Raw genomic sequence first — 69,505 nt, forward strand, 5'->3', positions numbered from 1 at the left:
TGATTTAAACCAAAATAAGTGTCCACATGGCTTTTGGCACTGGTTTACCTAAGTCACACTCAGCTAAACCAGTGCAGCTTTCTCCTGCAGACAGCGGAGTTCTGCATTCACCAACCTCTTGTCCATAATCACAGAGCACCTGCCTCCCCACTAGCACCACACCCCCGCAGTGACATTCACTCTTGCCACTAACCCTGTCTTACACCCCTGCTGTAGCCTGTTTGCTCCTCAGGGCAGGGACGGGCATCGCGGTGCCTTGCACATGCTCAGCCTGTGTGGAGTAGAAAGGTCAGGCCAAGTGGAAACGGCTCCAGAGTCTCTGCATGGTTCTTACCCCAGTAAGTGAAAGTGAGACTGGAATCCAGGCTCCCTCTGATCACGGTTCTGCCTTGTCCCTTCAGAAGAAAGCTGTGGGCAATGTCCACGGGCCCCTCCCTGCCGGCCCCTTCCCCTGGGCTACCTTCAAAGCGCACACTGAGGTTGGGATGAGCAGCAGCCTCCAGGGCTTTGATTTCCACGTGTACTTCCTCAGAGGGCAGCGCTGCTATCACCCAGGTGCAGGTTCTGGTGGGTGCTAGAGGGCCCTTGACTGCTGGTAAGTGGATGGTCCCATTAGCTGCACTGATCACGTCTATGATGCCTCCACAGCTCTCACGTTCCTCCAAAGAGCCAGCACCCCCTAGATGTGGAAATCAAGTCTTGGTCAAAGGCTTCTGGCTCCCGGGGGGCACCACCCATGGGTGCCAGCCGCCTTCTCGCTGCGGGAGCATCCCCCGGACCAGGCTGCCGGGCATCACCCATGGGTGCCAGCCGCCTCCTCGCTGCGGGAGCATCATGTGAACCAGGCTGCCGGGCATCACCCATGGGTGCCAGCCGCCTCCTCGCTGCGGGAGCATCCCCCGGACCAGGCTGCCGGGCATCACCCATGGGTGCCAGCCGCCCCCTCGCTGCGGGAGCATCCCCCGGACCAAGCCGCCCCTGAGAGGCGGGGGCCGGGCCGGGCCCCGCGCTGAACCCCCCGCCGCCCTGCGAGTCCCACGCCCCGGGCCGAGCAGCAGCCTGGCCGCGGAGGCGAGCGGCGGTCCCCGGGGCCGGCCCGGCTCTTACCCGCCGCGCCCAGCAGGGCCAGGAGCGGGAGGAGGCTGCCCATGCTGCCCGCGGGCGGAGCGCTCGGCGCCGGCTGCCGGAGCGCGGAGGCGGCCGCTGCCTGGAGCCAGCGGCAGGAAACCCCCCGCCCTGGCCCCCGCCGCGGCGGCACCGGGCAGGGAACCGCGGACAGAGCGCAGCGCACCCCGCCCCAATGCACCCCAAACCCCGCCCCAGGCCCCGCCCCAATGCACCCCAAACCCCGCCCCCAAACCCGCCCCAATGCACCCCAAACCCCGCCCGAGGCCACGCCCCCAAACCCCGCCCCAATGCACCCCATAACCCGCCCCAATGCACCTCAAACCCCGCCCGAGGCCACGCCCCCAAACCCCGCCCCAATGCACCCCAAACCCCGCCCCAATGCACCCCCAAACCCCGCCCGAGGCCACGCCCCAATGCACCCCCAACCCCGCCCCAATGCACCCCAAACCTCGCCTCAGGCCCCGCCCCCAAACCCCGCCCCAATGCACCCCAAACCTCACCCCAATGCACCCCAAACCCACACTGCCCCGCCCCTCCACAACCCCCCCAAACTCCCATCCATAAACAACCCCACCCCAATGCACCTCTAAGCCCCCCATCCACAATCCCCTCAAATGCCCCCGCACTGCCCCAGAATGACTCTCTCACCACACACACCACAACCCACACATTCTACAGAACTCGTACAGTGCCAGCCACAAACAGGCAAAGCCACACAACGCGCTAGGCAGAGAGCCACTGCACATTAGACAGACACTCCACAACCCACAAAAATACAACCTAAGCGAACCACACCCCATCCCATAAAAACCAGGCTTTTGCACTGTGCAAAAACACACAAACACATGCACAGCATACACGTTTCGCAAACATGCCCCCCCCCCCCGAAATCACACCGTGTGGGTCAAGGTCTCTGCCACCCCAGAGGCCAAAGAGGAAAGTCTGGGCTGCCCTGTAGAAACCCCTAGATACAAAACCCTGTTAGATGCAAAGAGCAGACTCCAAATGCAGGTTAAGATGCATAGAAATGGCAAATGGAGCCATTTGAAAATCATACATCAGGCCCCCACAATCATGCTTATAAATGTAAGTGTGGAGATCTTCATTTGCGGCTTTAGGGTGTATTCAGGTCACCTTTTTCAAGATGTTCTTTACAATGCAAAGGACTAGAAACCTACCTGTTTAAAAATGAGATAGTCACTTGATTCTGGGAGCTGGGCTTCAGGGCAGCACAGTGTGCACAGCAGAAACCCCCTCCAGCGCAACACAAGGCCCACACTAGCAATGTAGTATCTTGGTGGGGCGCTTAGCATTCACCTCCTCAGGTTCTGCTACAGCAAAGGCCTCTCCCTACAGAACTCATTCCAACAGGAACAGACATTAGGTTTTGCAAACCATGGAGCAGCTCAGGGGCTTGACAGTGGGCTGTGAACTCTTGCACCTACAGGGGTTGCCAATCCAAACGTGGACCAGGTTCCAGGAGACTGAATATTGTTACCATCTGCTGGCTGTTCAGTGGGGATCTCAGCGCAGCACCAAGTGTGCACATCACAATTAGCACCCAGGTCCTGCTGGCAGGCTCAGCTGTGAAGGTGGTAGACGTTTCATGCCACTGGCAGGGTAGGCATTGTCTCTATTCAGAATTGCACTGGTTCAACTCTAAATCTGTTTAAAATCCAATTTTATTAAACTGGTGCAAAACCCTGTGTGGGCACTGAGTTAAATTGCTATAAACCACAGTTTAAATCAAATGTAAAGTGTCCACACAAGGTTTTGTTTCAGTTTAATTCAATCAGCTTAAAATCACCCCTTTAGTTAAGGTGGTGACACCAAACACAGACAAGGTGGTCGGCTCTCCGCTGGAATGTAGCATCACTGTACCAAGTCGCCCATTGATCCAGCCTCCTGTGCCCAACGCTGGCTGGCACTAGATGCTTCAGAGGAAGGTGCAAGAAACCCCCTAGTGGACAGCTATGGAATAACCTGCCCAGGGGGGAGTTTATTTCCAAACTTCGGGTTAATTTATCCCACAAAGTTTGAGGCGTTAAAGTCCTGAAGTGTTTCCTGTCTAACGGAACGGTGGCTGAGATTAGCTATCCATGTAGACACCCACTCATTCTCTAAAATCCCACTGCATTATTCACCTCCTGTAGCTTGTGGAAATGGAGTCCACAGGTTCATTTTGTAGCGTATCAAAAGTATTTCTTTCTATCCATTTTAAATTGGGTGCCTTTCAATTTGAAATCCCCTCACTCTTGTATTATGAGAACGTGCAGAGACCGGTACATACAAAATATATAATATCCACTCTCAACCATTCCCAGAGCCATCCAGACCCTCAAATGTGTCTGTAATACAGATTCACACTACACGCTGGTGTCAAAAATACATTTATTGGTCATATTAGAACTAAATTGAAGGCTGCCATCAGCTCGATAGCATCCTGAGGCCAAGGGCAGCGAGGTGAGGGGGCTGTTGGGAGTATATTGAGGTGGAGCGCAGGAGGGTGCTGGACTAAGATAGTGGAGCAGGGAGCAGCATACCTGGGGGGATGGTCTGCCCATGTATCAGATAACTCCCTCCTTGCAGACCCTAATATAGCCGAAACTAAAACACTCCTAGAACCTAATTATCCCTTCACTGAAGTCAATGGCAGTTACCCGAGTTGATCAAACCCCTGTACTTCCCTCGGATGTAATCTCAGATGCTAAGCAGAGGCAGTAGCTGGGCAGGAAACGTCCAAGAAAACACCAACATCTAAAGGAAGCAAGAGTGGTGAGGCAGTGGCACCACAAACAGTGATTGTACCAATGCACGGTGGGACCCTTGAAGTAACTATGCCATATACCCAGCATTGGTCCTGATAACAGGGGCTGTTAAGCAGGCACTGGCTTACGAGGACCATTTTAGGTACAGCACACAGGACCGGCTCTAGGTACCAGCAAACCAAGCACGTGCTTGGGATGGCACAATTCCAAGGGCGACATTCCGGGAGGCACTTCGGCGGCTGCGCTCTTGGTTTGTTTGTTTTTCTTGGGGCAGCAAAAAAACCTAGAGCCGGCCCTGGCAGCATGTGCAGCTTTCCTGCCACTAGGGAACAGTCATTGTAGATTGTGCTGATCTAGCTGTACGTGAGCTAAAGATTTAATCCCACGTGCCGCAAGGCAGACTGCTACAAACAAAACCTGTCACCGAGGTAGGGCAGCTACTGCCACTCTTTTTCATTTCACACCCGCCTTGGGGTAAGAATGCTGGCATACATGCCTTAGGTAACATCCACTGAGGCTCAAGCTATTCCACTTCTCTAAATTCCCCTTGAAGTTGCAGGAAGCCTGCTTCCTTCACCTCCCATCCTAAACCCCATGCATAGGATGGTTTGTTAAACAGCTGCTGCCCTCTAAGTGGCTGCATTTCAGTAAAGCCAGTTCCTTGTATGCACAGTCTAGTTAGGGAAGCACTTTGGAATGAAAGGCCCTCGGCAACTGTAAAAGCACAGTCTCTTCAACAACCTTTTCAGAGGACAGATGCCATTTTAGCCATAACCAGCTTCAGGCAGAGCAACTCCCAGCTGGCTGAGTTCAGTCCGACACAGAATTGTAAAGCTGAAATAGAGTTTGAGATAGCAAGCTGTGAAAACAAACACCTACCCAGTTAAGGAACCCTTGCGGGGCAGGCGTAGGCTCCCGTTTATTTTCCAGCCGCCTACCATCCTGAATATCAGAGGAAAATATATAATCAGATGACACTTTCTTGGCTCTCAGCCTGGTGGTGCCCCTGTGACAGCTGAAAGCGGCTCTTGGTTCAGAGGAAAAAGCTGTGTAGTGTCGAGCAATAACTTTCAGCACTGTCTTGAGAGAGATTTAAAACAAGCCCCTCATGCTGAGATTAGTTAGGGTTACAATAGCACTGATCCTATTCTGCATTTCAGCAGCAAGAAAATTATTCCCTTGATTTTCCTATCAGGTAAGTACAACCATTTTGAAACTCATTTACTTTTAACACAAGGGTTCTGAAACTGGGGGTCACGAGATTATTACAGGGGGGGAAATCACAAGCTGTCAGTCTCCACCCCAACCCCTGCTTTGCCTCCAGCATTTATAATGATGTTAAACATATAAAAGTGTTTTTAATTTCTAAGGAGGGGCTGCACCCAGAGGCTTGCTCTGTGAAAGGGGTCACCAGTACAAAAGTTCAAGAGCCACTCTTTTAACACACATTTATTAAATAAACACATTAAACAGAGGGAAAGAATCAAGTTTATTGGAAAGAAAGCAGACACTGAGCTTTCCGAGCCGTGAAAGGGAAAGTGCTCACTCAGGCAGTAGAGAGTTCAAGTTCTTTAATAAGCCAATTTTAATACAAATTGTACACACAAAGGTATAAGACTTATCTCTGGGCATTCTGAAACCGCAATGAATGGTGGGCTCATTACAGGGTTACCTACAGTGGTCTTGGTGCCAACCGCAGCCCCTATTCACTGAGCCATTGTATTCTTTATAGTCTATTATCAGAGGGGTAGGTGTGTTAGCCTGGATCTGTAAAAGCAGCAAAGAGTCTTGTGGCACCTTATAGACTAACAGACGTTTTGGAGCATGAGCTTTCGTGGGTGAATACCCACTTCTTCGTATTCACCCACGAAAGCTCATGCTGCAAAACGTCTGTTAGTCTATAAGGTGCCACAAGACTCTTTGCTGCTTTTATAGTCTAGGTGGCCAGACTTCGGAGATGCTTTTGTCACATACAGGGAGCAGCCTCGGATTTGGACAAGACCCTGTACAAGGTTGTTATCAGCACATGTTGAAGCCCTCTAGTACAGGTTAGAAATAATAAAGTGTTTTGGTAAAAAAAAAAAAGTGTTTATACATATAGTTCTACAACACAAAGGGATGTGATTTGAATTTCACTGCCAGGCACAGGATGTTGACCTAACCGTGCTTAGTAAAGCATCTTATTTAACACTGCATGGGGGGGAACTAGGAAGATGGCCCTTTCTGTGCAAGACCAACTACTCTAAACACCTTGTTTAGTACCATGGCTGTTTTAATATCAGATCAGATCCCTCAGTCACAGAGCCTCAGGACAGGGATCCACAGGCAATCCCAAGCAGCAGAATAAACCCAGAGCCATGGGACTGGCAGTCAAATGCATGGTGACACTACACTTGTACAGTTTTCTGAAGATAGGCACCAAGAGCTTTTCCAAGACTTTGGAGGAGCTACCTTGAACCCAGATGCTGAAGGCCTAGAATAGCTGTAGCATGGCCTACCACTCACCTAAATATTTAGGAGCCAGAACATCTTCCCAAAGAGGCACATTTAGCACTTTAAGAACGGCCAAAGCCAGCGCTGGAGACTTTTATACATTCAAATAATTATTCTGGACCATTGACAAAGGGATTGTAGAACAAAATCACCAAGACAATAATGGTCTTCTATATTTATTTTTGTGAAGGCCAATACATATTCAGACGACGTTAAATACAATGTCCAACAGAACTACTGCAGCAATGGTACAGTAATGTGCGCTTACATTCACACAACCGCTGATATCATCCGTCTTCACAGTAGAAGAATTTCCTGTTAAAAAAGCCACACAGATTTGATGGTTCAGAGCTCAAGTTACCTTGTATAATAAAATGTGCAATCAAAGGGAACTGACAAGGGCACATGACCAGCGTGGAACAGCACTGCCAAAGGAAGCTGGGGAGTCAGTGACGGGGCCTTAGCTCTGGGGAGATGTGCCATTCTCCATTGATGGCACAGTTAAAGCAGCAGGAGCAGCTGTGCATGCTTCCTCCACGCTGCCCCGCCGTGCTCCTCAATCCTGATGTGGGGAGAGAGGGGTGCTTAGGCAGCATTCAGTCCTTGGCACTCTGGTGGGACTGCACTTTGTGCTGGTATTTTCCCCTGATGTAGACAGCTGGGAACTGGGCTGAGGCAACAAGCTCATTTCACCATGACAGCAGACTTGCCATCTGCCACCAAAATCTGGGCTAGATCCCATCTCAATGCCTTGCCTATGTCATAGCATTGACTACAGTTATACAGTATAGGAAGAAGGTATTTCTCATCTCTGCTGACTCCATGGTGATTTTACACTGCCTGGCCATTATTGCTACTTACATAAAAGTAAGTTTCTACTTACTCCGCTTCAAAAGAAATGTCTTTATTCATACACATCCTTCTTATCTGCAATGTAATCTACAATCTCTTGTGGACACATTAGCTTTTCTGCTTCTGTGTCAGGAATTTCAAACCCTGGAAGAGAGAGTACATGCTTAGCTTCTAATATTGGAAACAGCAGCAAAGAGAGAGAAATCAGAATACAAACTCAGATGCCTGTGCCGTGGCTCTGTGGGCAACTCACGGGCAGGGGCTGCTGTTCAGCAGCGCAGACAGAGATTGGGCACCTCTTATTACTAAAGCTGTGCTTCACAGCCTGCTGCGCCTTACTCAGCAGCAGAACATTATGTAAGAGGCATAGGCAGAACTAGCAGTTCCTGCAGATTGTGAAGCCTCACTAACAGAGTCAGTGTCCTTCCAAGCACAGCTCAAGCTTCCATTGCATTCCCAGAGCTCTGAAACCAACTCTGATGTGCAACAGCTGTGAGATGGCAAGGCAGTGGGCTAGTTACATGCAAGGGAGAACCCAAAGCACCACAGTTTGTTTCACAGTCTTCCATCAAGTGTCATTATAGCAAGTAGCTTTTCAAAATTCTACAAAGTTCACCAGGTTAGGGCCCGCTGGGGCTTGAAGCAGTAGAACTGGTCACTACAACATTTTCTAGAAAATTCTGGCTTTTCTATTTCTAGTCCTGCTAGCTGCAAGTTAACCCCACCCCCAAATGTAAACAAGTGCAGTGATTAAATATCTCTGGGCACTGTGCAAGGCAGAATGCCTCCAATTAAAGTGTACATGTTCTATACAGTTTATTTTTTACACTATTGGGATTTATATGCAGTGAATATAAATGCCATATTTGGCCACATATGGCACACATTTTTGTTAAATTATGTATATAGTTCAGCATTTTGCTTTTTACGTGAAGCAATGAAAAGAACTCTGAGATATGAAGTACAAAGGAGTCTGGGATACAATAAAATGAAGGAAATAAAAGGTGGTTTTAGCAGGGCCAGATGAAAAGATTAAAGAATTGTTAGAAGGTAAGTTTGGAGAAATCTAATACAATTCTCACCTCCAGAGCACACACAAGAGAATGGGGGATGTACTGGACAGCAGTCTTGTGTCTGGTGTACTCATTTGCATTTCACTACCCTGAATGCTTTGTTGGCTCCTAGCCATGCCACACTACAGCTAATTCCCTAGGAAGGTTTTGAGGCAGGGACTTGAACATGCACCAAACTGCTTTACACTGAAGCTATGGAAACCTTAATTTACACGTCAGACAGGAGGTGCAGAAGCCACAATGATAAAATGTAAATCCCTGAGAGTCAGAGACACTTACATTGCTCACTGAGAGTGAAACAGCTTTCTTTAGGTTATGGAAGTTAGTCAACGTTAAATATTCATATTGAGCTTATGGAAATAAAAGAACGAAGATTTTGTTTGCAGTAAGCACATTTCAGGGGTCAATCAAGACAACAGCAGATCTATCTTAAGTACCTACATGGCCCCATTACTAAAGCAGCTGAGCATCTCACAGTCCTTAGTATATTTCTCCTCACACCACCACCAGGAGATAGGGAAATATTATCCATACTGTACAGATTAGAACTGAGGCAGAGCTAAGCGACTTGCCAAGGTTACACAGAAGCTGGTGGTACAGCAGGTCTTGAAGCTAGTTCTCCCACATCCTAGGCTAGCCCCATAACCACTGGAGAATCCTTCCTCTCCATAGGGAAGGATAGGGAGAACAGACATCACATGAACTTCAGTTACCAAATTCATCTTCCATTGCCATGATGATCTCCACTTGGTCTAAACTGTCCAAGCCCAAGTCTTTCATGAAGTGGGCAGTTACTGTGAGCTGGGAGAAAAGCCAAAGAAAAATACAATAAATTTGATTGCAGTCATTTCGCTAGGGTAGGAAAAGTTAGAATATCAGGATGTGCCCCCACTTGGAGTTTACAGCCTAGAGATGCCAGAAAACCCAGTGGTTTTGGCCTTTACCATCACTCTGCCAAACATGTTTTTAACTGAAAATATGTGAGTTTCTCTGCTATCTAGTCAATACATATCATTATCTACATAACTAAGGCTTCTCAAGATTTAAAAATAACTAATTTCTGTAAAAGAAAAGAAAAGGTAACATATGAAGGGGCAATTTGACTACTGAGCAGTCTCAACATTTTTCCTGAGATGAAAAACTGCTCCATTAACAGTAACTGTTCAGAGAAACAGAATTTCCTGTTTCCTGACTGTCCCGGGATGCTGATTCGGTTTATTAATCCAAAGGCCTTAACTTCCTGGACCTTGTCACCACTCATCTGTTATAGCATATCAGTGTGTGTGTGTGTATATGCTATAGAATTACCCCCCGCCCCCATGCTGTAGAATTACAGACTGTGTCCTTCTGGAAGGCACACACTGACAGGTTTGGGTCTCCCTTCTTTTATGGTGGCCTGGAGGAGCAACTCCACTTGTTATCATAACTGTTTTCCTCCATCTACTGAAAAATGTGCAATCTGAATTGAAAGAGTGTCTATAGCTTACCTTTTCTGGATCTACCTTATCATACAACTTCAAGACATACAGAACACGCTCCTCGATACTCTCCAAAGTAAGAGGTGGCAAGTCTGAATAATGGCGACACAACTGTAACGTACCAGAGACCTACACGGAAAGCACAGGAATTCTTTAAAAAACCACCAGGACAATCTGTGCATAAATACAACATGTATCAACAGATCTTTCAGAGTCACTCAGAATGAAGGAGCCTGCACAGCACCTACGCCAGTCTGACTCTGAGGCAGGATTCTCTCTTACAGAATTACACCTTCCCTTTTGTATGCTGGACAAAACCCTCTCCAGGCAATCCCTGGAGGTGCTAGACAATGAGTTCTCTGAGATAAGAGAACTCCATAATCAGCCAAGACATGCATAGGCAGCAGGCTCAACCCCAAATAAGAGAAAGGGAAACAGCAGCATGCTCTAACAAGCTCCTCATTAGCAGAGCGGGCCTCTGCTCCTGCCAGCCACAAAAGATGACAACCATGACGTGGTGGGCTGCACGTGGGATGTAGGGATGGAGAAGCCATACTGCCCACAGCTGGAACAGTGCCTGCTCTACCTAGGAACATGGGAATCAGCACCGTGGCCCAGACCTGAGCTCCATCTAGAGAAATATCTTGTCTCCAGCGGTGGTCAGCTTCAGAGGATGGTGCTAGAAATGCGGCAGCTGGGAAAGTGGGATAATCCACCTTCACACCAGCCAGGAAGGTTTTGGCCTAGTCACTGGTACTGATGAGCTTGGCTTAAGCCCGAGAGCGTTCGGTTTTATCTCCCTTCTATAATCCGCCAGCATGAACCAGGGTCACTCCGAGATCCCCACTCGAGCCCTGCGCGGAGACACAATCGCTATCCACGACCTGCAAACGCGGCCCGCAGATTTGCAGGGCTCTGGCTGGCAAGTGCCTCGCCCGCCTCCTGCCGGGCCCGGGACACAGCGAAGGGCCCAAGGCCGCACCGCGCTGCGGAGCCAGCTGTGAGCGCAGCCCCCGGGGCGCCTCGGCCGGGGCCGGGCCCCGGAAAACCCCGCGGCGGCGGCGGCGGGCCCAGGGTCACCTCTGGCCGGGGACAGGGCGGGGAGCGCCCCGCTCCCCCGGCCCCGCCCCGCGCGGCTCCGCAGCCCGGCGGGGCCCTGGGGGAGGAGCGCGGCGGCGGGGGCCGGGCTCGGGCTCGTCCCCCTCCCCCGGGCTCCTCCCGCCGCCCCGCTGACCCCGGGCGCGGGCCGAGCCTCACCTGGGGGCCCGGCGCTGCGCGGGCGGGCGGCCGGCGGTTGCTGAGCGCGCTGAGCGCGGCGGGGCCGGGGCCGGAGCTACGGGCCGCGGGCGGGGCCAGCCGGGGCAGGAGGCGGCGGACACAGGCGGACAGGACACGGGCCGCCATGGCGTCCTGCTACCCAGCATGCGCCGCGCGGGCCGCACATATCCCGGCAAGCCCCGCGCGCGGAGGGACGGGGAGGGCGTCGCAGCGAGCGGCCGGCAGCGCCCCCTGGCGTGCGGGAGGAGAACTGCGCCGCGCGCACCCGCAGGGACCCTCCTCCCCTGGGGCCACCCCCCCCCGCAGGGATCCCCCTCCCCCGGCCCAGGGGCTGCCCTACACCCCCCCTGCAGAGACCCTCCCCCTCCGGGCCAGAGGCTGCCCTACACCACCACCCCCCCGCAGGGATCCCCTTCCCCTGGGCGAGGGGCTGCCCTACACCCCCCCGCACTGCAGGGACCCTCCTCCCTGGGCCAGGGGCTGCCCTACACACACCCCCACACAGGGATCCCCTTCCCCTGGGCGAGGAGCTGCCCTACACCCCCCCGCACTGCAGGGACCCTCCTCCCTGGGCCAGGGGCTGCCCTACACACACCCCCACACAGGGACCCTCGTCCCCTGGGGCCAGGCCCTGCCTCAGGAACCTCGAGCCTGTGGGTGGGGACCAAGGGTGAGAGGAGCGCAGGTTACATACGCTGCATCCGTCCCGCACTGGGGAGTGTCACACCAGCCCCCTTAGCACTGCACAGCTACTGCAGGGGTTTGCATTCGTGCAACAAGCCCCAGCCCAGATAAGCACTTCTAGGAGCAGCCATAGCTTCTGCCCCATGCACCTCTGGAGGGAGGAGAGGGATGATCAGTGGGGCACAGTTTGGCCACCAGTTAAAAGCATCATGAGAATCAGCTACGGTGCTAGATCCACAAAGAGATTAGGTTTCAGAGTGGGGGCAGCCCTGTTAGTCTGTATCTGTAAAAACAAAGAGGAGTCCTTGTGGCACCTTAGAGCCGAACATTTATTTGGGCATAAGCTTCTGTGGGCTAGAACCCACTTCATCAGATGCATGGAGTGAAAAATACAGTAAGAAGAATATATATAATAGCACATGACCCAGCCAAGAACATTCTCTCTTATTCCCACCCCTTTTTTCATTTTTTTTCTTCATTCTCCTCCTATATTATAAGTAATGGGAAGTAAATGGGAATAAAGTGAGGTACCTTGATTGAGGCAGGGGGTTGGGGTGCAGGAGGGGATGCAGGGGGCAGGCTCTGAGAGGAATTTAGGGTGCTGGATGCAGACTCTGGGCTGGGGATTGGGAGGGGTGAGAGCTCTGGGATGAAGTTTGGGTGTGGGGTGCAGGCTCTGGGCTGGAGTGCAGGAAGGGGACTTACCTCAAGCAGCACAGCTCCCAAAGCGACCGGCACACACACACCCCCGGCAGTGGCTCCTAGGTGCGCGGGGGGGAGGGGTAATGGGAACTGCAGTCAGCACTCGGGGCAGGGGCAGTGCGGAGACACACCCTCCCCACACACACCCCAGGGGCCGCAGGGACATGCCAGCCACTTCCAGGAGCGAGGCAGACCAGGCAGGGAGCCGCTTTAGCCCTGCTGCTGGCATATCTCTGCATGCCCCTTGGGGGAGGGGGGCAGCGGGTCTCCATGCGCTGCCCGGGGTGGGAACAGCACGCAGAGCCGCCTCCCCATCCCCCCCGCCAGGGGCACAGAGATGTGCCAGCAGCCATCCACTTCTGGGAGCAGTGTGGGGCCACTCACCACAGCATGCAGGTAGCCTGCCTACCTGAGCCCTGCTGCACCACCAGCTGGGACTCAGGGGCAGGTTGTCAGATATTTGTCCTGAATTTTGGGGGCCCCGTGCTACTGCATAGTTTGTTTCATGGTAAATTCGCTCTTAGGTCAGTGGTTCTCAACCAGGAATACATGTACCCCTGGGGGTACACGGAAGTCAGCCAGGGGGGTACATCAACTCATCTAGATATTTGCCTAGTTTTACCACAGGCTACATAAAAAGTCAGTACAAATGAAAATTTCATACAATTTAACTGCTCTTTATACAATACCCTAAAATATAAGTAAAATATTTATATTCCAATTGATTTTTATTTTGTAATTATAGGGTAAAAATGAGAAAATAAACAATTTTTCAGTAATAGTGTGCAGTGACACTTTTCTTTGTTAATGTCTGATTTTGTAAGCACGTAGTTTTTAAATGAGGTGAAACTTGCGGGTACGCAACACAAATCAGTAGTCTGGAAAGTTTGAGAGCCACTGATTTAAGTCAGTTGAGCTACATCATCCAGGGCTGTAAAAAATTTCATGCTCTGTTGTGCACCATGGTCAGGTCACCCTAACCCACACTGTAGAGGTGGCTAGGTCAATGGAAGAATTCTTCTGTGGGTGTATCTACTGCCTCTCAGAGATGGGGTTTTTCCATCAGTGTAGCTAATCCACATCTGTTGATCAGAGGAAGTATCTACACTAGAGTGGCATAACTGCAGCATATCCCTAATGTCACTAAATCCTTGACCCAGGCACCTCAAACTAGGCAATCCCCCACTTATCTCACCTGCAGGGTCCAATGCGTGGGCAGCCTCTGAGAACACTTGCTGGATTGGGCCTGCACAAAACAGCCAGGGCCCTGCTACTACTCAGAGCTTGCCCAGAGAAGCAAGAGCCTGGTGGAATTATTCACTACTCAAAGACTATTGATTGTATTAACTTTATGAATGTTCTATATATCTTTATGGGCTTGTTAGTGATTGTATTCCTGGCTTAATGGGTGAACTAAAGATTGTTTCCTTCAGGAACTAAAGACACTGAGGGAGGGGGGTAATCAATGCAAATCCCCAATACCAAACCAATGCAGGTAGCAAGCTTTGCCTCCTAGGGAAATAGCATAGGCTGGTTTGACCTAGTTCAAGAGGCTTCAAAAGACAAAGGACTTAAAACTGCATAAAATATCAGCCTTGACCTGAGGAGGGCTCCACTGGCACTCCATCCGAGAGCTGACAGACATGAGATTGTGAACAGAAACAGGCCCTGTGGGAGGACCCGAAGTTCTTTCAAACCTGCCAGGGTCTCCCAGTGGAAGATGGTTACCTGGTTCACCAGTAGCATGTATACATAGTTCCTCTGAAATGCTTTTGTTCTGAATACATAGTACTTTGCTTTATGAGACCTGCCTGGTCACTGAATAACCTTGTCACTAACTGCAGGAGCTGAGCTGAAGTCAGACTTGCTGAGATGATCAGTGAATCACAGAAGTCTGCAGACTAAGATGCCAGGGTCTGTAGGGAGTGAATCACAAAATTCCACCCTGAGAATGGTGATAGTTATAGGCCTGAGACCTAAGTGAGGTGCCCGGAAGGAGGCCATGAGGGGGTCAGAGGTGCAGTTAATTCAGGAATTGTGACATTGGAGGAGGGGGGGGGGGATGTCTCTAAATTACCACAAGAGGGCTGATTAGTTGTGATGTGGACACCTGCCCGATTGAGACTGCACTTAGGCACCAACCAATGTCCTACAGACACTAAACAGTTGCTAAAGATAGCGAGAAAGCCATCACCAGAATCTGAGCTGCAGCTGAACCCAGTGCATGAGAAACAAAAGACTCAGGGGAGGGACAGCTCAGTGGCTTGAGCATTGGCCTACTAAACCCAGGACTGTGAGTTCAATCCTTGAGGGGGCCACTTAGGAATCTGGGGCAAAAATCAGTACTTGGTCCTGCTAGTGAAGGCAGAGGGCTGGACTCAATGACCTTTCAGGGTCCCTTCCAGCTCTATGAGATAGATATATCTCCATATATTATTCCTACACCTAAAGGCAGCAGGATGGAGGTGTTTTTTCACAGTGGCTTGACTGGGCAGGATTGGACTATGGCTGGATGACAGAGGTTCTCTCCTGCTGTTCTCATCAATGCAGAATGACCTAGTGCTAGCTATGTTTAGAGCACTATATATATATATATATATATATCACTGTCCACAATTGCTGAAATAAAATTTTTTACTAAGGAAATTAGTGACACAAAAATCACTTCAGCTAGAAACACAGCACAGTTTACAAAAATAAAGTTTAATAGCATCTTACATCTAGATAATCCACTGAAAATGCTTTTCACAATGAAATGTACAAACCCTGAATCCAAACAGGTAGATCTAGCCAATCACTGTTAAACAGTGCCATTGGCTTCACAGATCTAGTGAGCAAGACAAGACACATTCAATGTCAGCCAGGTTGACCAGCATCATCTCACAGACCTTTTGAACCTAACTTAAAGTTAAAAAAAAGCCAGTTTACTTGTGGGAAAGTGAACAGATGACACTGAGAAATCTTTCTTCAACACAAAATCCTATCCAGCTCAATTTACTTTAGATTATCAGTGCAAATTCTCCTGTTAGTTTTAGAATCCATCGTATTTCCCATTTACTTCCCTACTGCCTTGGCTTGTGAATAATGGTACACATACACACTTCCGTCTTTCTGTCCAGCCAGGAGACAGGAATCTGTGACTGACCACCTGACCAAAGACCAATTCCCATCAGCGTTTGGTGGAAGTAGAGCAGTACATTGGCCTGAAAATAAGTCCCACACTGCAATTGCTCCAGATGTTAGCACAGCTGCTGCAGAGACACCCTTCACTTCGCCTTCAAGGTACCTAAAACCAGGCACAGAACAGTTAGTACTCTGCAGAGTTTCTTCATATAAAATGTTATTACACAAGATTTTAAAGGTTTTATTTCAGATTTGTTGAGTGTAAAAGAAAAAAAAAAGTCTTCCACATGGAAAAGCCTCTTAAGGAGAAAGAAACCTATTAGAGCGTAAGCCAATTGTAGGAAACTAAAATATACTGAAGTTGTAAGTTGTTTTCACTGCATTTGACCAGGAGAGGTAGGAGACAATTGTTAAGCGTTACCACATTCTAAAGTGTCAATCTGCAAACACACAACTATGTAACTTTTCTTATGCATATATCTGGAGGATTGGAGACAATGTCTTACTCTCCAGATTTAAGATCTTGGAAAGACAGCAGGTCACCTAGCTCCATATGGCAATCTAATACTAAGTAAATGTACTTACATCTAGAGGTAAGACCCTCAAACTGTTTTAAGCATTTACAGTGTTAATTTGCCTAAATTTTCCCAGAGGTTTTGCCTTTGGATTCAGAAATTGCAGCTTCAGTTACAGAATCTCTCCTCCCACAAACATCTTGTGAAAGTAAATAGAGTGTGAAGTCTGCAAGGGAGCAATTCCCTGGCTTGAACACAGGGCTTTCTTCTAAAGAGCTCCCTTGTGCGCCAGGACACAGGGAGCTCAGAGGTTAGCTCACAGACATGTGCAGGAAGCAGACAGGAAATGGGCAACACCCTCACTGTGATCTGTATATACAAAGGTTGAAGTGACTTATCACAACCTCACTATCATCAGCTAGCAAATGGCCCCTCACAGCTTGCCAGCTTTTTGGCTCTCCCACGGACTCCTTTTATCATTTAACGATTCCTGGTCTCTGCTTAAAAAAATAGTCTAAGAAATACATGTGCATTATTCCTGGGATACTTGCCTTCCGCTGTGTCCAGAGGGGAGAGAGAAGAACATTACCCCAGTGCTTCTGGCTGTTTTGGGATTGAACACTCTCATCCGGAATGCAGGGTTTCCACAGGACTCATTCTCTTTGGCATGTGGGTGACTTAAAACAACAAACAGGAGGCCCTGATTTACAAAGGAAAAATACGTCACTAGAATGAATGTTAAGAGAAAAACAATAACAAGCAGTTTTTTTCCAATCAATCATTGGTAAATTCTTTCCTGTAATCAGAACCCCATGTCAGCTGATGCTGTAAGCAGTAAGAACTTACCACTCCTGGTATTTATCAAATTAAACACAAACAAATGCAGGAGCTGCTGGGAGACTGGTTGATTAGGATTTATTTGGTGCAGTGGAATGACAGGTCAGTGACACAATGAATTTATGCACTTCTTTTTCAGCTCAGAATAGCTAACATCGAATCAGGATTAACTCACACAGAAAATAAGTTTGTTGGTCTCATCTAGTCATTAGTCATTTGTTCACATAACAAAACTACTGCACAATTAGACATGACTGGGAGCTTCTGCTTAAGGCAAGGCAAGGCCAGGCTGAGAATCAGATCTTGAAGAATCCCCCACTGGTCTGGCTCAAGCCAGTGCTATTAATCCATACATTCATAAGCACTAAATTTACACACCCACAGGATTAAATGTTCACTGAGATGAATCCCAGTCAAGAATCCTAAGAATGCAAGTGGGCAGAGCATCCAGGAATCATGGCAGAGGTGCTAATGAATGGGAAGATCCATCAGAATTAGAACCAAGATTTCATACACAAATTTGTGTGTTTAGATCCAGTTCTGTGTTTGGGGTATGTATAATTATTAAATAATTGTAGCATTATAAGGATGAGGCTGTGCCATCACCATGGCCGGAGCTAGCCATTAGTAAATTGAGAAAGATTAACTGTGCAATCACACCAATCAATGATAGTTCTAAAACACACATGCACAAAATGTTTTGGCAGCTGTTTTTGAATCTATTGTGGCGTGTTACTCTTTTGCTTACCAATATATTTGTGAAAAGGACAAGAAATTGAGAAAAGTGATTCCACCTCTTCCTCACAAACTAACTCCTTTTTCCTTTAATTTTCTTAGTGGACCTGAACACAACATGTCCTTAAATCCAGGAGCCACTTTTAGACAACTATGCCTTTGAACCCCAGCCACAGGCACTCATGGCACAAACAGAATGACACCATTTCACATACATACAGAGTCAGAATAGGCGCGATGGCAGATTGAAGCAGGATAGGAATAACCAATGTGCATCTTTTTCAGAATCTGGCCAGTTTTCAAGTTCCTGCAGAAAATGGAAACAGATAATTTGACTGTTTTATAATCCTCTTATTTGTATTTATTATTTAGACTGCAGTAGCACCAGTGAGCAAGGCACAGGCCAAACAAACGACCACTCCAAAAAGGTGGTAGACAACGGGTCAGGGAAAGGGATGCCACATACAAGTGCCCTGAGCAGCGCTGGGACGGCAGCACAGCCCGTTAGCTATATGTTTATCTAGATTTATAAAAACTAATCAGAAAAAAAGTTCTGTTCCAGGGCTCTAGGACAATGGATTTAAAAATAATTAACAACTTAAGGACAAACCAGCAGCAAACTCCACCACATAGGATCTGTAACTAGCTAATACAGCCCAAATCACTATACATCCTCTCCTCCCACTGTATCATCCCACAAGCAACAGTCCCTCCCCAAAAGCCCTAGTGATACAGTGTAATCTCAGAGGAAGCCACTTACCAAACAACAAGGCTGTTCACTGCAGTTGTGCCAACCAAAGCGTCTCTAATCCCTTCTATCTCAGCAAAAGCCAGAATGGTTTCTTCTGGGGGCATCAAAGTCTGCCTCTCATTGCTTCTGGGGAGAACATGAACATAAACAGTAGATGGGGAAAAACCCTCAGAATTCAATACACAAGAGAATGGTTCACAGGCAGCAATATTCCAGAAAGGATAGCATACGATCCCCTTGGCACCACAGATACCACATCCTGAGGGCTCTCCCATCCCCATACTGAAAACACCACAAATATCAGACTGCTTACCTTCCTGCCTCCGAAACTGAGATTATCTCGATTTGCTGGTCTTGAAGTGTCCCACTACTACTGACCAGCCTCCTGTTTGTCAGACCAAGAACAGCTTTTACGTTCCCGGTTTTCACTAGTGACTGCTTTAAGGAGCCGTCTTCAGAGGAACAAAGCAAGAGCCTAAACCAAATCAGAACAGAAAGCTACATCATAATGAAGGCAAAGGAAATGGAACCCAAATCTGGCCTTCTGTAGCACACAGAAACGACTGTGTTTCGAAGTGGTCACACCTGCACCAATGGGAGGAAATAAGGAGTAAGAGAATCCTTGTAGATAGTTGATTTTTTGCCTTTACTCAGATATTTTCAAAAATGCTTTAATATTTGCAAAATCGCTTAAAACTGACGTATCAGCAAGAGACTACTTCAGCCTCTGGGCAAGAGAGGAGGGTCAAGTAACACAAAATTATCTGCAGTCAAGCTGGAGAAATCAGGTTGGAAATGTTCAGTCTGCAATAAAAACCACACCCCCAGAAACATTCACCTTATTTCTCCAATCTCCAGATCTCCCAAGGCAACACACACAAGATTACAGACATCTGGCAAGGGAACAATTTGTATTACTGGAATCTGTAAAGCAAAGGACAGGGATTTAGTTAGGGACACCCATAAGCTCCTTCTCAGTTTGACTTTCTCCCCATTATCAAGAAAAGACTGCTCTGTTTGCAGGACTATGACTTATTTTCTTAGTCTTCAAAAGAAATAGTTAGATACAGCAAAGAATCAACAATCATCAAATCTGTCCTTAACCTAAACAAAGAGGCAATGATCTTTGGGGAGACAAGAGGAGACGTCAAAAGAAGTTGAGGAATTTAAGGACATAAAGAGGACACCAAGAAGTCATGTTGCTGTACAATCAACATCCAGTATGTGGAGATCTTTACAATTGTAAATAACTAAAATTTAATATTAAATTGAATTGTTCAAAATATTTGTGCCAAATTCTTAGCTGGTGCAAATCCAGTTGCTTAGCTGACTTCAATGGAGCTACACCAACATGTGCCAGCTAAGGATCTGGCCCACTAGGTATAAGAAAATGTACATTCCCCCTTGTGAGTCTACAAGTTGTGAGTGTCTTCGGAAGTGACCCAATACTACTAGAAAACTGCCCCAAAGTGAAGAAGAAAGTCCTGTGTACTCTACCTCTGTAAGGCACCAGGTGTACACCTTTCTCCACTGGTTGGAAGCCAGAGGTTTCCACAGGGAGATGGAAGTCTCACAAGCAGTTATGATACACAGCTCTGTGCAGCCAGCTGATTCCCACCAGACAGTGCTCACATCCACAGCACAAGAACTTGAGGGGTTCTGCTCAAAACAAAACAGTGTTGAAGTTATTCCAACTAGGGATATTCAGCCTGGAGATTCAGGTTAACTCTTGCATGAAATCACTTCCAGAGTGCCAGTGTGATAGAGATTTGGAGTTGCGGGTTAGTGCCTTAGATTTTGACTTCGGAGTCCTGGCTCCCAATGCCAGTTAGGCCATACGGAAAATGAGTTTGGTGGTTTCATCCTAGAAGTAATGGATATCTATCCATCCACCCACAGCACAAAACCACCTGCCATTTGTACACAACAGAGAGTCTGCAAAGATGGATCCAAGACCTGAAACACAAGGGGCATCAGGGCTGAGGTACAGTAGCCAAGCTGTATGATGAAGCTTGCACAGCACCTGCTTGTACTCAGTACTGCTATTTGCCTCATTTTCACAGGCAGGAGGGGAGAGGCTACAGATAACACAGATCACATAGGATCACTGTAGACAAGGTTTAATTTTAAACAGGCGGCAGCAGTTTTCTTCATCCCTCTAAAGAAACATTTGGATCCAACTTTATTATTTTTGGCTGGCTGTGCAGGGTTTGGTTCCAAGGCCTAGAAATGACCCAACTTCTGCAAGTTCCACTGGAGCTTTAGAGTTCAGTGGACTTCTCCACAGCTGTCACTGCCCTGCCCCCCAACTGTTCTCTACCCCCTACAAGACATAAAAGGCAAGGGGGACAGTGAGGAGAGACCATGTGAAAGGGAGATCTGATGGCTCAGCTGTGCAAACAACCCCAGGCCATGTTTGCCTCACTTCTGGAACACAAATGCATCAAACGCCAAATTCAGCTCCAAGCAGGCATGAATGTCAGCGTGCTCTAGACCTAACATGATTGATCCAGTAAGGAGCAACTCCAAATAATCTTCAGAGATGGAGGGAGGAGGACATGAGAACAATGAAGCACTGCTGCCAGCCACAGTCTGCAACGCTTGGGGAAGCAGGAATTAGGCAACCATTTTCCCTGAGGCTGAACAGCAGTGTGTGCGTTCTGTCTGTTGATACATCTGCAGTTGTTGAAACACTTCACTGTTTGGGATTTTTGTGTGCGTTTGCTCCTCAGTTATACACAGATGCACTGGAGTTTGACTCAAGCTCGCTAGTTGCTTTTTGTGAAAGACCAAGAGGGGACTGACTGATTATGGGCAGAGTCTATTTTTTTTTTTACTAGTCTATTTTGTTTTGCATCATTTATATTCATTTTATTGTGCTTTTATTTAGACTTCAGACTTTAGACATTTAAAAAGTCTCAGTAAATAAAGAAATACTTTTTATTTAAAAACTCCATTTGTGGATGTAACTCAAAATATTATTCCCCAACCTTTAGCTTTGAGGTCAGTTGCAAGCTCCTGTCTCTCAGGTTGTCACTCAGTGCCACGGCCAACTGCTCGGCTGTCAGTTTGTTCTGGACAAACAAAAAGCATGGACTGATTAAATACAATTTCAACAAATTATGCTCCACATGTACCAGTGCATGTACAAAAGAGCGCGCTCACTCGACATCAGATTGCTGGACAGCAGCTTTAAGAACATCACTTTTGTACTAGTAAGTTTTGGAAAACAAGAGATTGTCTCCCTCTATGAATTTTCTTTATACCCACCTCCAAACCTCCAACCTCTTGTCTTTTAAAAACATCATTTTTCTAATGCTTTGATGCTACTCTGTCTCCTTATTAGTAGTAGCTCCTTTGCCACTCTTGCAAATACAGAGTGGATCTCTTTCTAAAAAGGAGGTTTTGTCTACTTTCCTCTGCTCCCAATTTATTTTGTTCTAATTTTATTATAACTAACTAAATTTCTGGGAAATTTAAGTTAGAGACTCTACCACAATAACCAAGAAAAAGTCATTAGACTCTGCAAAATACTTGAAAATTCAACCTGTACTTTCTTCTTTATTTTTAATTGTGATGGTTACTTTTAGTGTTTGTCTTCCCCCCCGACACACACACACTCTTCTCATACTACTACTTTACCCCAAAGAACAGATCCCTCTCCAACCTCCTGGTTGTCGGAGGTCTGGAGGTGGGTATAAAGAGTAACCGTGTTTTGTTGACCACAACTCTAGGTATAGTTACTCCTTCCTTTCTCCACTCCCATCTATTACACTGACTGTTTTGTTCTCTATTGCTGTCCTTACAGAGTTCCGGCCGAGAGCCTTTCCTAAGGCAGGTCGGCTTTGACCAGGGGCCCAAGAAACATTCTGCTCACTGGCGTGGTTAGAATTTACCTCCCATAACTAGCAGCAAAGTCCACAGTTCAAGTTTAAGCAAGGGGGATTTTGAAGGATTTGCTCTGCTGCAAGGCTGGGATGGCCTGGACAAACAAACATTTACAAACAGGCAGCTAAGGGAAACCACTGCCTCTGGCTGCACACAGAGCTAGCATGCAGGAAGGCCTTGTCCCTGAACCTGAACAGATTTTGGGAAAGATGGCTCACAGACAGAACCACTGCCCTGATGCTCCCTGCCAGCGAGTCTCTGCTTTTACCTCTGCACTGCAGCACTCCTTGGAACCATTCCCTGGTTGCTGATACTCTTTGAGGGTGACAGCTTCATCAGACCTACAGTCAGATCCTGTTCTGCAGCTATCTGAGTGCAATGCACCTGTGGAGTTATTACACTCCCTCCCATCCACAACAAGACTGGCTGGTTCTTTGAAGAGATTCATTTTCACTTGCAAAGGAAGTACAGAAAGTGTGTCAGGTAAGGTCTCATTGTGTACCAGTGACAGGATAGCTGGGGTTGCACCCAGGACAGGGAAAGCAGATGTGTGAATCTGTGATTCAAGCTGGTTGATTGCACCAGCTGAGACTGTACTTGCCGGAGTTAGCAGCAAGTCCCTTGGAGAAATCTCCTTCTTGTGCAACTGCCCTTCTAAGTGAGGCTGTTTAGGTGACACAGTCTTTGAAGGAGAAATAAAGCTATTTTCTAGACTCTTCCCTTCTGTATTCACTTGTTTAAGTCTCATGTCCCCTAAAGTTACAGTGTCTCCAGCACTCTGCAGCCAGTGTTCAGACCCTGAAGGAACAAAGGGCTCCAGCTGTTTCACTGTGCAGGATTGTAGTTTCTCAAATTTAAGGAGCTCAAACTCCTCATCGGGTAAATGAAAGTCTTTGATGTCCAGCTTCGAGGGCAGCCACTTGACACTGAGCATCTCATTCTGGAAGTGAAAGGGCGGATCGAAGGCCATAGGATCCAGACCAAGATGGTCTAGAGAAGTTGGACCTTCCAAGTCCATCTGTTGACTGCGCCCTCTTTTACCTAGAAATAGGAAAGCACGATAGTACAGAACTGAGAACTTAGAAGAGAGACGGTCACATCGTTGCACAAATACCCAGCAAACATGCAATTCTCTTCTCTCATTTAATTTAATGTATTAAAACAAAGCCTCTGTCTATTTCACAATAGAAGGAAGATTTCCCCAGAAACACATTTTGGGGCAATTACTGCACTTCTTGAGGCTGCTAGAATTGACTGCACTGCTAGCTATTTGCTTAAAAATGCTCCCTCCCCGCAATGATTTTTGTTTCCAGACTTTTGATTGTAAGCTCCCAGGGGCAAGGGCTATCTTTATCTGTGCCTTGGACAGTGCCAAGCACTTTGTAAGCACTTTAAGCATTGTTGATGCCTAGATACTATGGTGACTGGAGTCCTAAAAAACTAAGAGAGGGGCACATCTGTGCAAATCCCATCCTTGCACGCATGCACTGAGTAGTGTAAGCATGTGACTCATGCACACCCTGCTCCTGGCCCAAGTATTTTCCACACAGTTCCCCAGCCATTTCTTCTTATCTGTTTCACAACAGTGAGCAACCAAGGCCAAGCATGGGAGGAGAAGCTTAAGGATCATAGAAGGCCCAGAAAATGAGCTTTTGGGGTGTTTATTTGCTGGAAATGCTCTCCTCAAATGTTCTGACTCTAAAATATGGAAAACAAGAGAAGCCATATCTGCAGGAGGATCAACCACAAAAAGGTACTTTAGAAAAAGGCACTTCAGCCAGCAAGAAGACAGGACATTTAGGTAGCAAAAAAAAGCAGGAAGGGAAGTTTAAGGAAAAAAAGAACCAAGGCTAGGCTAAGGACATACTGGAGCCAGGGTACTAGCCCTCTATGGTCTTTCCCTCTCCCCAATACTTAAGTTCTAGCTTTAGGGAACTCTCTGATTTTTCCAAGCAACAGTTCAGTCAGGTACCTTTAGATCCTTGCCTCACTTTACGTTTCACAGAGGAGCTTGGGAGATCGTGCTGAGGTAGAGATTCTTGAACTGTTGGCAGCTGCTCAGCCCTGCAGACTTTCTGGACACACTGATTCTTAATGTGTCCCACTGGCTGTTTATCAGCCTGACTCACGTTTACATTGGCTTCCAGATCTCGTGTGGGGCTGGGGAAAGCTTCATCCCATGGATTTAAGAAACTATTTCCTTGGAGTGGATTTTGAATTTGTTCTAATGGAGGCTGATGGCATTTGCTGAATGTTTGGCTTCCATCGGGAAGATCAGCCTCAGTTGGCCATATAACGTCTGTCATTTCCGCTTCTGGAGCCTTATCAGCTGTAGGGATGAGCACCCTTGTTTTGCTTATAGGTGACCTCTCAGGGTCATCCTCACAGTTTTCCTTTTCATGTTGAGAATCGTTTGACAAGAGATGACTGTTTTCCTCTAGCACTGTGAGATCTGAAGTCTCAGGACGTGCTTGTGACTCATTCAGTGCAGGTCTGCAGGCAGAACCCCATCTGCCCCTTCCTCTCCTCCAGGATTTTCCCTTAGCTTGTTTCGTACTAATAACAGTCTTCTGAGAAAGAGAACCATTGGAGGTCCTGCTCTCATCTGAGAGAGGGTGAGATTTCTGAGAACTACTTGAACTCACTGGGTCACTCTCTGCACCTAGAAAAGGGAACGGAGTGCCTCTGGCCTGCACATCACTTCTGGCGGTTTCTTGGGAGAGCTGATCTGAATTTGAATTTACCTGCTTTTGTTTACTTCGCAGCCCTTTCCTCCTCCTGCCCAACTGGCTGAGAATGACAGCCTCCAGGTCTATTTTCCTCTGGCAATTAGACATACGCCGAGTTGTCCTAACATAATACTCTACAGGAAAGAGAAGTCCTTCAATCATTGTGCAAGAGCTCAGTGCACTTTCTGCTGCAGGAGGAGTCTTCTCTAGGACAGGCGACCCTGCTTCAGTCTGAGCCTCTTGATTCCTCAAAGGTTCTTCAACATCATCCAGAAGAGAGTCAGTGTTCAGAGGTCTTGAGCTATTGGTCTCATTGTGGTTTCTTTTTTTACAGGGTCTGCTTTCACTAGTGCTAGGGTTGCTTCTGCCTGCCGGGGATGATTGATTATCTGTAGTTAAATCCAAGGCCTTACACAACTCTTCCCGATCCATTTTGTTTTCTATACAGGCAAGTTCTTTTCCTGTATTCTCAATGTTTTCAAGTGAAACAGGGATATCACTCACTAACCACTGGGGCAGTGGCTCACAGCTATCACAGATGTCCTCAGCACATGGAGACACAGGCTGCTGAACGTTATTGCCACCCATCGACATGTATGAAAGTGGTTTGGGGACACTCAGAAATACATTTTCTTCAGGCATTTCCTGCAAATCTCCTACCTGTGGATCTTGAGGCGTTAAACCTTTTTCTTCCCTCACAATGATTAGCCTGGGGGCCTTCTGAATTTTATTCTTGGTGTTTGAGATGGTGTTCCTCCCCTTGAATACTGGTGACCCAGGCTCCTCTGTACTGGCCATTTGATTTTCCAATGTTTCCCCAGCACTGATAGGTGGCACTTCACAAGCTGATTCTCTCCCCTCTGAGACCAAAGTTATTCTACTCCTTGGCAGTTGGTTTTGTTTCTCCTCAATAACAGATCGCATGAGGCCAGAGAGGATATTTTCTGGGTCACTATTTGTGCTTTCTGCCAATGAATTTTCCTGCAAGTTAACTTCACTGTTGAAGAATTCAGGCTCAAGTTTAAACGTGACAGACATTTTTTTCTCAGTGCCTGAGTCAGAACAGGTATTGGTCTGTAACCTACATGTTCCAGGTCTATCGCAACCATTGGGAGACTGTTTATCCATCAGTTCTGTGGAGACAAACGCAATTTGTGAAGAGCATTCCCCGAGAAGAGTCCCACTAAGACAGGAGGCAACAAAGCAGAACCAGAGACAATTTTAGCAAAAATGGCAAACTAAGGGTTCTGCAAAAATTATTCCACCAACATTTTATATTTCAGACAAGAAAATAAAGCAGACATACCATATGATGCTCAGTTTACTAAGCATACACCAAATGCTTAATAAGCAATGATGCTTCTAGAAACTATGTGGTACAATGTGTTAATCTACTGGTTTTTCATCTCTGAAGACCTTTCTTGTGCCTGAAAAGGAACTGAGATGGATAGTTTCATCCTTATCACTATCAGGCAAGCACAAACTTACCAGCACAAATGGAAGACTCTGCCCAACACTAGAACAGAGGTGGCAACACCAGGCTCAAGAAGCACTGGCAAATGGGGATAGGACTGTAATTAGGGATGATGGTGTGGGTCATGATTTAGGGGTATTGTCAGAGCCACATATTGTGTGCCAAGGGCTAAGGCAACAATTGAATAAAAGGGACAATTCAAGTCAGAATTTTCATGAGTGTTAGCAGAGCTGGGAAGCACCCTAGGACTGTGGTATCACATTGTGCCACAGGTCAGGACTGAGGTGATTAGGCAGAAGTAGGTGGTAAATCAGAGTTGGCACCTAAGTCTTGACATGCAACACATACTATGCTATATTACACTACTTCTATACTATACTGAACTGTAGTGTGGGATCACACAGCTCTATTCATAAGGACAAAAGGTTAAAGAAAGAAATAATCATGTCTCAACAGGTTATATTTTGAACTATTACCTGTGGTATTATTCTCCGTTTCCTCTTGCCTAAGCAATCGATTTTGTTCTGCAACAGTCTTCTTAACATAATTTTTAACCCTCTCAGCTCTTTGTGCACGCTGTTAAAACAACAACAAATCAATGCCTCAGCATTTCATTGTCTGCAGGTTTTTTTAGGTTTTTTTTAAGAATAAACTTTATCTCCCAAAATCTGAGCACCTTTCACCAAATTTATCATTCAGAAACACAAGGGTCAGGCAAACCTAATAATTCAGGGTTAAACTATGGTGCTTACCTACCTGTAACCTGTTGAATGTTTTGCTGTATTCTCTTTTCAGGAAGGCTAACTTTTCTTTGAGCTAGAAAACAAAGATGAGACATCACAGACATTACATGATGCCTACAGTAAGTAAAAACTGAACCAAGGCCTAGAATTGTGCAGTGACATTTTAAACCTAGAAAATTCATACACCCACTCAAGCATCTTGAGAAATATTAAGGCTTCATTGCTCAAGACCAGTGCTTAGTTCTCAGGCCTCTGTCCCAATCTTCTTATTCACTACTCTGACTATGTCAGACCATCTTCAAATCCCTCTGCTAGTCTCCTCTTGCCTCCCATACCAAGCCCTATCTTTTTATCCTCACCTACAAGGCCCTGGACAATGCCATTTCTGCCTGTACACCTTCTTCCTCAACACCCCATCTCATCGGAAACCTTTTGCCTCTTCTTGCCTTCAGGTCTTTCTCCATCCCACACCTTCTACTAGGAACTCTCCCCCATTCTGAGTGCCAAAGGGCATCCTTCTCTATTAAAATACCCCTTTACAAGCAACTGCTTCTGTGAGGTATTTCAACAATAAGCCATTGTGTACTGTAGAGAAACTGTAGTAACTCACAATTGAGATCTGAATTGTTCCATTATAAGGCTGATTTTCACACATCCAATTGCTCAACTTTACCTGAATTAACAAAGCCATCTGAAAATTACCCTGCAAGGTCCAATGGAAGGGTAGAAGTTTCCTGGGAAGCTTGAGGACTGACTGAGGTATTCATAAGATAACGGAGATCCAAACATGAGGTGGGTCAACTTTCTGAAATATTTCCTAATACTGTTTTGCCCCTTCACAGCTCAAAACCAGCGTGCGCTAGAAGTGCCAAATTTGATTTGTTGACCTGGTCTCTTTAATAATGAAGAAACCTTCTGTCCTTCTCCTTAGCCCAAGTGCCCACACAATACAAAGGCTTGGGCTCCAGAGTTTTCAAACTCTGAACCAGCCAGAATGGCAGCCTCTGAAACTGTCACATGTAGTTCCAAGCATCCTAAGGCTCACGTTAGAACTGCCACATCATGTGCACCTTAGGATGTCCTTTGCCCAGGCTGCAAGCAAATTTCACATAAATATTTTCCCATGTTAAGCCATAATGTGCTTAAATTGCCAATGGGCTTAAAGTGCAGCAAGGGTGGTTTAGGTTGGACATTAGGAAAAACTTCCTGTCAGGGTAGTTAAGCACTGGAATAAATTGCCCAGGGAGGTTGTGGAATCTCCATCACTGGAGATTTTTAAGAGCAGGTTAGACAAACACCTGTCAGGGATGGTCTAGATAATACTTAGTCCTGCCATGAATGCCAGGGGCTGGACTAGATGACCTCTCAAGGTCCCTTCCAGTCCTACAATTCTGTGATAATTCTGCTGTGCTTTGCTTCATTCATTCATTGAAAACTACCACATTAGTAGTTCACAGTTGTCCAGAATAATCCACATACCCATTACAGGTTTCTAAAGGGAATCAAAGCATCTCATGGTTACATGCAGTGTTGTAGCCTTGTCGGTCCCAGCATATGAGACACAAGGTGGGTGAGCTCTGACCAACAGAAGTTGGTCCAATAAAAGATATTATCTTCCTCACTTTGTCTCTCTATGAAAGCATCTCTGGCATTTAGGTACATTTTAAAATTAAGGAAATCATACAGAAAAAAAACTGTAACCAGCAGTTAAGGTAGGAAATAGTGATTATGAATTACTTGTTGGGGGGTGGGGGAGAGCCCTTAATAGTGTAGTTTTCTCACAATAACACAAGTGGGAGAAAGTCTGGGGAGTCAGAGTTACAGTTATACTTGATCAATCATTAAAATATACAATAATGCACAAATTAGGTCAACTAAACCTTAATACAGCCCACAGTAAAACCAAGAGACAATCCTCTCCTCCAATAACACAATCTACATTGACTCTAAAAAGTGAGAAGTGATCTGACTAAATTAGCTTACTTGTGTTGATGGGCTAATTAGACTCCAACAATTCAGTGGGAGCCAAACATGTATTGTCATATTATGAGTCTTATCACAGACACCTGCCTAACATAACTGGGGCTATGGACCTCAAGGTCTGGAACCAAAGTTAGGAAGTTTACAGGGAAGTAAGATATACATGATTCCATGTCATCTATCTGCCATATACGTACAAATCTGAAGCCACGCACTCCAGTTCCTTGACTCCACAGGCAAATATACATAGAGCATACTTAAGATTTACTAAAGAGCTCATCAAAATGTCTCTCTTACAAGTAACATGTATAGTTAGTATAGTACTAGGAACACAGGAAATGTTTTTTTACAGTGTATTAGTTTTATTTATACATTTCTCAAAAGATGAATGAGCCTTTATCTCATTACCCTTATCTATTAATTGAGCACTTAGGCAGTAAACATCTGTAAACATCTGTTACAGTATTCAGTATTCTTACAGTTATAGGCACGTATACCTTTGAGGAACAGCGTGGGGCAATTTCCCCCAGTTTCAACCATGTCAAATAGCAGTTTTAGAATTATACAGTATTTCCTGGATAATTATATGTGCACTTTTTTGAGCGCCAAATGATCTCTTTTTAGATATTCTTTGGGCAGAAGATTTTTGTAGGCCCTTAAATGCAGTTTCCTGCTTTCTAATAATTGGATATTTTATTCCTCTTTCAGTGTAAAAATATCCTGGAATCATCAGCCTTTCCTGTACATGTGTTTTCTGAAAAGTTAGCAAGACTCTCTTACTTGACTACTGATCATTATTAACAACAACTTCAGCTTAAAGGAATTTTTATATTTGCTTGAGAATTGAATATCTATTTACAGGAAGTACAGTTTTAAGTCAGGGCCATCAGCCTGGGAACTATCCATACTTGTATCTTGCTCTCTGTGATTTACGGCCAAACCATGCTCCCCTTTAAGTCAATGGGTCTGCCCAGGCAAGTGGGATTGGTCCATACACCATAAGGTTATAAGAACATAAGAATGTCCCTACTGGGTCAGCCCAAGGGTCCATCTAGCCCAGTATCTTTCGACAGTGGCCAGTGCCAGGAGCCCCAGAGGGAATGAGCAGAGCAGGGAATCACCAAGTGATCCATCCCCTGTCGCCCATTCCCAGCTCCCGGCAAACAGAGGCCAGGGGCACCATTCCTGCCCAGCCTGGCTAACAGCCACTGAGGGGCCGATCCGCCAGGCACTGATCTAGCTCTGTTTTAGCTGGTTCTCCTGGGGGCGGGGGCCAGCACCCGGGTGCACAGAACCGAATCAGAGCCTGGACAGCGCGTTACTGCTCACGGGCCCGGCCACAGGAACCACCGCAGCCAGGGCAGCGCCCGCACCTTTTCCTTCTCCTGCCAGGTCAGCGCCTTTCCCGCGGGGGGGTCCATGGCGAGCATCGCCGGCCCCTGGCTGCACCCAGCCGCGGGCGGGGGCCGGGCGGGGGGGCACCAAGCGCCCCAGGCCGGGCGCGCGGCTCTGGGCAGGAGCCCAGGCACGGCCCGAGAGGCCCCGACGGCGGGGAGCAAACGGGCCTCAGAGGCCGGACCCCCCCGAGACCCGCGGCCGGGCCGGGCCGGGCCTGGCTCCGCTCGCCCCCCGCTCCCCGCCCCAGCAGCTCCCGACGCGCCTCAGCCTCCCATCCCCGGAGGCGCTACACCAGGCTGGGGGCGGAGCGCGCGCCAGCGGGGAGTGACGACAGCAGGCAGCCGAGCTCGGGTTGGTCGGCGTGGAAGGCACGTCGCAGAGCGTGGGAAGAGATTGGCCAGTCCGTTGTGGGCGGATGTGACGCCGCGGCAAGCCGGGCGCAGATTGGCTGTGTTTGTGGGGAGGCCGGCAGCGGCGGTACGGAGGCCGAGCGGCGATTGGCTGGGGGTCATGGCTGGGAGGAGGCGGAAGCGGCGGCGGCGGGGAGGCCGGAAGCGGCGGCGCGATGGAGCTGAGCGAGATGCTGTATAACAAGTCCGAGTACATCGAGACGGTGCGGGGCCGGGCGGGGCCTGCCGGGCGGGGGGAGCGGCCTGGGGCCGGGGCCGGGACCGGGCCGGTGAGGAGCCGGCTCCTGCCCCTGCGCCCCAGCGCCGCTCTCAGGGCGGCGGGGCCATGGCAGCCTCTGGCCCTTGGCAGCAGGTGCTGGGGCGGCGCCGTATTGTGAGCGCGCCCGGGGCCAGGCCCGTGCTCCCGGTGCCCGGTGCCCGGCCTCTGCCCGTGGCAGACGATGAACGGGGCCAGTATCCAGTGACCCGTCCTGCAGCCAGAGGTTGAGGGACACCCAGAGCGCGGGGTTGCGTCCCGGACCGACTTGGCTGACAGCCATTGATGGACCCAACCTCCGTGAACTTACCTGGTGCTTTTTTGAACCTACTTATACTTTTGGCCTCCACAACATCCGCTGGTAACAAGTCCACAGGTTGACTATGCGTGGTGTGAAGTACTTTCCGTTTGCCTTTTAATTTCAGCGGGCAGCCCCTGGTTCTTGTGTTATGGGAAGGGGTAAATTACACTTGCCTATTCACTGTCTCAACAGCTCTAGCACATCCTCCCTTAGTTCTCTCTTTTGAAGCTGAACAGTTCCTCTCATTTTAATCTCTCCTTGTGTGGAACCTGTTCTATACCCCTCGTAATTTCTGTTGTACTTTTCTGTACCTTTTCCAATTCTTATATACACACACACACACTCTTTCTTTCTCTATCTGAGATAGGGGCGACCAGAACTGCATGCAGTACTCAAGGTGTGAGCGTACCATGGATTAATATAGGGGCATTATGATATTTTCTGTTTTATTAGTTGTCCCTTTTTTAATGATTCCCAACATTCTGGTCACTTTTTTGACTGCAGCTGCACATTGAACAAATGTTTACAGAGAACTATCCATGATGACCCCCAAGATCTCTTTCTTGAGTGGTAACAGCTAATTTAGAACCCATTATTTTTTCCAATGTGCATTACTTTGCACTTATCAACATGAATTTCATCTGCCATTTGGTTGCCAAGTCACTCGTTTTTTAAAGATCCCTTTGTAACTCTTTGCAGTCAACTTTGGACTTAACTATCTTGAGTAATTTAATATTTCCAAATTTTGCCACCTCACTGTTCATCCCCTTTCCCCATCATTTATGAATATGTTGACAGCACAGGTCTCAGTATAGTTCCTTGGGGGACCCTGCTATTTGCCTATCTCCATTGTGAAAACTGATCATTTATTCCTACGCCTTTTTCCTATCGTTTAACCAGTTACTGATCCATGAGAGAACCTTCCCTCTTATTCCATGAATGCTTAGTTTGCTTCGTTTCTCAGAACTCCCACAGGAGACGTGGCCCTGTCCTAAGGAGCATCCAGTCCAAGGGCTGGTCTTGACAGATAGGTAAGGGATGATTGCAGAGCGGACAGGAGGATGGTGGGTCCTGGTCTCTGCGTCTGAACTAGGTGCACACAGGTTTTGGTGTACAAGGCATCCAGGCAACCCTTGCCTGTGAGAGCTCCCACTCCAGAAGAGCAGGCTGCACTGGGAGGCCCAAAAGAAGGAGTTATCTGAGATTTTAAAAGTCTCTTTTTCGTCTTAGTCAAGTTTTTGTTTTTCCTACTTGCAGGCCTCCAAATCAGGGGGCCTTAGGTCAGAGGAGTATGACGAGGGTGATGGCCTAGCACATCTGGCACTTCTTCCTTGTATTCTTTAAATTACAATATTACAGTCCTGGAGCAGGGTGCCAATGGAAGATTTACTGCCAGAAGAGAGTCTGAAGAAGAGATTCAATGGAGGACAGTGGACTATTCAGCTGATACTACGTTGGATCTTGCCTAAGGACTAACATCCAGGAGTCTTGGAGGCAGCGTTAAAGCATTCTGTTTGCAAACTCTGTGTTATAAAATTCTATAGTGAAGTTTCATTATAATAAAGGACCCCACACAATCCACAGGTATAATAAGACTTTTGTATCACAAGGATGTATTTCTGTCACTGATCGTCTCTCTGTCTCTTGGTTTCCCTCAGGCATCTGGCAACAAAGTCAGCAGACAGTCTGTGCTCTGTGGAAGCCAGAACATAGTTCTGAATGGAAAGGTGGGTAATACCAAGTCACTGGTGTACTTTTTATAAAATTGAGCATTTCTGTGGTTTACAGTCAAACTCTCATGTGATAAATTGTATAATCAACTGACCACACTTCGGTTTGTTATGAAATATACTCAAGGCCAAATACCCAATGTCAGTCAGATTAATATGGTACAAGAAAAAGGTTCTATACAATACAGTCTCTGAGAAGCCATGCCATGCAGTGATGTTGCATTCATCTTATGCAAGTGGTGTGCTCCCCAAATTATACATTTTAGCTGGTATTATTTATATGATGATTTTACAAGTTGTATATATCTTTACATGTCACTAAAGTCTAACCCATCAGGTCCATCTCCTGGTTTTCCATCCCTGCCCATCCTGGATAACAGCTACTGATGGACTTATACTCCATGAACTTACCTAGTTCTTTTTGTGTCCCAGTTCCCTAGTTTGTTGTCCTGTTCCTTCCTTATCTTTGCTTTGGATACTAGCATTCAAGGTACTGGTCTGTGAAGGTACTTCCCTAACTAGTACTAAGACATACAACAAATGTATCTGTAGATGTGTGTGGATAATAGATATTAATATGATCAATATTTGTTAGCCAGCATATAATAGTCAACACATGGCACATGTAGCTTCCTTGCAAATGAGCTTTATATTTCTAACCCTTTGCCTTTCACATTATTTTTTGCTCCCAGATTTAGTTCCTAGTACTGTGTTCTTCTAGTGCAGTTCTCCTGATTCATCTCACATACTTATTTTATTGATCACCATTGTCATCCTCTCTAATATTTTTTCTGTCAACTGGAAGGCAGTGTTAACTAATGCTTAGAACAGGATTCATGGATTCCAAGACCAGAAGGGACCACTGTGATCATCTAGTCTGACCTCCTGCATAGCACAGGCCATAGAACTTCCCCAAAATAATTCCTAGAGCAGAAATTTTAGAATAATATTCAATCATGATTTTAAAAACGTGGGTGAAGGAGAATCCACCACGACCCTGGGTAAATTGTTACAATGGTTCTCACCGTTAAAAATGTACATCTTATTTACAGTCTGAATTTATCTAGCTTCAACTTCTAGCTGTTGGATCAATTGCAGTATTGGGATCCAAAATCTCTGCACCCGCTGTGTAGCCTTTGGGCAAGCTGCTTAACCTTTCTGTGCCTCAACCTGACTACTGGTGGAGTGGAGATAAGAACTGACCCCTTTGTATGGTGTCTTGAGGCTTCACTAATTTGTCTTGGGATGCTCTCATGAAAGGGACTTTAGCAGTGAATCTGCATTTTCTGTTCTCATTCATGTGGTTTGCTCTATGGGGCCACGATTCATATGCTAATATGTGCCAGTGACAAAAGTTGGTGATCCTTGGGCCCAACGGAGCCCTGCTGGAAGATATCATTTAATTGAAGTTACACTAGTGATCCGTGTGACCCTATATGGTATAATAAAGCTTACTGAAAACATTGGCAGAACGTGAACTCGTTTGGCTCTCTTTCTCTTGTTACCTAGACGATAGTTATGAATGATTGTATCATTCGTGGTGATCTGGCAAACGTAAGAGTTGGACGCCACTGTGTTGTGAAAAGCCGCAGTGTCATCAGGCCGCCTTTCAAGAAATTCAGCAAGGGGTAGGAGTTTCTATTTCTTATGTGCTATGCTGTGAGGCTTGTTAAACTGAAAGGTGAACTTAGAAGCTTTGGATTTGCTAAGAGCTGAACTCAGGGGGACTGTTTCTGTTGCTACAGTTTTGCGTAAATCCTCCTAAATCAGCATATCCTATTTTATCCTATTCCCTGCTCTGCTTTGTGGGTCAATAATCCTGTCAAATTGCAGCATGGAAGTCACTGGACTGAACTCAGAGACGTAGGTGAAGGAGAGGCTGCCCTGTTTATTTTAAATGTACATATTTGCAATCTTTACATCTAAATATATTTTGCTAGTAGCTAGGATTCTTAAACAATTCTGTTTAAACTCTTCAGTTCACCTTTTAAAAATACTCGCGCAATGGGAAATACTTACTCCTTTTCTAAGTCCTGAATGCAGCCTGGGACTAGCACATACTCTTCCAGTGCACCTCAGCCAGATCTAACTATATTACTACCATATTTTAATAATGGCTATAAAGGAAGAATCTTGCATTGTACAATATATGTCTCAGATCTCCGGTACTGGAGATAACTAGGCTGGAATATTATTATTTGTCGGGTCTGTTTATTTGTCCCTTGGTGTCTGTGGTTATTTAACATGCATGGAAAAACATCCCCAAACTGATCCATCAGGCTACTATACTTCCTTCTTTCAAGACCAGCCTCTGCCCTGGATGCAGTCTGTAAGAAACATCTATAAGATGCCTATAGGAAATCAGCCAGTTAATGATGGCTAGGTTGTAGAGCAGTTGAGGATACCAAGTGGCTGCTTATTTGTAACAGAAAAAGACGTGTGTGTTTGTATGTCACTTGTCATGTGTGGCCCAATCCTGCAATGAGAGGTGAACCAGGGATCCCTGCACTCACATGAAGCCCCACTGGAGTCAGCTGGGCCCATCTGACTGCAGTGATTGCTCGTGTATACACATTGAGGGGTCCAGGGCTTTAGATACTGTATTCCAGCCATAGTCTCTGAGGGTTGAGGAATTTCTAATATAAACTACATGCTTGAAATGAATTTAACTTTAAAATACCCTGTCAGACTTACTTTCTGCATCAAAAGAAGCAAAATGGGCACAACCCTTTTTTTTTCCCTTTGAAGTTTACCTCTTATGACTAGTATCTAATATCTTGGCTGAAGCGTTGGCAAAAGAAATCCCTTATAGATTCCCATGTCTAAATGCACACTCAACCCACTGGCCTTTATTTAAATCTAATCTGAACATAGAGCTGTCCTTTGGGACCATGTATCAGCTATAGATATTTTGCATTAACCGTCATACCCAGTCATGGGCTATTATGGCCTTATCAATGTTTATCAGTGGATGGCCCTAAAAGGATTAAAATCACTTAATCATTATGAACTTTCAGACTTCACTGCTTTATTCTTCTCATTCCTGCTTCCCATTGGGGATCCTAATTCAAAATGCTTTAACAGGCAGCTGACCTAAAGCTCCTAAACAGCATGTTAAGCCCAGAAAATATCAGACTTTGTGTGTTCAGTGTCCTAGCTGTCTGCTTGGAATGGCATAGTTAAAATTCAGTATTCAAAAGAGAACAGATTTAATGTTGTGGTTTTTTTGTTTTTTTTCTCCTGTGGAGTTTTAAATACAGATAGTTGCTTCATTATTTGAGGCCATTTGTGACAGCCAGAGAGGTACCTCTGCCCTGAAAAGCTTATGGTCTGTTGGGGCAGCATCACAAACCAGTTAGTGTTAATGCTTTATTCAGCCATAGCCAGCTCTCAACCTCATTCCCTCTCCCTCTGGCACAAGAGACATGCAGGAAACAAAGCTGGAGTGCATCATGTGACAATCTCTGGCCAGCAGCTCAGACAGCATAATTTAGAGCAGCTCTTGGGCTGCTGTTTTAGGCCCCATCCAGTCCCAGGAGCAAAGGGGGTTTATAGCCACTTTTTTCCACCTTCCTTCCTGTAAGTAGAGCTCGGACAAACCCAGGGATTCAGACCTTAAATTGTTTTTAAAAACACCATCTTGGTGATATTTTCATATGGCCACAGAATCTTCTACTGTGACTGTTACAAGGTGCCTGGTTTGCAAACCGTAGCAGGACACAATTTAATTCATGAGCAAATGAATGAACACAGTCCATGGCCGTGCCCCTAGGGATATCCTGCTCGAATGTCCTCGAACACTCCGATTCTAGGGCACTTCCTGAGCAGTAAAGTGTCTGGTGCACTAGTAACGCAGGCCCATTAAAGAGCTGCTAGAGTTAGAAGGCAGCAATACTTGAACTTCTCCCAGTTTGTACCAAGCGAGCTGGAAGGATGGTCCAGTGGACCTGACACCCAGGTTCAATTCCCTGATACACCATAGGCTTCCTGTGTGACCTCCGGCAAGCCACACAGGCTCTCTGTGCCTCAGTTCCCCATCTGTGCAATGGGGAGAACAGCACTGCCCTGCTCAGGGGGCTGTTGAGAGGATAAATGCATTAAAAGATTGTGAGGCGCTTGGATATTGTGGAGACGAGGGCCAGATAAGCACCTCAGGCAGAATGTCCATGAAGTCTTAGCTGGCAGGACCTACTTATATCCCTGCAGGCTGCTTTGGCTTCTCCTTGTGTCCCCTTCCCCCTCTCTCCCTGCACTAACTCCTATTGCAAGCGGTTAATGGCTATCAGCTGGCCTGGTTTGAAAAGTTACTTGATCATCATGAGGAATTAATATGAAATGCACCATTACTGGCCACCTCTGTCTTGGCTCCAGGCCCTGCCTTTGGCAAGCTGGTGGGGGTGGGGACACTTACATGATTTTGGGTTTAATGCTATTGTGGATTCATCAGTGCTGCAGAGCCTGAGCAAATAACCCCTTCTCCTTCTCCAGAGTTGCTTTCTTCCCTCTCCACATTGGTGATCATGTCTTTATAGAAGAAGACTGCGTTGTCAATGCAGCCCAGATCGGCTCCTACGTTCACATAGGCAAGAACTGTGTCATTGTAAGTACACATGGTCAGTCTTTCTTTCAACCCCTCAAATACCGTTAAGAACTTGTACTTCCTTTTGCTGGCTCAGAGCATCAGGGAAATTCCCATCCTTGGGTTAAAAGAGATGGACTAACTTTGGATTGGACCAGAGGTTCCCATACACTGGAACAGATGCTAGCCTGGGGTGATCTGTATTGCCTTGAACGGTCCCCACTTTGATCACTGTCCTCATGTAACAACCCCTCCCTCAGCTTGGAGCGTGAAAACTCTTTGGGGGCAGAGACTGTGCTCTTTTGTGTTGAGACTGCTTCTAAAGTGAAGGTGCTACCAAAAATGTAACTGGTCCCTCAGGCTTCTGGGCTAAATATAAAGGTGGAGCTTAGCATGAGGAGTCTGTGCTGGATCCCAATGCACCTGTGCTGCATGCCTCCCACTCAGGTGTGTACGCGCTCTGCTCTGTGATAGAGCTTGAGATTGGGCTTTGGTGAAGGCCAGAACACACACAGCTGACTGGGAAACAGCAAGTGCTAGCTGTGTTCTGAAATTGACACAGTAACTTAGGTCTGGGAAGCCTTGAATAATAGGCCTAAGGCAAGTGTGGGGTTTGCCTGACCATGCCCAAGGGGGTCACTTGTGTCATTGACTATGCAGTTAGTGACACTGCCTTATTTTAGTTGAGAACAACTTCTTCTGAATTCTACATTTATACCCACTGATAATGCTAGATCCTGCAGCCTGCTCAGCTGCTTCAGAGGAAGAAAGGCAGCCTGCTAGTAGAAGTTCAGATTAACACTAGATCTTTCTCATCACAGACATCAAACACTGCAAAGCCACATTTTTTTCTGCTCCATACGAAACGTGGAGTTGGGGGAGGTGCCAGCATGTACTACCTGGAAATGATCAGAGCTCGCTGGGAAGGCAGGAATGAGCCAGTGGTACAAAGAGGGAAGAATGCAATAATGTCTTTGAATGGCTTGAGGTTGACAGCTGGCAAAAATGGGAGTGGGTGTAATTAAATGAGGGAAAAGGCCCTTTCTGGGGCCTGTAACACCTGAGACACCTTCAGTTTCTTCTCTCCAAGAGTAGCTGGTGCAGGCAGGAGAGGCCCCAAGGGCTCCTTTTTCAGAGCCCATGTCCCAGGGGTGTGTATCTCCCTCTCTCAAGGCAAACCAGGCTGGAAGACATTAGAAAAGCCTCATGACATACAATGGTATTGTGAGGCCTCTATAGCTCCTATCTGCCTGGAATGAATGGCCAACAAATGCCTCCCATTAGGAATCAGTTGGCAGTTTATCATCAAGATTCTACAGAACCAGACTAACACGGCTACCCCTCTGATACTTGACATCAAGATTAATGTGCAGTTTGCTGTGTCATCATTCGGTTAAATGAATGTATGGAGCACTAATTGCTAATCGTTTCAGACAGGCTGCCAAGCGTCTTTGAACAGGGTGACTCTTTCAAAAAGGTTAATGTCCTGAGTTGCATTAAATATTGCAGCAATTTCAGTCTAATCGCTGTTGCCTGTTTCAAAGACATGCGTGTTCTTTTCAAACATTGTGTTTACACAAGGCTAGACAAGTGGACGTTCCTATTAATTGCTATTTGTTTCTGGGCTTTGTCTGCCTCTGTAAGCCAGATAAGAGCAGTCGGGTTATCAGCCTGCATTAGGAATTGCTGATGTCAGGGTATCCAGAGGAGAGGGCGCTTTTCCCAGAGGTACAAGTGGAGCTCAGCACAGGTATAGATAATGCCATAGAGTCAAGGTTATTGACTACTGCAGTGGGGAATATTTTGCCCAGTTACTACATGGTTAGGACTACCAATTCCCACTTGAATATCTACTTACCTGAAGTGACTTGTTTTAATATGCAAATCCCTACTATGCATTTATAAGGAACACACAGATTTTTCCACACAGAAGACAATCTCTGTTAGTATGTGTTGATCTGTAAAACATGAAAGTTTGTGATGGATGTTAATGCACAAAAAGTTATTGTTGGCCAAAGCTACATAAAACGTTTTTATTCCAGCCCGAAGTGTATGAAAGCAAAGAGAGAGACTAGTAACTCTGTACTGAGTGCACTAATGATTTCTAGACCGCCAGCATGGCAGTAAGGGCTTATCTATACTAGAACAGTTTGCTGCTTTAATTATGCTGATATAATTTAAGGGGCATTTGCTGTTTTGTGTCGATGGAGTATAAGGGTAACATACCAGTATAGCTAATTTTGCTTCCCAAAGCAGAAATAAGCTATGCCCGTATAAGGTAACTTTATCCAGTATAACTGCATCCATACTAGGGCTTATACCAGGACAACTGTTGGTAAAAAAATCACCCCCCTAACCCACCTAGTTATGCTGGTGTAACTTCTAGTATAGAGCAGGCCTAATAGTGAAATCAGCAATCCGAGCTGAGAGGAGACGAACCCTGGGCTGCAGGCAGATATCTTGCTTCTTACAAACAGCCCTCGCAGCAGCTTTGACTCGTCAAGAGCAGTCAGACTCACTTTTGAATATCAGAGACATGAGTAGGAGTAAGACAAAGCGTGTTTTTGTTGTTGTTATACAATCAAATGGAATCCGGTCTTTGTTTTAGGGTCGTAGGTGTGTTTTGAAAGACTGCTGCAAAATTCTAGCCAACACAGTTCTACCCCCTGAAACCGTGGTCCCGCCTTTTACAGTCTTTTCAGGCTGCCCAGGTAAAGTCCATTTAATTTTACTTCCAGTATAAATTCAGCTAACGTATATCCTGATATTTAAAAGAAATACAACACATTGATGTGGAGAAGGCCAGGTAGGCTCCTTGGTTGCACTGTCTTATAGTAAGAGAGAGGAGTGGGGAGGGAAGTGCTCAGATAAATGGAAAGTAGCAATTCTAACCAATGGAACTCACTGTCTCAGGATATTATTGGGAGAGGAGTTCAGGATGAGTAAGCATAGCATCTGCACATTCAGTAGCTAGGCTAATACAGCTAGGGCCTGTCAGTCTGATTGCCAGCTCGGACCATTCTTAGTTACAGAATCACTTCCCAGCAGAGCTCAGAATCAGCAACTTGGCCTATCAAGCATCCAGCATTCCACAGGCAGTTCTGCTTTGGCATCAAGAAAGAGTCTCCTCTTCTCTCCCATATGCTCTGGATTTGCAGGTGCCTCCATAAACACAGCTGGAGAGAATTCTGTTAGACCACTGTGCATGTGCTACCTGCCATGGGCATATGCTCCAAACTAAAGCCTGTGAATGCTCCTGTGAGACTACCCGTCTGTCTGGTACGGAGCCCACCCCAACAGCACTGCTGACCATACCAGCGGTGTAAATGTTCCGGTCATTTGGAAACAGCCGTGCTGGAAAGGTCAATGTAACCTTTGTTCCCTTGGTTACTAGCCTTTCTTTAGGAAAGAGCTTTCATGACCCTTGTTTATCTAGGGTGGGTGTAAGCCATGAAGGGATCTAGCTGGAGGCAGGCTGCTTTACTGCATCTCATGGGGAAGCCACACTATTGTGTTGATCTACATGAGAGCAGTGTCCCTACACAAGCCCATCGGTTGCTGTTTAACCTGCAGTATATAGAGCATAAATACTAGTGGAGAAGCTGAATAAAACTCTCCCAGGCTCATTGCTTCCCAAGAGAACACGTGCACTCACGCTCCTCTTGGTTTTTCAGGGCTCTTCTCTGGAGAACTCCCAGAATGCACCCAAGAGCTGATGATGGATGTTACAAAGAGCTATTACCAGAAGTTCTTGCCACTTACTCAGGTCTAGTAGCCTATTTACTGTGTTTCAGAGAAGTAAAGGCACTACAGGGAGCTTTGGGGAGGGGAGGAGTGTTTAGTGAGCTCTGCTGTTTGGAGTGGCATGTCCTCGCTCTGTGTTATTAACACTACAGCTCCAGCAAGCAGAACCTTGTGAAAAGTTGCTGTGCCATGTTTAAACTTTGTATATTTACTCAAATGTATTTTGTTCCATATTGTCTGTGAGGTGCGCCAGTAAATGTTTTGGGGTTGGAGTGCAGTTACAATTCCCGCTAGACTAATGCATCCTGCTGCTGTTGAGCAATGAGGCAGGACCCTACTGTAAATACTTCCTAGACAAAGTGCATTGCACATATCTGTTCTATTCAGCCTGACAGTGTGTCTGACCGTTAGAAGTAACCTTCGCTCTCGAACAGAGAGGCTGTGTGGCCAACATCCTCGTTAAGAGTGACTACTGTAAATCCTTACTAAGAGCCAGGATTTTCCTTCATCTCCCCTCTAGCCCATGGACCGAGATTCTCTCCCGCACTAAGAATAGAACATCTTCTGCCTCCCTTAGCTCACTTCAAAGCTTTCAGTAGCCTAGCTTCCCTGACTCCTACCCCACAGGCCTATGGGCAGAGCCTGGCCTTTCTCTGCCCTGTCTGAAGGGAAACCTCTCACCAGCTGGTTACTTCTAGCAGTAGAGACATTTACCTCCACTGATCCCAAATGCCTTGCAGGGTTAGTTTTCATGGCTGATGCCCATTTTTCTTCTGAACATCATGCAGCTCAGTCTCAGCTGGGATTATGGAAAGAGGATGCCCTCTGCTGCACTGAATTATCTGGAACCAAGAGTGGGGAAGTGTGGCATTTATCCAGGGTTGCAGGACTGCATGGGGCAGAGCCTGTTGGCAGCTCTTACTTGCAGTGTAAAACTGTAACATGAAAAAATAAAAAATTTCTAGAAAAAGTCGGGAGTGGCATTTTGGGCACTGTTCAGCAGACACTAGGCCTAATCCTTATGGAGGTAGCCTGTGTGCCTAACTCACATGAGGCTACAAACTCCACACACCTGACTCCTGTAGGGTGGGCCCTGCCAAGGATAAACAGAGTCTCCTTTTGTTAGATTGTATTCAACCTTAGCATTACCCCTTCCCTGCTGAATGTGGGGGCCTCTGGGTGGTCTCCTGCACTGACTGGGGAGCCAGGGTGCATGGCAATAGTGTTGTAGGCATGTGGTGGTGAGAATAGCAGCAAAGGGCCTTTAGCTGTTTTGTATCACGTAGGGCTCTGATACACATTAACTAACTAGCAGCTATATAAATACTACCTGTGTTGTAACTACGGTTAATCAAATGTAACACCACTGTCTGGGTTGTTTGTATTTTTTACTGTACATAAATTAAAAGCCTCTAATGGGTCAAGTGACTTGAAAGTTGTAACTTTCCAAATCAAATTGCTCTGAAAGCAGAGTAAGCTGTCTGCCAAGGGCACTGAGTTCCTGCTGTGCTGATGGACTCATTCCCACATTCTATTGTTCAGAGAGAGGCACCTGAGCTATTACCAGGCATTTTGTTTGAGTGCATTAAAGAGCCTCTTGCATCACCAGAAACAGAATAACTTGTGCTGTTGCTGTCTGTTTCACCTGTATACCTAGAAACAGAAAAATAAAAATCTAGGCCCTCTGACGGGAAACTGTCCTGAAAAACTCTGATAAACACCTACCGACCTTGCACAAAACTGTTCACTCAGCTTTAATGTGATAACAGGCTCCAGCCAAAAAATACTACTAGCTCCAGCCAGGTAGAGAACGGAAGGTGGGTATAAACAGTTGCATGAAGGTAAGAACCCTCCAGTTTTGCCAAGTACAATTAAAAGAGGCAGTTAGAGGCAAAGACATCCTTTAAAAACTGGAATTCCAACCCTAGTGAGGAAAACAGAAAGGAACATAAACTCTAGCAAATCAAGTATAATTAGGCAGGTCAAAAAAGAATTTCAAAAGCAACTAGCAAAAAACAAACTAACAGCAATTTTTGTTTTTAACTATATCAGAAGCAGGAGGCCTGTCAAACAATCAGTGGGGCCACTGGAAGATTGAAGTGCTAAAGAGCAGTCAGGGAAGACAAGGCCAGTGTGGAGAAGCTAAATGAATTCTTTGCATTGGTCTTCACTGCAGAGGGGGTGAGGGAGATTCCCACACTTGAGCCATTCCTTTTTAGGTGACAAATCTGAGAAAATTTCCCTGATTGAGGTGTCAATAGCTGAGGTTTTGGAACAAATTGATTGATTAAACAGTAATAGGTCACCAGTATCAGATGGTTTTCACCCACGAATTCTGAAGGAACTTGTACGTGAAGTTGCAAAACTACTAACTGTGGCATGTAACCTATTGCTTCAATCAGCCTCTGTACCAGCTAATGTGATTCTGATTTTTAAAAAAGGCTTCCGAGATAATCCTGGCAATTGCAGGCTGGGAGACCTGACTTCAGTACCAGGCAAATTGGTTGAAACTCTAGTAAAAAACAGAATTATCAAACACATGGATGGACATGATGTGTTGGGGGGAAAGTCAACACAGCTTTTGTAAAGGGAAATCACGCCTCACCAATCTACTAGAATTCTTTGAGGTTGTCAACATGCATGTAAATAAGAGTGATACAGTGTACATGGATTGTCAGAAAGCCTTTGACGAGGTCCCTCACCAAAAGCTCTTAAGCAAAGTGAGCAGTCATGGAATAAGAGGGGAAAGTCGTCTCATGGATCAGTAACTGGTTACAAAATAGGAAACAAAGGGTAGACTAAATGGACAGTTTTCAGAATGGAGAGAGGTAAACAGCAGGATCCCCCAAGGATCTGTATTGGGACCAGTTTAACATATTCATAAATGATCTGGCAGAAGGGTTTCAGAGTGGTAGTCGTGTTAGTCTGTATCAACAGAAGGGGTACACAGGGAGGTGGCAAAGTTTGCAGATGATACAAAATTACTCAAGATAACTAAATCCAAAGCTGTGAAGAGTTAAGAAGGGATCTCTGAAAATTGGGTTATTGGGCAACAAAATGGCAGATGAAATTCAGTTTTCAGTGCAAAGTAATGCATATTGGAAAAAAATAATCCCAATTATACATACAAAATGCTGGGGACTAAATTATCTGTTACCACTCAAGAAAAATTTTGGAGTCCTCAGGGTTAGTTCTCTGTAACAATTTGCTCAATGTGCAGCAGCAGTCAAAAAAACTAACAGAATGCTAGGAACCATTAGGTACTGTATGCAGTTCTAGTCAACCCATTTCAAAAAATGTATTAAAATTAGAAAAATGTACAGAAACGGTCAACAAAAATGATTAGGGGTATGGACCAACTTCCATATGCGGAGAGATGAAAGAAGACAAGACTTCATCTTAAAGAAAATAAGATGACTGAGGGGGGATATCATAGAGGTCTATACATCCTAAATGGTGTGGAGAAAGTGAATAGGGAAGTGTTATTTACCCCTTCACACAACACAAGAACCAGGGGTCACCCACTAAAATTAACAGGCAGCAGGTTTAAAACAAACAGAAGGAAGTCCTACTTCACAGAATACACAGTCAGCTTGCGGAACTCGTTGCCAGGGGATGTTGTGAAGGGTAAATTGCCCTGTTCTGTTCGTGCCCTGTGAAGGCACTGGCCACTGTCAGAAGCCAGGATACTGGGCTAGATGGACCCATTGGTCCGAAGCAATGTGGCCGTTTTTATATTCTTAATCCCTTGGAGTTAATTGAAAAGTCACACTTGTAAGAAAACCAAATGCAGTGTGGAGCCTTGCCACAAAGTGAGCCCACTGACATACAGTGAGTTTCAAGTCTGAAGAGCTGATGCCAATTGCCCACTTTAGCTTTAATTCCTCCCACCCACCCTTAAAGAGTAGGGAAATAAAGAAGAGCCCTGCTACTAGAAGGGGAGTGAAGAGATTGTTTCTGAAACAGGCAGCCAGCCACAAATGTAGTCCACACTTATCCTTAATAGGGAGGTGTAGGTTATGGAGACTCCATCTCCCAGCATGCCATATTCCAGCTGGAACTGTGGTAGTCCCGTCTCTTAAGAGCGGGGGTGTCTATCTTCAGGTGTTATCCTAATTCCAATTTGGTAATTGCATTCCACCTTCAGCAATTATCTCGGAAATGTTAGTTGGATACAGCATCCTTTGGTTCCTGTCACTTTACCAAGGTGCACTGTTAAATGGCCATGTTCCACCCATCCCCACCCTGAGCTGATGGTATCCAGCAACAGGTGAAACGATATCTACAGCTGTCTGCAATGGCCCTGCAGCATGAGACTTTCTTACCCTGATTATTGTTACTAGAAATGAGAGTCCTGAGGGTACTCAGCCCATTTTAAAATCCAGCCAGTTCCTCTCTCCAGCCCTGAAGTGTGAGAACCCCCAACCCTCTGCAATAGTTCTCTTGTTGCTGGCTCAAGCACTTGCCAATGCCCCTGCTTTCTTCTTTTCTAGTAGCGGGGGATTCCTTTTTTACCTGCTCCTCAGCCCAACCAACACTGGCAGGCCCCCTGAGATCTGATTTTACATGAGAGCTAAAATGACACAGGGTTGGTGTAGTTGGATCCTCCAGTGCTGTGGTCCTATTAAGCCCTGTCTACACGGGGCTTCAAAAAGAGAATGTTTTTGGTTTAAACCCATTCCAGGGGTATCTTAATACTTGGTTCTGTATTGGCGAACCAGATCCATTCAGTGGGTGCAACTGTATTTAAGTAGAGTTTAAGACAGGGGTTCTCAAACTGGGGGTTGGGACCCCTCAGGGGGTCGCAAGGTCATTACATGGGGGGGTTGCGAGCTGTCAACCTCCACCCCAAACCCTGCTTGGCTCCAGCATTTATAATGGTGTTAAATATATTAAAAAGGATGTTTAATTTATTTGGGGGGGGTCGCACTCAGAGGCTTGCAATGTGAAAGGGGTCACAAATAAAAAAGTTTGAGACCCACTGGTTTAAGTAGGGTGACCAGATGTTAAGGGGAAAATATAGGGACTGCCGCAGGGGGGTGTTTTTTTGGTTTTTTACACTCACTCGTCCGGGAGTTCGGCAGCAATTCAGCGGAGAGTCCTTCAGTCGCAGACAGTCTTCGGCGGGGGGTAATAAACGTTGCTGCCAAAGACAGAAGCACCTGCCGCCGAAATACCATTGAAAACCATCCACGACTGAAGGACTCTCCGCCGAATCGCCGCCGAAGACCAGGAAGCAAAATATCGGGACAAATGGCTCCTTGGCCATACTCTGGTCAGGACACGGGACAAACTCCTCTAAATCGGGACAGTCCTGATTTTATCGGGACGTCTGGTCACTCTAGGTTTAAGAAACCCTGTGAAACTGGGCCTGGAGCCAGATGTCGCTGGAGGCTTAAAGAGCTTTACTGTACATTTCTCCTTTGAGTCACCTTGCCTGGGTTTAGTGTGATGAAAAGGTGACAGTGGGCCAGGGCCTGCTGCCTTTTCACCTGAGCAGAGCAAGTATTAAGTCAGATGTTCTTTGCATGGGAGGACATTGTGTCCTGTTGCTAAGTGAGCTTAACTGCTGAAAGGATTTGATCCTCCAGTCTATTCCCCTCATGGCCTCTCCATAGAGAAGCAAGAGCTATGTACTCTGCAGCTGCCATGATACAGGCACATAGATTGATGCCTGGAAGATCACATGCCCCGACACACTTAAACTACTGAGCTTCTTGCATGATCCCTTGGAGGTTAGACACGGAGTAGCTGCAGTAACATGTTAAGTCACATTGCAGAGTGGCACCCAGGCTACCAACCGTCTCTTTGCTGACTGACCAAGGCAGCTCTGTGCTTGGCAAGAAGGGTCCAGCTCTAGGCGTGTTACCATGATGTCCACTTCAGAGTTTCAACACCACGCAGGGCATTTCACCAGGATTTTTTGATTGGTGACCACACCTGGGCATCAGGAAGTTAGGGAAGGAAGACTAAATAAAGGGGAAAACCCCTTTGGAAGATGGGAGCTACTTTTGGGGGGTGGAATTAAGGGGGTGTGGTCAAAAGCCATTTGGATGAGCTATGGGACCTGCCATGCTTCCCCACACACCTGGCTGGAGCTGCCTAGAGCTGTGGGGTGTTAGCACAGCTGTCTAGCCAGGGGCCTGCAGTTGCAGCGCTGTCCAGGCGCGTGTCCGCCTGGAATCCCCTTTTACCATACTGAGCTGCCACACTGCTGCCTCAATGACCATCTGTTTTGTTGTCTTTGTTAAGGTGGCCTCTGCCAGGGCCTAAAGACCAAGTCACCAGCGAAGACCTCACAAATGCAGCCCTGTTAAAATCCCCCAGATCTGGCCCTTTTAACCTCCATCTTCTGGAGCATCGCTCTGTCCAGGCTCGTCTCTGAACCTCTGCCTGCTGGCTAGCTGCACTGGCTGGAATGATGAAGTGTCCCTAGGTTGGTGCCTGCCACCACTGCCTCTTGGGAGTTGTTGTTTCCTGATGTCTACAATTAGCCTGGTACAGTAGAATGAACCACAACTTCCACGAGGAGGCTTTGCTGCACAGACCTGGAGCAAACGGCCGCAGTGGAGCTAGTTGGCTTTGGGGGCAATGGAGACTCCGCTACTGGATTCCTCTGTTCAGGAACCTTTTAAAAACATTCTCACTTGCTTAAACAATAAACCAGCCCTGCATTCTGCCACCATACTGCTTTGTGGGCCACGAATTCAGTTACATTCAGCATTACACCATGCTCGCGTGCTTTGTTTGAAATATAAACACTGCTCAGAAAGGTAACAAAATCAGAGCTTTAGGAAGCCGCCTTCTCCCAGCCTGTGCTTCCAGGATAGCTAGGGTCAGCCACAAAGGAGCTTTTGCTATCCCTCCAAGCCTTACGAGCACTGGGTGACTGCTAGTTATCAGAGGGCCCTGCCACGAGACGGAATGGGCCCCAGGAGCATTGCTGGGGGTCAGACCTGCTCTACAAAGACAGGAGCCCCCAGGCCAGGCTGGGGATTTCCTGGAATGAGTTGAGCCATTGGCTGCAATATTAGTGACCTGCAGGGCTTAGTGTTGGCTCCTAACATGTGCCCAGCACTCCAGTTTCGGATGAGCCATGAACTCTCAAGTCCCTTCTAGAAAAGATCTTAATGCCTCTAGCTTGAGGTACCAATTAGCCAGTATTTATTTAAACTTAGCAGCAGCATCTCCTGGGAGGGGCTGGCTAGCTGTTTACAAAGGTGCCTTGGACCAGCTGGGGCTGTGTTTTGAGTCATCCTCACACTCCTGGGGTTAAATGAAGCTGGTTCGGTTAATGGGGAGGGGACGCCAGGGCAGGGATATTTAAAACACTGACCTGACCCCTGTTTACAGTTCATGCGAGCCTTTAGCAGTGAACAGAGCTTCTAGGAAATTCGGGGGCCCTAGGCCCAGCCAGCTCGCAGGGCAGAGCCAGGCACACCGGGCACATGGGCCTTTTCCCCTGTCATGGTATAAATGGAGCAGGAACCCATTCTGCTGGAACAGCCATGGATCTTAGGTGTCCAGTGGCAATTCCCGGCTGCTGCAAGGAGCAGGCTTTGGGCAGGTAACAGCTGTGGGCTAGCAATGTCACTGTGCAAGTCTCCAGCTAGCGAGTGTGCTGCCCTGAAACAGAGGCAAGGTGGCTTGCATTTGCTGGGGGTGGTGCCTGCCTGCCAGCGACTGAGCAAAACAGCTGACTGGATGCCAGAGGCATTGCTTCCTGTAGACCTGCACGGGCATCCACCGGATTGCTCGCCAGAGGGGCACGGAGCAGGCTGTGTGTAACAATGACTAGAGTCTCAGCTGGGGGAGGGGGATCATCTCTCCCACCACTGCTGTCGGAGCAGAGCCCAGCATCCGTCCCCAGCACTGTAGGTCAGGTGTGAAGAGCGTCACCTCTATAACCGCAGGGGACAGTTAGGACAGCAGAATGGAATGGCCCAATTTTGATTTTAGCCAGGATATGAGTTAACTGCCCCTCCTCTCTTGCACAAAGTGCCTTTCAGCCATCGTGAATGGGTCAGGCGCCGTGAAGGGAGCGGGCAAATAGAGCTTCCAACAGCCCCTAGCACCATGCCCCCACTCCACTCACAGGCGTTTCATACAGGAGGGGGTGCTCCCAAGCGGAGCTCTTCACTGCACAGTATTAGTGTGGAATGTGCGTTCTGCAGAGAGGTGCTTCTTCCAGCTTGTATCCCTGGTGCAGGGAGTCAGTGTTTTGTTTACAAACAGAGGCAGGATGATTAAGATAAGAAAAGGATGGCAATTAAATTAAGGATCTGGAAGTCCTTAGATGACCCTGTAAAACAGGAAGGGGGGGAGAACACGGAACTCAGAAGAAATACAGCCAAGCCCTCTGAGCCAAGGTTACGTTCACCAAAGAGGATGATGTGAGGCGCAGAAGTGAAAAGAAGGGGCCAGAATCCAGGGCAGGGCTAGCAGTGGTAATAGGGAAGTTCCCACTCTACTTGTGGCACTTCTGTGGCTCCATCACCATAGTATGTAGCTGAGTGCCTCATCCATGTATTACACTATTGTACCTAACAGCCACGTGCACAGCCCTGCCTCATCATTCTGTATATTCTCATGTAGCCAAACCAATAACGCTCCTGTCAAACCATGTCCTCACCTGTGTATTAGCCACACCGAGAGCCTATGTGCCTACTTGGGCATTTGGTCCTTGTATTTATCTGAGCAGTGGGTCCGCTGCTGCACACCTTGATACCTTCAGTTATTTTGAGGCAGAACATCCTATTGTCGCCAACTGAACTCATGAATATTCATGATCCAATCCAGAACATGGCTAGCAGGGTTAAAATCAAAACTATGGCAGCTAATGGTAGATCACAATCTGTGTTTTGTGTCAGAATTAACATCTTCAACCGTGAAAACTAATATTAAATCTGAATATCAGAACTCTGGACAAAAGCACGCGCAGTGGAGAACGTGACATGAACTTGAGAATAATATTTTGGGATGAAAAGCAATTAATAATTAATCGTTTCTTCTCATTCCCAAAATAGTCTTCCCCAGGTTGTGCAACTTTCTCCGCTGTTTTTAAATGCAATGTAGTTAATTAAGTCCCACTCAGAGTATCGCCAACCTCAAGAGACCTAAAAATAAATGTCAGGCCCCAACACATCAGGAGACTGGCCTCGCAAACGTGTGGTTATTTACAAAGAGGGTATGTTGATTTTTCAGTCTGTTTGTGATTGGTGAACACAGCCGCAGCGAGAGAGTGTTCGTGCTGCCCCTGCTCCCACATGTATTGGGTACGAGGATTTTGGCCCCTGCTGCAGGAGTTCTCACCCCCACATCTGCCTGGCCCCTGACCTGCAATGAATCCTGCCCCACAACCTCCAAATCAATCCTTGCCCCTAGTCTCCAAATCTCCCAGCCCCCACCAGTTCTGTCCTCCACCAGTTCAGCCCCCGCCTGACCCCAGTTCTGCCCCCTCCAAACCATGGGGGGCTGCAGCGAGGTCCCCACTCCCCTTCCAGGCTGGGGGGGGAGGTGGCTTCAGGGGCTCTCCCCACCCCCACCCCCAGGAGCTGCAGGGGAGAGGGGGAGGGGCAGAGGAGCCCACCCATTGCTCACAGGAGGGGAGCTGGTGGAGAGGGAGCTCGAGCTCTGCTTGGAGGAGGTGGGCAATCAGAAGGCGGCTTTCCCCCTCCCCTGCCTGCATGCTGCAGGACTCAGATTTGCTGTCAGCCTGGCTTTGGGGAGTGGACTGTGATGCATGCACAATATCTGAAAGGGGCCTCGTCCCAGAGAGCCAAAGGACACAGTGCCATCCGGCTCCCACACTAATGAAAATCCAAGGGCAGGTTGGATTGTTCGCACGTGTTGTTTTTAGAAAAGCTCCGTGGCACGTCTCTTCAGGCCTGGCCGCTGCAGTGCCCGGCTGGGAACCACTGCCCTGTGAAACACAAACACTTCAAACTAGAACTCTTCTGAAGGGCTGGCTGAGGTGCCAGATCAGAAAACCCCGCAGTGCCCTTGTTACTAACAGTATCACTGTAAAGTGGCTGCGCTCAGGCCGATAAGAGCCATTGTCAAACAGGGCAGAATAAACTATTGCAAACCCAAATGAACGTTATCCTGCATTGTGTACGTCACTTAGCAAAGGAAAGCCTCCCTCTACCGCCCGATAGCAGGTGCCCTGAGCCATCCTGACTCAGCAGAAGCTGGTCCTTCAGAGTCTGCGGGAGGGAAAATAGCAGCATCTCACTGAGAGGGAAATTGTTGGTTCTCTAGAACCCCTTTTAATGTCACTGGCTTCTGGGCCTGAGCTGCCCTCCTCAAATTGGGCCCAATGCCCACTGGTCTGTTCCTGAGGCCAGCGAGCACATTTCGAATGGGATGCTGCCCTGCATGCCAGCTGAGCAGGAGCACCAGATGTTCCCAAGCTGCACTGCACACACAAAGCAGGAATCAGGCAGAGGCAGAACAATCCACATGTGTGAGAACGCCACAATGGCCTTATCATGACAGTTCCACCCAGCCACACCAGGTGGCTTCCAGAGCTGGCTGCGAGTTGGAGCAATTCTGGTCTCGTCTGGAGGTTTCTGTGTGCAGAGAACTGGGTTCTCCACCTGAGAACAGGAGCATTTTGAGTCCTGGGGAGAGGGGCGAGAGCAGAACGAATCACTTGTCTGTCCCAACAAGTGACCCCTTTAGAACACTGTTCTCTGTGGAAATGTCCCAGGGCTCCACCCCAAGCTTAGTCCTGAATCTGCAGCCCCCACCACTGCAGGCAGAGCGATTAGCCATCCAGGGCACTGTCTGTGGGCGGGACTGATAGCCCAGAGGAATCAGCAGGGCTCTGGGAATAATGCCTTTGAGCCCTGTACTGGGATCCTTCTTTCCTTTGGTTTTATGCAACCTTCCCTTTGTTTTTTGTCCTGCAGCAGCCAGTCAGTGCCCAAGCGCTGCCACTGCACCTGGTGCAGATTATTTATTAATATTGGTATCGCTTTAATCTAGAACACAGATAGGGTGGCGCAAAGACAATAGTGCTTTGCACCCAGATAACACACCGTCCGCCCTGAGTACCCCAGCAGTTAAATGCGACCAGACCAGCTGGCAGGAATTCCAGCCAGTGGTTATCTCCAGGACCAGGGTGAGCCAAGGTCTCCTTCACCCATCTTATTAGCTACAAGTGCGCTGCAGCTTTCTGTCTGAGCCTCTGGCCATCATATCTCACCGGTCCGAGCTGAACTGTTAGCCCTTCAGTGCAGGGATCTGTCTCTATCCCACACAAACATCTTGGTTAACTTGCACGCAAGGCTCCTCACATGCATTTCCTACCAGTGCAGTCACTGAAAGCCCAGGAAATTAACAGCTAAACCATAATTCCCTTGCCTTGGCTCCTATCCACCCTAATACCCAGCCACTTCTCTAGCTCATGACCAATGGAGGGATCCCAGTGCGAATCTCAGCAGCCTGAGCGCGGGGTCATCGCTGACGTTTCCGTGATACTGGGGAGGGAGGGAGCACAATGCGGGCATAAGGGGAAGGAGAAGCGATAGGATCAAAGCTCAGAGCGGTAGAAGCTGCATGTTTCTATTGGATTAAAGTTCAAGGAGGAAGAGAGCTACTAAGAGACGTCCACCAAGGCCCCAACTCCATTGCTGTGTCCTGAGAAGGGCTGGGAGCTCCACACCAGGCCAGAGTCATTTTGTTCTTTGCCAATAGCAATGGAGGAATTCAACTATCCCCATATTGACTGGGACCTGTCACCTCAGACTGGGATCCTAGACACCATAAATGGCTGCTTCTTGGAGCAGCCAGTCCGGGAACCCACAAGGGAAGAAGCAATTCTTGATTTAGTCCTAAGTGGCGCCCAGGATCTGGTCCAAGGGGTGAATATAGCTCAACCGCTTGGTAATAGTGACTGTAATGTAATTAAACTTAACATCCTTGGCGGGGGGGAGGGGCGGGAATATCAACGAACCCCACCGCAGTAGCATTTAACTTCAAAGAAGAGAACTACACAAAAATGAGGTGTCTAGTTTAAATGGAAATTAAAAGGAACAGGCATGAGTGAAATGCCTGCAGGCTGCACGGAAACTATTGAAAAACACCATAATAGAGGTGCAAACTAAATGTTTACCACAAATTAAAGAAAACAGCACGAGGACCAATAAAATGCCACCACGGCTGAAGAGCAAAGTGAAAGAGGTGACAAGTTTTAGGTAAGTTCATGGAGAAACCGTCTATCAATGGCTATTAGCCAAGATGGTCAGGGATGCAGCCCTATACCTCGAGTGATGGGATGGATCACTGGATGGTTACCTGGTCTGTTCATTCCCTGTGAAGCACCTGGCATTGGCTACGGTGAGAAGACAGGACACTGGGCTACATGGACCATTGGTCTCACCCCTCCTTATGAGGTGGAATCTCTTCCCCGCCCCCCCAGCTTTTTCTCTTCTGTTTCTCCTATGTCTGCCGTGGGGATGGCAGGGATTTCAAACTAGGCCGTGCCAGGTGACGGATGCTCCTCAGGCAGCTGGACACATTGCTCTGATGCAGCCCAAGGCAAAGGCTCCCCCAACCCCTGACTAGGAATTAGTGTGGCAGGAGCGTTCTCTTTCTGCTCCTCAGGCTCCTGCTCCTGGGCTCCCAATCCCCTCTGCTTCGGCATGCCAGGGGAGCCCCGACTCAGTACCGAGCAGAGCGAACAATGGCTGCCTACCCTGAGCAGCCCTCTGTGCCTCACACAGAGAGAGATTAGTTTGAACTGGAAGGCCCCATCTGCCCAGCTAAACTGTCCCCTGCCTCCCCCGCCTCCCGGTCAGCTGTGGCGGTGGGGAGGGTCAGAGTCCCCAGGGCATGGGCTCAAACATGCTCAGGGGTGGCTCTAGCCATTGCACTGCAGGGGCCGCTCTGCCGGTCGCCGGTCCCACGGCTCCGGGGGACCTCCCGCTGGCGTGCCTGGGGAGGGTCTGCTGGTCCCGCGGCTCCGGTGGCCCTCCCGCTGGCGTGCCTGTGGAGGGTCCGCTGGTCCCGCGGCTCCGGGGGACCTCCCGCTGGCGTGCCTGGGGAGGGTCTGCTGGTCCCGCGGCTCCGGTGGAGCATCCGCAGGCACCCCAGCGGGAGGTCCACCGGAGCTGCCTGCCACCCTACCAGCGACCGGCAGAGCACCCCCCACGGCGTGTGGCCCCAAGCACGCGCTTGGCGCGCTGGGGCCTGGAGCTGGCCCTGAACATGCGGCACAGGACGCAGGGCCCTGGCTGACACAAAGGCAGGGATCAGTGTTAATGTCAGGAGACCGGGTCCAGGGCCTTTGCCTCCAGCCCCCTGGCTGCTTTGGGAGCCAGCCCTTGCATCACAGACACCCCCTTCACAGGGGTCTGATCCTGGGGTCACTCTGGCAGTGCAAAGGCTGTAACAAGCTAGCAGAGAACACTCCTGGCATCAAGCCAGCTGATCTCGCCCCTGCACCAGCAGCTGCCCGGGGAGCAGGCAGGCCAGGGGAGGGGGCTCCCTTAGGGGCCATGCACTAGTGCAGTAAGTTAGAGCACCCCCATGGCTGCTGTGACTCACCCCAGAACTGAGCTAGTGCAGAATCAGGGAGCTGTAAGTGGCCCCCTCCCGAGTGGAGCTCAGCAGCAGGCGGAATGAGCACTTGGCCTGACAGTGAATGCTGCCGATAGCCTTGCCGTTAAATGTAAAACCCCTCCAGTATTCTGGTACACGTCAATCTCTAGCCTTCTAGCGCCCCCCGCCCCCCACCTCGCCCCGCCCCGGGGCTGGCAGGAGCACCAGGAAACAGCCTGCCAAGCAAATAAAGGTAGAGACCAAGCAACGGGCTCATGTGGCCAGCGGCATTTGGCTTTTTTGCACAACATCCCGGGAGGGTGTTGTCCTTGTCAAGTTGCCTCCACAGAGCTTCTCCCAGGCCCCTGCAATATTGTTCTGGGCAGAAAACAGGCCTGTTCTTCCTTCCCCAAGAACACAGTGTCCTGTAATCTGAGCTGAGGCAGCTGTGCAGTAAAAGCCTCCCAGCCTTTCACAGGGAGGTGTGAGCCCAGCTCCCCAGGGCTCACACCCTGGTGGGAGCAGCAGCAGATGGGCCCAGCACAGCTTCCCAGAGGCCAAGACCTGCCATCCTCCCAGTGAAGTCGGGGAAATCTGCCTGAGTCCAGACCTCAGGACTTGGCCTTTGGTCAAGTATTTTCTCTGTGGTGCTGCCACGCTCTGTATTTCAGGTGACAGGACTCCCAGAGTCCAGGGCTCGGCTTTATACCTTAGTTTCACTATCCCTGATGTGACCAGAAGGGTCTGATTTACATTTGAGCAAGACGAGGCTGGGGCTGGTTTTCCCCGTTGGGGTTAATGCGCCCTGCAGCCCTGGGAACCCTTTGCTAAAGCACAACCACCCGAGGGGGAAAGCGGTGAGACCCAGCGTGGGCCAAGTGGGGGAAACGCGGAGAGTAAAACAGAGTAAACGGCAAAACCCAAATCAGAACTTTCCCACTCTCAGGGGATCTCAGCAACAAAGGGAGGGAGGCAGAAACCAAAGCGCCTGGTTTTAACCTGCCTGTGCCCTTTGGGAGGACGCCTGCCCCTGCCACTCGCACAGGGCCCTTTGGAGCTGAGAATGTACCGGGTTACATTTGCCTGGGACAGACCTAGGCTTGCGCTGCCCCGTCCCTCCACCACGCCTGCCGTGGCATTGGCTGCGTCCCCTGAACTTGGCTCCTGGCTGCCAGGGCTGATGCCCTTTGTCAAGGAATTAGAAGCACTTTCCAGCCTCTTCACGTCAGCACCTCTGCTTGCACTATGAGCTGCGGGTTTGAATCCCTGCCCTGCTCAAACCTAGCTCAGGGCGACCCATGTGCCTCACGGCTAGCCTGAGAGATGGCAGGCCCTAGGCACCAGGAGGAGAGAAGCTGCAAGTCCCTCACTGACCCGTCCCAGCCCCGCTGCCATCTCCCCTGAAGTGCAGCGTCACAGCCCAGTTTCACTGGCAGCGCGGAGCCGTCGCCTGTAGGACTGTCAGCCTCGGGCGGGGGTCTCTCTGCTGCGTGTTTGTGTGGGGCCAGCACAACAGGGCACTGACACCTGCCTCCAGGAGCTACCACAGTACAAACAAATACGAACATGAGCTGCCAGGTCCGGCCCATAGGAAGCCTCCTGCTGCTCTCCTGGTTAAGGCTGATGTATCTGGAGCAGGCTGCCACATGGTCCCTCCTGCTCAGTATGAGCACCCAGTGCCCAGCAGGGACATGCAGCCACGGTCGCAGGGAAACACATTCCACAAGAGCAAGGGAACAGCTGAACCAGACCTGGCCATGCCTAGTCCCCGCCCATCAGCCAGTGCCGCATGCTCACCAGGGAGAGGCACCCAGCGCACCTGACTGCAAGAGCCAGGCCTCGCCCGCCGTCCCCCAGGAAGCCAGAGGCTGGAAGGGAAGCCAGGGCCCCAGGCCCGTCTCCAGTGAGCTCCGTGCAGGATGCTCCGCGATGCTCCAGGGCTCCTCGATGGCTGCTCACGCCGGCCTGAGGCACAGGACGAAGGAGGCTGCGGAAGGCTGTGTGACTGGCGGGGCCTGTTGCCCCAAACACCCCGTTATGAAGCACTGTGCCACAGGGGTGGGGACTGGCCAGGAGAATGCTGGCATTGCCAACGGCTTCCTGCTTCCTGGAGGTGTTGTGGCCATTTACCTCCAAACAAGAGCCCTCTTTCCACCACCTCTCCCCTTCGCTCACACCTCCCCGCTCCTTCCCCCCATTGGTGGCTTCCTTCCTCTGACCCGCGCTAAAGTCGTGAGCCTCCTGTGTGTCCGTCACCATGGAAATGCTGAGCGGCCTCTGATGCTGGGAGCAGGTGCCTTTCCCACCCCACCCCCAGACAGGCCTCATGCCCAGCATGGGCCCCACTCTCGCCCTTCCTGGGGCTGGACTTTGTTAAACACATGAGCAATATGACGACAGAAACCAGCCTGAACTGGGCCCACCCAGGCACGGCTGCTCCTACGGTTCCCTGCCCTGCCCCAGACCCAGGTCTGTTTCTTCTTCCTTTCTCCCTCCAGGCTTAACACTGCTGGCAGGTCCTGGGGAATGGGGCCAGCGTCAGCCCACCTCCAGGATGGACCATTAACCCCTTCCTGTCCTGGTCTGACCCATCACAGATGCAGCATTACAGACGTCACGTCAAGGGCCAGTGAGCTCTGGTGATAAGGGCTAGTACCAGGGAGGGGGGGTGAGGTGGGACGAAATATCTCGGTGTGAGAGAGTCTCTGTACAAAGGGCTGAACACTGCTGGGAGCGGGGCAGGTGTGAGCCCTCCAGAATGACAAACTCGCAACACCCACACACAGGAGGAACATTAAAGCAAAGCAGCCCTGACCTGGATCACAACTGAGTGGGCTGGGAATGTCCCCAGTGACACCACTGGAGCAGTGCTGCCTGTGCCTGAGACACCCGGGTTCTGGCCTGCAGCAGGGCCCTGTCCCTCCCCTCTGCTGTCCCCCTGGGCCCAGCAGCATTTCTACTCTGCTACCTCTGGAAACTGAGTCACAACCACCAAGGATGCCAGGCGGCCGGTTCCTACCCTGACACTCGTCTGACACAACCCTCCGTTTCCTTGGCCACAGAGGGAGGAGGCAGGTGAGGTCGCAGTCAGATCTGGAGGCAGGGAGCCCAGATTGCTCTTCCTGGAAGAGCAGAAATAACTGACTGGACGTGAGACATTTATGCTGAGAACAATGGTTTTGCTAGATGCACAGGTCAGTCTGCCCCAGAGACACTCCAGCGCCTGCTGTGTCCTGCAGTGGAGCCGGCTGGCCGCCTTATCTCTATGTACACGGTCTCCACTGGTGCAGAAAGAGTCCCATTCCATCTCAGCTGCTATCTGAGGGGAAGCAACATGGAAACCTGGCCTGGATACTGGGCCCAGAGCCTCCCCCTGACCCAGAGCAGCTGCCTGGACCCAAGAGAAGAGCCTGGGGCAGGGGCAGGGGAATGCTCCAGAAGGGCTTTAGCATTTAGGGCCAGGAGTCTGGGACTAGCCTGTCAGGATCTCACATTGTCACAGGGTGACACCAGGAAATCCCTCAGCAGCTAATGACGAGGACACCTGGCTCTTAGCCGGTGCCACATGACATTCATGAATGACTTTTGCATTTCTGAGACCCATCTCAGAAACCTGCCTGACCCACGTTAACCCAAATGGGCCTTGCCCCCTCCCGGTCTAGACCACGTAGAAGGCTGATGGGTCCACTCATGCCTGCAGAGTAATACACCTGTGCCCGTAGTGCAGCCAGAGTTCATTGTGATTGGTATTACAGCAGCACCTGGATCCCCAGCTGAGATTGGGCCCCACTGAGCCGGGCGCTGCATGGGCACAGGGCGAGAGACAGGCCTGCCCCAAAGAGCTGCCAGTCCAATGGGACAAGAGACTCCTGCTCAAGATGCAGGGATCCAGAGTCCACTGTCCAACCAGCACGAGGAGTCCTCACGCCTCTGCTCCCCTGCAGTGCAGTGCTCGGGGAGAAGGGAGCCTGACAATTCTCGGCTGGCTCTCACCTTCCACCAAAGGAGCTCCAAGCGCTTTCCAAACACACGGCCAAGGGAAGGGGGCTGGGGCAGTAAAGACGACCCTGTGTCCCAGTGTGCACCCTACTGCTGCTGACAGGGTCCAAGGCCAGGCCTGTTCTGTGAGTGCTGGGCGCAAGATTCAGACCCCCATCTCTTGTGGCAGGAGATCTGACTAGGGAACAGGCAGCTGCTTCAGGCCCCGAGGCACCACAAGAGGGGACGTGGCCTGTATCTGTCACTCAGCTCAGGATGAAAAGGCACCTGCCAGTCACAGTGCAATCAGGGCAAACCGATATCTCACCTCCAACACGGGTGACGTCAACTAATTGTTTTCTTTTCTCCACTTGAAATGAGTGAGCAGAGATCACACAGCAAACAGAACCAGCACCGCCCCGCTCATTCCATCCACGGGGCACTCAAGCGAAGCAGGCAGGACAGCAGGCAGCCTGCTCCCAGGGCACTGCCATATCCTGGGCACTGTCACTGGAAAGGCAGGAGAGATAGAGACGTGAAATGCGGATTTCCGACTCTGCCACACCCAGCCCCCCTGGGGTCAGCATCCTCTTAGCAGAAAGTAACCCTGGCGCTGCCCTGCAGGGCGAACAGCCAGGGGGTGGCACCAGGCCCCTCTCCTAGGGAAGTGTGAGCACAAGTCGCTGTGACAGCCTAGGATTCGTACTTGATTTCACAATAACAGCAAATCACAGCAGCATAGCGGCCCTGCGTCTTGAGAAGGGGCTGAGCTGGTGGGGCGGTCCCTCCAACCTACCTAGATCCCTTGGGGCAGCACAGAAGGTAGAGACAGCCTTGGAGGGGCAGGGGCCAAGACGCACAGGTGGAAGAGGTAACTAGAGAGAAACTGGCCATCCCCTGTACCGAACAGAATCCAGAATGGACTCAGAGACAGGCTCCAGGGCTGCCCCTGTTGTGGGACAGGGGGCAGTATCCAGGCACACCCAGAGGAGCCATAACAGCCTGGCAGGTCTGAGCCAGGTAACGGGGAGCCCAACAGGGAGGTGTCTGACAGGTGGCGTGGGCCCGAGGGGCGAAGGGGAGAGTGCTCTCTAGCAGTAAAGCTGTCCCCTTCCTGCTCACGCACGAGGGACCTGCCCAGCTGGGCTCTGTGGCAGATCACACTAGATCCATTTCTCTCCCTAGCCCGAACAGGCCTGGTTTCTCTCGGGCCACCAGAGCCTCAGCCAGAGTTAAGGTAACATCCGTGGTGGGACGATGACCTCTTGTAAGCAGCAGTTGTAGAGAAACCGGGAGTTATCCCAGAGCTGTGCCTAAGAGGCGCCACCCAGCTATTGGGTGTGGTTGGCAGGGGCACCACAAAGAGTGGCAGGAAAATGGGTCCCCAGACCCCCGTCTCCTCCCCCTCTCCCCAGGAGGGGGTTTGTAATCGGAGCCCCTTTGAAGTCACAGGCTTACCCTGCTCCCGAGGCCCACCCGTGGGGAGGGGAGGGCGTAGTCAGTTGGTAGTATCTGTTCAGTGGGAGTCTGCCCTTTGTTTACCAATGGCCCCCCCCCACCCCCCCAGTCCTAGATGGCTGCTGGCTTAGCAGAAACGCACTAACTAGCCAGCACCTCCTTGGAGGCTGCCCTCAGCCCATGCCAAAGGCCTGACTGGAGGGTTTAATTTACTTACAACTGGCAAATATCAACCTTTTACAAATGTCTCTGTGTGCGCGTCCCTGCCAAAGACACAAACCCAGGAGACAACTCTAATTAGTAATCAATGGGGACCCACCACTTCAGGCCTTTCCCATTAATTGACTTGGGTGGCCAATTACAAACTGATTGAATTGGCACCGCTGATGCTTTCAAGCCAGGGTACCACTTATGATATACGCCCCTTCAGCTCCTGGGGTCAGTTTCCGCTGCCAGAATATGGCGTTTCTGTGTGATCCAGTCATGACCGTGCTGCCTGCAGAGCTTGTACCTGCTCAGAGAGAAACATTTATTTCTAACTTCCATAAAAGGCTTGATAAGATACCTAAAAATACCCAGCACGATAACCTCTGCCCCAGTTATTCTGTGTGTCAACACTGGCTAGATAGTAAATGCTTAAATAAAACCCGTCTGACTTGTGTATTTGCTTTACTCACGCTCTTCTGCATTTGTTTGTGAAGAGGCAGAAAGGGACATTGTTTGCAGCAAAATCAAGTCGTGTTTGCCATCAGAACAGGTTAGATTTCTGGGCCTGGGAACATTGTGCCTTCCTGCAGTTTGCATATGGAGCACAGTGTGGGTCTTTGTTCTCCTATGTGACACAGCCACTTGGGCGGACAATCTACTACTGCTACCAGCGAGGGGAATTAATGCTTTAGCTCCTCTGTAGTGTTTGTGTTTTTAGTGCTGAGGGCACTGGGTTCACCCCCCACTGACACCCCCGAGACACCTGCCCCCCAAGCGGACGTTATGCGGACGTTGGATTTTAGTGATTGAAATGGAGCATTTGGTGCATTTGAACCTCCTGCGCATGGGCATTCTGTCAGCTGGGGCATTCTGCCCACTCTGGGGTCAGCTAAGAAGACATTTGCTGGGCAGTCAGTATTCACTAGCCTGTATGTCCTAGCCTCGGTTTGCTCCATTTCCCCTGGTCTGCGACATGCCCTGGGAAGGTCCTTTCCCAGTTCCAGACAGGACTGTGGCCCAGGCTTTATGCTCGGTGCATGCTGGGAGTTGAGGCTAGAGCTGGGCAGCTGCCCAGCCCCATGGAGACGCTCAATGGCCCATAGTGACTCTTCACGCATTCACTCAAGCGCCTAGTGAGCAGCCACCTGAAGCCAGCTCCACCCCTTTGTGCAAAGCTGGGGGCTCTCCCAGGGCAATGCCCCCCGGCCACCACACAGCTCACAGGCCCTGGTATAAATGCTTAGAGAGATAAAGACATGGAGGCAGGTCACACAGATCTTAGCACAACGAGTCTCTGTCATCAGGGGACCTTGAAGTGCTTCCTTAAGGAAAGCTCCTGTGGCCCAGGAGTGGTCTCCCTGCACTGCCATGCTCTCCTCTCCTACAGGGGAGGTCAGAGAGTCCTCGCTCCCTGGTTTCACACCGCTGGGGGCTGGCTCGCTTCCCAACAGCATGTTTTTAAACGCTGCCCGGAAAGCCAAAGCCATGAGGTCTTCTCAGGCCACGCAGGCTGTTCCAGAGCAGATGAGACTCCCCTGCTACACGGAACGGGTGGAGGAGAGATATTAACATGCATCTGTAGCCTTTACCAAGTATCCACCCACAAGCACTGGAAACAACATGCAAACGTGCCAGCGAGCAGCCCAGAGCCAGGAGAGCGATTTAAGCCCGTGGGTCCCAGCACCTCCCCCCGGTGCTGCAGTCAGGGGGCTTTGGCTAATTAAAAAGGGAATTTTCCCAGGTGCACCTGGGAATTCAGGCACCCACTTCCCACTGAGCGGAGATGGGAGCAGGTGCCTAGTACCCACCCGGGCCTTAGAATAGTCCTCCCTGAAATCTGATTTTTAACTGGCAGCTTTTCCACGTCTTTTAAACCCGAGCCAAAGTCTGGGCCCTCTCCTTGGCGTGCACAGGAGTAATGGGTGTGAAGGGACTGGACCTGGGACACCATCCAGTGCCGCCGGGGTCATTATACTCCTCAGCCAACAGGGAGAGGCCATGAACATGGGGCCGGTTCAAATTCAGGATCTTACTTACGGGCAAAGCAACTTGCCCTGCTGCACAAACGTGGGGGACACATGCCACAGGCAGGCAGGAGCATTGACTGTCTCCTGGGCACTGTCTCTTGCAGAGTGACACTGGCTTGTGCTGAGAAATGGGACGGAAGGGGGGAACCTCATGGGTGTTATGCCTGAGAGGGGCTGGACTGGGGGTTCCTATGGGGCAGGAGGCACCCCCAGTTCAGTGCATCTCAGACTTCTCTCCCCTGAAGTTCCCTGTTTCTCCCAATTCTCTCCTTCAATCCCTCCCTAGAGTACACCCCCTTCACACAGTGCTGCAGCACTGCCTGATTTCTGCACCATTGTGCATGGGGAGTGCAGCCCGACACACCGGGGCCCGGTAACAAGCTGGCTTGCCCCTATGGGCTAGAAGGCCTGGGGCCCGCCAGCCCTGATTACGAAGGAGCCACACCTGGGAGAGATTAGGCAATTCCTCGTAAAGCTCAGCAGGACATTGCAAGGGGGCAGATGCTCAGGGACCAGAGACTGCTAGGAGTGAGCGGCTCTAGCAGAGAGAGTCCTGCACGTCAGGGCTGAGACTCCAGCCAGGTTGGGACTATAAGTAACCCACCAAAGGCCTAGGACAAGGAAGAGAAACCTTTGTTGTGTGTGGACTTTGTGCTGGGATTGGAGGTTTTTATATTACCAAACCAGTCCCCAGAGAGGGCATCGTCGGTCAAGGAAAAGCCTGGGGGACACTTTTTTTTTGAACAGCCCAAGAGCGAAGACAGAGGCAAGGTGGTGCAGAGTGAGCTCTCTCAGGAGGGGGCACCCTGGAGATGGCTGGCCCCGTTCCAGGCCCCAAGGTTCGGAGGTGCTCGGTGTCCACAACTGCAGCTGAATGAATGGGAGCGGCGAGTGCTCAGAACCTCTGAAAACCAGGCGGTTGGTGCTGCAGGGAGCAGGGCTGTGACAATCTGGGTTCAGGAGGTGAGGGCAAGTGGGTGCCTATGGAGGGGCTGGGGAAGGGGGGGGCAAGGGCAATAGGCCCTGCACGCTGCACGTAGCAAAGGCTGCACCGTCACAGTCCCCACCTCCCAAGCGTGAGGTTCTAAAACCATCTCTCCAACCCCATGGAGAGGGAAGGGACAAGCCGTGAGAGGTGAAACCTGAGCCCTCGTTCCGGGCGGAGGGGAATCAATATGGATAGGTGCTGCCAGCAGCCTCAGGTGAAGGGGATTATCTGTACCTGCGGGATCTGCCAGAACAGCCCTCTGCACGTTCCACAGGCCCTAGGCTCAGACACCCCCGTGGCCTATGGTGCGTTACAGGGCTGGGAGCCTGACTCGGTTTCCCATCTGTACACAGAGGATAGCGACACTTAACCCCGTTAGACGCTTTGAGCTGGACGGATGGGAAGCGCTAGGCAAGAGTTCAGCTTTCTCCACTCCGCAGTGTGTGTGACAGCTCCCGCTCTGTGCCCCAGCCACACAGACCACGACTCTGGGACTGCTCCCAGCCCAGGGACTCGGTGCATTAACTAACCTCAGGCTGTACAGGTCCCGGCCTCTGTCCCCGGGGGGACAGGCAGGGATGTGTGGCAGATTCCCCTCGGTGGGGAAGGGGTGTAACGGCTACAAAAACAGCTGGAACATTTTCCTTCTCCCCCCCTGGGATGGGAGCGGGGCTGGGGATAGAGCCAGACAGAGCAGGCAGTTGCTCCTTTATGAGATGCCCGTGTGCATGCCAAGCACTCAAAGAGACTGAGTCCCCTCCGTCATCAGTAGAGGGAGCAAGACTCCACGGCCCCCTCCTGCCAGACCTGGCAGAAATCAGGGATCCGACCTAGGCATGGCACAGTGCAGTTGGGAGATGTGTGTCTGTGGGGCGGGGGGCGGGTGGGTACTGCTGCTTGGGAGACAACTCCCTGCAATGAAGCCAGCAGGAAATGGGCCCTAAAGGCCCCAGGAGAATGTTAATTATCCTCTAATTAAAAACAACCCCCGACTCTCCTGCCACAATGTTTTGCTCAACCCGCAGCCCTGATTTGCCCTGGCAAAGTCCAGCCTGCCGCCTCCTCGGCCCCACGCGGGAATGTTTGTTGCTGTTTCACTCTCTAGTAATTAAACCAGGCCCAGATGCTGCTGCCCCCACTGTCAACACCCAAAGGTAAATACGGGGGGGGGGGGGGAGGAGGTGGAAAAACCAACAAACCCCTGCTCACAACAGCCCGACTCTTACTCTTTATAAACACCAGCCGGGCTGGGGGCTGGGGCCAGCAGTCAGGCCCTGCCAGGGGTCATAAAAGGGACCATAAAGCTGGGCTGAGGAGGAAATAAAGCCCCGGGGTGGGAAGAGAGGAGGATTTACTGAGAAATGGAAACAGCCGGGGACCTGGAAAACAGCATGACTGGCTCGGGGTGGGGACCCAGCCATCAGGCTGCTTCGGGCCTGGATGCCCAAACCCTGGAAACAAACAGCGCCACCGGCTGCCACCCTGCCTGGCGATCTCTGCAGAGAGGCCAAGGAACCTGAGCTGCCTCTAGGTCAGTGCTGAGGCACCTGGGGTGTGGGTGTCACTTGCGCTGTCCATGCTGCAGTTGTTGTGTGCGTCATAAGGAGATGTCAGGCCACAGGGCTGCCAATCCAGCCCCTTCCACTGTGGTGCATTGTTTCGATTATGTAGTGCTCAAAGTGCCTTGGCTCGAGTGTGCCAGCCCTGGACTCCCTTTCCCCCGGCCGCCAGGAGACAGGGCCGCACAGCTCGTTCTAACAGTGTCTCTCAGCATCCCTGGGCCTCTCTTGTCCTTCTCTGGCCCCACCACAGCAGTGTCGGCAGCTCGCAGACATTCGTGTGTTGATCCCCGCTGAGCGAGGCACAGAGAGAGGCAGTGACCTGCCCACACATGGATCGCAATCCAGCGCCGTAACCACGGGCTGTTCTGCCTCCTGTGAGTGAACCTCTCTCCTGTTCTGGTCACTGGGGATTAGGCACAAGCACCCAGATCACAGTAACGCTCCCCTCGCTGTGCAGCTGCCGCAGGGCAGAGCTGGACCCACGGCCGGTGCGACGACACAAAAAGCTCCCTCTCACAATTCCCTACAGGCTCCATTCCTGAGCAGGCTCAGTAACATTCGCTGTTGCAGTTGCCCTTACTTCTACTCATACTTTGCTGCCTGCTCTTTGGAGGGCTTAAAAAGGATCAAAGGGGGCAAATTGCAGGGGTGGGTGGGTGTGTGTGTGAGGGTCTGAGCAGGGGCAGAAATTTACTCACAGGGCTGAGTCACGCTTGAGTGCCATGGGTCTGGCACTGCAGGGGATTCTCTCTGTCTGCACTATGCCCCAGACACCTTCACTTGCAGATGTGCTGCCTGAGACACATACCCCTGCCCCAAGCAGCCTGCAAGCTAAAGGGAGCTCTGACTAGTGAAGGCAGGGAGGGAGAAGGTGGTCTAGGCTGCAGGGGTCTTGGCCGCAGGTGACCTGGGGGGTTTACACCTTCTCAGGTATGACTGCAAACAGGTCCAGCTTGCCATGGAGATCACAGAGCCTGGAGCATGTAGCTGAGCTCTCCAGCCCGGGGCCTTGGCTTGGAGCCATCCTGCCTCACGTTGGGTTATCCCTGCCACTGTGTTTTTGACATGCCCATGTACAGCACAAGCTCTGGAACGCGCTGAGCTGTAGAACCGGCTCTGCACAAATATTATGGTAGAGCAAGAGTGCGCTGCGGGGGGGCTGGGCCTTCCTGGGTCTGCTCCCAACCCGGCAGGCCAGCCAGAAGAGGGTTTGGAAGGGCTGAAATGTCTCCTTTGCTGCGGGGACCCTGACAGGAAGGATATTGCTGAGCAGCTGAGCCCCAAGCCTGAGGTAAGGCACCCAGCTTGCAATATCCTGGGACAGGGAGTAGCTGTTCTATGGATCAGCTCTATACATAAACCCAGCCCTTCCCTACTTTGGTCAAAACACTCCCTGCCATGTTCACCGATCTATCAGAGACAGTGGAATGTAAACCGGAGCTTCCGCACTTGCTCTTATTTGTGGGAATGTCCTGACTTTGCTGGAGTGACCCTGTGTTCTGCAACAGGGTCAGGCCTCAGGACAGCATGTGGGGCCTATAAAGTGTCCCCCCCTTGTAATGCTGCAGTGCAAAGCGATGCTGTTTGGCCGGAATGGGGAACGGTGCAGTAAGATCCTGACACAACAGCTAGAGATCAGTGACCCAGCATCTGGGTGCATGGGATCATTCCTGTAGCTCCATTTGTCCCACTGGATTCTGGGAAGCCCTAGGGCTCAGCTGGAGGCATCCCAACCATTTCCACCTCCACAGGGGCCCCTGGCTGGGAGGGAGACCCAGATGCAGCAGCAAAAGCCAACCCATTTATAGAATCATAGAATCTCAGGGTTGGAAGAGACCTCAGGAGGTCATAGAGTCCAACCCCTGCTCAAAGCAGGACCAATCCCAACTAAATCATCCCAGCCAGGGCTTTGTCAAGCCAGGCCTTAAAAACCTCTAAGGAAGGAGATTCCACCACCTCCCTAGGTAACCCATTCCAGTGCTTCATCACCCTCCTCGTGAGATAGTGTTTCCTAATATCCAACCTAAACCTCCCCCACTGCAACTTGAGACCATTGCTCCTTGTTCTGTCATCTGCCACCACTAAGAACAGCTGAGCTCCATCCTCTTTGGAACCCCCTGCAGGTAGTTGAAAGCAGCTATCAAATCCCACCCTCATTCTTCTCTTCTGCAGACTAAATAAGCCCAGTTCCCTCAGCCTCTCCTCCTACGTCATGTGCCCCAGCCCCCTAATCATTTTTGTTGCCCTCTGCTGGACTCTCTCCAATTTTTCCACATCCTTTCTACAGTGGGGGGCCTGCAGCGGGGTGAGCACCCGCTCCAGCCCAGAAGGGGTTGGAAAAGCCCCACAGAGGGCTGGGGCTGGGCAAGGGAGTAAAACCCCAGCTGATTGGGGGAAGTGGCTGCAGCTGGGGCCACGCCCCAAACTAAGCAACTGGGCCTGTTAAGAAGGCCAGGGCAGCCAGCAGCCCAGGGACAGTCTCTTTCTGACTGGAGAGGGAGACAGGCCTGGCTGTTGGGGAACTCACCCACGGACCTAGAGTGAGGCAGGGCTGGGGAAAGGCCTTAGGAGCTAGGAAGCCCTAGGCCAGCAACTCCCCAGGCTGCAGGGCCTGGTCCTAGGCCCACTGAGGTCGTGGGCTTGCAGAGGGGCAGCCGGAGGGTGGGTAAAGGCAGCCAGCCCAGACCCCTTTGCCTGTGATGAGTGGCTGATACTGCAGTTTGCTCCAGCGAATGGAGCTAGATGGAAACTGGGCAGTAGCCAAACTGAGGTGAAGTGGGGATAGTGGGTTGGGGGTTCCCCTGAGAGGGGGAGACCCAGACTGGGGGGGTACTGCCAGGGGGCAGCACCCCCAGTTAAAGGGGCACCGGGGTCCAGGGAGGGACACGAGGGCCAGAGGACAAGGACAGGCAGATCACTGGCCTGCAGGGGTGAGTCCGCACCTCTACAGGGCCCCAAAACTGGACGCAATACTCCAGGTGTGGCCTCACCAGTGCTGAACAGAGGGGAACAATCACTTCCCTCCATCAGCTGGCAATGCCCCTACTAATGCAGCCCAATATGCTGTTGGCCTTCTTGGCAATGAGAGCCCACTGCTGACTCATATCCAGCTTCTCGTCCACTGTAACCCCTAGGTCCTTTTCTGCAGCTGCAGCTTAGCCAGTCGGTCCCCAGCCTGAGCAGTGCATGGGATTCTTCCATCCTAAATGCAGGACTCTGCACTTGTCCTTGTTGAACCTCATCAGATTTCTTTTGGCCCAATCCTCCAATTTGTCTAGGTCACTCTGGACCCTATCCCTACCCTCCAGCGTATCTACCACTCCTCCCATCTTAGTGTCACCTGTGAACTTGCTGAGGGTGCAATCTATCCCATCAACCAGATCATTAATGAAGATGGTGAACAAAACTGGCCCCAGAACCAACCCCTGAGGCACTCTGCTTGGTACCGGCTGCCAACTAGACATCAAGCCGTTGATCACTACCTGTTGAGCCTGACGATCTAGCCAGCTTTCTATCCACCTTATAGTCCATTCATCCAGACCATACTTTCTTAACTTGCTGGCAAGAATACTGTGGGAGACCATATCAAAAGCTTTGCTAAAGTCAAGGTATATCACGTCCAGTGCTTTCCCCATATCCACAGAGCCAGTTATCTCATCAGAGAAGACAATCAGGTTGGTCAGGCATGACTTGCCCTTAGTGAATCCATGCTGACTGTTCCTGATCACCTTCCTCTCCTTCGAGTGCTTCAAAATGGATTCCTTGAGGACCTGCACCATGATTTTTCCAGGTACTGAGGTGAGGCTGACCGGTCTGTAGTTCCCCGGAATCTCCTCCTTCCCTTTTTTAAAGATGGGCACTGTATTTGCCTTTTTCCAATCGTCCAGGACCTTCCCCATCTAAACCACCTCATGGTCACTGCTGCCCAGGTTGCCACCCACTTCTTCTTTCCCTCCCAATTCTTCCCTGTGTGTGAGCAGCAGGTCAAGAGGAGCATGGCCCCTAGTTGGTTCCTCCAGCACTTGCACTAGCAACTTGTCCCCACCACTCTCCAAAAACTTCCTGGATTTTCTGTGTACTGGTGTATTGCT

At 49.4% G+C, this 69,505-nt stretch overlaps 4 protein-coding genes across 8 annotated transcripts in view; 1 reads left to right on the top strand and 3 right to left on the bottom strand.

Annotated features, from left to right (window-relative positions):
* Positions 1-1,190, bottom strand: part of LOC123343547 (nascent polypeptide-associated complex subunit alpha, muscle-specific form-like) — a 17,849-nt gene extending 16,659 nt beyond the window's left edge. For both annotated transcript variants that reach the window (XM_044978676.1, XM_044978675.1), the window contains exons 1-2: positions 1,108-1,190; positions 335-679 (exon numbers count right to left, since the gene is read on the bottom strand). In XM_044978676.1, coding sequence (XP_044834611.1) covers positions 335-679; positions 1,108-1,150 — 388 coding nt within the window. In that variant the 5' untranslated portion in view covers positions 1,151-1,190. The remainder of the gene's footprint in view (positions 1-334; positions 680-1,107) is intronic.
* A 5,362-nt stretch (positions 1,191-6,552) lies between these two features.
* NDUFAB1 (NADH:ubiquinone oxidoreductase subunit AB1) lies at positions 6,553-11,211 on the bottom strand. 2 transcript variants are annotated; one of them, XM_044981170.1, is made up of 5 exons: positions 11,050-11,211; positions 9,802-9,921; positions 9,028-9,115; positions 7,273-7,385; positions 6,553-6,704 (listed from the first exon to the last, which is right to left on the bottom strand). In XM_044981170.1, exons 1-4 carry the CDS (start codon positions 11,194-11,196, stop codon positions 7,294-7,296), a joined length of 447 nt encoding a protein of 148 aa, XP_044837105.1. In that variant the 5' UTR covers positions 11,197-11,211; the 3' UTR covers positions 6,553-6,704; positions 7,273-7,293. The 2 variants fall into 2 exon arrangements, with proteins under 2 accessions (XP_044837105.1, XP_044837106.1); XM_044981171.1 differs by lacking the exon at positions 11,050-11,211 and adding an exon at positions 10,245-10,380.
* A 3,929-nt stretch (positions 11,212-15,140) lies between these two features.
* On the bottom strand, positions 15,141-30,836 carry PALB2 (partner and localizer of BRCA2). 3 transcript variants are annotated; one of them, XM_044979191.1, is made up of 13 exons: positions 30,605-30,836; positions 27,265-27,324; positions 26,985-27,084; positions 24,278-26,167; positions 22,574-23,346; positions 21,408-21,491; positions 19,915-20,076; positions 19,256-19,341; positions 18,731-18,892; positions 18,427-18,543; positions 17,886-17,973; positions 16,646-16,794; positions 15,141-15,742 (listed from the first exon to the last, which is right to left on the bottom strand). In XM_044979191.1, exons 1-13 carry the CDS (start codon positions 30,659-30,661, stop codon positions 15,511-15,513), a joined length of 3,960 nt encoding a protein of 1,319 aa, XP_044835126.1. In that variant the 5' UTR covers positions 30,662-30,836; the 3' UTR covers positions 15,141-15,510. The 3 variants fall into 3 exon arrangements, with proteins under 3 accessions (XP_044835126.1, XP_044835125.1, XP_044835124.1); XM_044979190.1 differs by lacking the exon at positions 30,605-30,836 and adding an exon at positions 27,954-28,055 and having other exon boundaries at positions 18,427-18,540; XM_044979189.1 differs by lacking the exon at positions 30,605-30,836 and adding an exon at positions 27,954-28,055.
* Positions 30,837-31,137: 301 nt separating this feature from the next.
* On the top strand, positions 31,138-48,354 carry DCTN5 (dynactin subunit 5). Its single transcript, XM_044979194.1, has 7 exons — positions 31,138-31,242; positions 33,255-33,323; positions 34,836-34,954; positions 37,815-37,926; positions 40,514-40,616; positions 41,580-41,671; positions 47,902-48,354. Exons 1-7 carry the CDS (start codon positions 31,195-31,197, stop codon positions 47,920-47,922), a joined length of 564 nt encoding a protein of 187 aa, XP_044835129.1. The 5' UTR covers positions 31,138-31,194; the 3' UTR covers positions 47,923-48,354.
* Positions 48,355-69,505: the final 21,151 nt, after the last annotated feature.

The sequence above is a fragment of the Mauremys mutica genome, chromosome 11 (genome assembly GCF_020497125.1).
Source record: "Mauremys mutica isolate MM-2020 ecotype Southern chromosome 11, ASM2049712v1, whole genome shotgun sequence".
Lineage (NCBI taxonomy): Eukaryota > Metazoa > Chordata > Testudines > Geoemydidae > Mauremys > Mauremys mutica.

What these genes read in the sequence shown, in the direction of transcription:
- DCTN5 (XM_044979194.1), top strand. Translation starts at nt 31,195, where the DNA reads ATGGAGCTGAGCGAGATGCTGTATAACAAGTCCGAGTACATCGAGACG. An exon ending in AGTCCGAGTACATCGAGACG is followed by an intron (nt 31,243 to 33,254) that starts GTGCGGGGCCGG and finishes GGTTTCCCTCAG; the next exon opens with GCATCTGGCAACAAAGTCAG. An exon ending in TTCAAGAAATTCAGCAAGGG is followed by an intron (nt 34,955 to 37,814) that starts GTAGGAGTTTCT and finishes CTCCTTCTCCAG; the next exon opens with AGTTGCTTTCTTCCCTCTCC.
- PALB2 (XM_044979189.1), bottom strand. Translation starts at nt 28,040, where the DNA reads ATGTTTGGATCTCCGTTATCTTATGAATACCTCAGTCAGTCCTCAAGC. An exon ending in CTTCCATTGGACCTTGCAGG is followed by an intron (nt 27,325 to 27,953) that starts GTAATTTTCAGA and finishes TTTGTTTTCTAG; the next exon opens with CTCAAAGAAAAGTTAGCCTT. An exon ending in AAACATTCAACAGGTTACAG is followed by an intron (nt 27,085 to 27,264) that starts GTAGGTAAGCAC and finishes TTGTTTTAACAG; the next exon opens with CGTGCACAAAGAGCTGAGAG.
- NDUFAB1 (XM_044981170.1), bottom strand. Translation starts at nt 11,196, where the DNA reads ATGGCGGCCCGTGTCCTGTCCGCCTGTGTCCGCCGCCTCCTGCCCCGG. An exon ending in ATAAGGTAGATCCAGAAAAG is followed by an intron (nt 9,116 to 9,801) that starts GTAAGCTATAGA and finishes CTTTTCTCCCAG; the next exon opens with CTCACAGTAACTGCCCACTT. An exon ending in GGCAATGGAAGATGAATTTG is followed by an intron (nt 7,386 to 9,027) that starts GTAACTGAAGTT and finishes TCTCTCTTCCAG; the next exon opens with GGTTTGAAATTCCTGACACA.